This window comes from Strongylocentrotus purpuratus, unplaced genomic scaffold, assembly GCF_000002235.5.
Source record: "Strongylocentrotus purpuratus isolate Spur 01 unplaced genomic scaffold, Spur_5.0 spur5_scaffold_6, whole genome shotgun sequence".
Classification (NCBI taxonomy): domain Eukaryota; kingdom Metazoa; phylum Echinodermata; class Echinoidea; order Camarodonta; family Strongylocentrotidae; genus Strongylocentrotus; species Strongylocentrotus purpuratus.
In genome coordinates, this window is record NW_022145612.1 from 48,792,788 (window position 1) to 48,864,876 (window position 72,089).

Genomic DNA, 72,089 nt, shown 5'->3' on the forward strand with positions numbered 1-72,089 from the left:
GGCATGAAGCTAATAGTACATTTCCGAATGACAATGGGCCTATAAGAATAATGGTTAATCCACCATGTGGACATACCTATCCATCCATATTGCATGCCTAGGTCTTCATCAAAACATATTCTTTATCGAGAGGGCGCTAAACGCTGAACAATTTTACATCATTTTGGGAAGCGAGAGGGATTCGACTTCGGCACGGCTGACTAATAAGGGCCTTTGAATTTATAAAGTAAGATGCTTCTTCATTCGTATATCGTAGTTTGTGCTATCCTTGGGTTAAAGCCCACACTCTCAGACATATCCTGTAAGCAATTTTTGAAAACCGCGAATGAATTTCTCTGTTTGATAAGCGTAATCATGCTATTGTATAAACTCACTCTGTGGTATTAATTCGATTGTACACGTATATGAGTCACATGTAAACAGTCTGCTATTGTCATGACTAATGAAGGTCTTTCGTCTACACTCACATTAGTTAGACTTGAATGAACATCGATATTACACAATTTGATTTAACATCAATACATCATGAGTTCAACACCACTCAAGGGCAAATTCAATACCCTATTGTTTATCCCATAGAAATCATTTTCGAATTATTTAATACGTTTTTGAAATTGTTGCACATTACATAAGGTGACGTAGAAACCTATTGAAATTGTTGCAATGTAATCAAATGCATGCACACGCCTTTGTGAAGCTCCTCTGTATAAATATTTCGTTCACCTGTTACGAATAAATGTATCTCAATAGTCACAATTCAAACTGCATACATTAGTTGTTGCTAGGAGGGACACACATTATGGTTTACCCTTCCTAACAAGTAACAATACGTAATATGCCATTTGCAATGAGACAGCACATTATGTTAGCTGTTCCTTTATGTATATAATATGTAAATAATGTACTCTCCGCGCAAAAGGTCTTGACGAGTTCAATACCCAAACGATTTTGTTACCGTTTTGAAAGTCATACTTTATCATGTATTATTTTTAATAGCAAATTTCTATAATTTCATCTCAAATTAGTAAAAAGGCCTTTTCATACAACTCATGCTCACCCACACATAAATCAAACATTTAATCAACCATGTTCGTTCGTTTTCGACCAAGTTGCCATTGTAAGCGGAGGTACTTCTGAATTTAATTAAACTCTGGATATTTGCCATGTCATTTCCGACAACATCATTATAAGTTTCCAATAACTGGTTCGAAAAATCAAGAGAACATTATGGTGTGAAAAAACAGAGACAAAACTTTGACAAATACTGCTTGTTAACTGAATCGCTACGACGTCCTTTCTATTTCTGACTTGAACTTCTGATTTATTTTCATCAAATTTACCAGAGACAGGAAAGTGTTTGCAGGACAGCTCGGACAAGATGACCCATGAAAGTTGTGAAAAGCGCCTCCTAGCGTCCTTGGCATATAAAACTGATCGATCTTAAATCAGGACAGCTCAATATCAGTCCTTACTTTCGGTGATGTATCTTCATACGATACAAAAAACTACTCCATGATATATACAACGGACACAGTGATATGACTATCAGTGATAAACTGTGTCAAGATATTATTGTATTATCTTTGTAACAAACCGCTCTCGACTATTCTTTTCAAATTGTTTTCAACACCTCAGTCTTCCCTACGAATCTTATTACAGACAAACACTTGGCAATAGAAAAGCGCTAGACTTTAACAAATCTGTGGCGTCTTTTTCCCGCCAACGCAAATTATTGATCGGATGTCGTGTAACCTAAACAGCAAATCGCACCTCGGTTTTGTTCTCTCTCTGGGAATCTATATATACTTCAAGCATGTCAGATGTGGTTATTTCTATAACTGTTTGTGCATGAGGAACACATGTTTAATTCATGCATGGTTTATTTCGAGGGAAAACTAATAACAGAATCCCAACATTTTGGATACCTTAATGATGTGGTACTCTAGTCATGCTAATAATATACAATAACAATCAACGTTGTATGATATTGACATTTAACAAGCATCATAATTTCACAGAAGGACTGTTTCCTGTAATAATAGGTCTCATTCCAAGCTATATTACATTTTCTCTCGAAAGAAACCCTTTGTTTATCATTGACATGAAAAGTGACGGACTCCTAAACATGTGCCGATTGCATTATTTATGTCTTGAGTTTAAAGGTATCGAGGAAAGAAATGCAATACGCTTCACATGATTTAGGTTAATGCACACAAAACCAAATTGGCACATGAACATCTATTAGTGAATATTTAAAGGAGTTGACTTGACCTATTTACGATCTGCCATTCAAATACTTCGAATATAATAGCAATTACACCATTAAAAATATTTATTTTGTATTCCATCCATAATCTTTAATCATACCATGAGACCTTTTCCTAACCTTGAGCAATCAACTGAATAATGTACCGCCCACAAAACACAAAATATATGTTTTGTAGGAAGAGGGCGGAAGGAGATTGGGCCGACAGAAAGTTTACAGTTGATTGGTTTTATGAATATCTATCGCTTATGAGCAAGGTGAAAGTTGTCTGTGTTGAGTTCTTCTGCCGTTTTGAGCATTGCCAAGGTGAACAAATCGAATCAAACATTCACCGATTCTCGTCACCAGACTGTTATGCATCAATATACCTGTACATAGCCTCGTTGATTGATATTGATTACAAGTTGCCCTCTTTGTGATGTCGAGGTCCGGAAATTCATTAGTTCTTATTGAATTATTTGGAATAGGGACAAATAGTATGAACTCAGTTGAACAATTATCAATGTATCCGTGAATACCGGTATTTTGTATGAAATTTATAAACGCAAAATGGAAGTTATATTGAAACATGTATGGATTGATAATGTGAATCACAAGCAAAATGAGGCGCATTCCAGAAATTGAGATATGAATTCATAATTCATTTCTTCTTCCTTTTTTTTTTTTCTTAACACAAAAGCTATGTATGCCTACTTGAAATACATCCAATATATTTTGATATTGAAAAAAAAGTAAGCTTAATCCAATTTTCGCAGGCCTTTAAAAATTAAAAAACTACATATATTAAAAAATAATCCCCAAACAATCCGCATCAATAAAGCATTTTGAATAAAATGCTGAATATGTCTTATGATGTAGAAAAGCAATCCATATATTTCATGAGTTGGGAGATCTTGTCTTGTTTCCTACTTTTTTGTTTTGATGATATTAAAGAGGTTGTAGCGAAATGAAAATCCTAACATTTTTTTTTCTATGGGAGCATGGATGGTTTCGGGAATCTCATCAATAGCCCTCCCTTTGCTCGCAAATAGGTGAAGGATGGGAGAGTGTGGCAGATACTGCTTCCAAAAGGTAATTTGTTTAATGCCGTTTCAGGTTTTTCCGGGATATGTACTAGCTCTTGAATGAGATTTACTGGGTATTTCTTTCGGGAGCGGAGTTCGGAAGACCTCTCCCTTCCATTTAGAAGGTTCTTGACCTCCTTAAGTCCACCCCCACCTACCAGCCTCACTGCCAAGGTCATCGAATGCAGGTGCATCCATGGCAAACAAGGTATCCCCAAAGACAACCACATGCCATTGATTACGATGTATTATGGAGTTAATCAAGCTCAAATGATGCAGAGAAAGCAATTTGAGCATGCATCGCGGCTTTTTGTGGTAGGGCTTGAAGTTGGGGGTAAGGATAAAGAAAATTGTTTGGATATGCCTTCCCCCCCCCCCCCCCCCTCCCCCTCCCCTCCCCCTCCCCCACTCATTAAAAATGATCTGGTAGAGCCCCGAATGCATGTCTTTCCGTATGAATTTTTGAAGGATAATGCTTTTCACAATGGATTTTGAGGATCTCGCAGTAACAGTACATAAACTTTTGAGAATAAAATAACAGAGCTCTGTTTTCATTTCATAAGTAGTCGTCATCAAACTGTCCTGTGAAATTTCATTTTATTTGTTGTGTATATAAACATGAGAATTTATTTTAACGAACATATTCGAAATTTCGTTAAAGGAAACATTATGGAGGGAGAAAATTGAAAAGTATCACCTCTGAAAATAATTGTTAATTATGTTCAAAAACGTATAATTATTTTTATGATATAAGTATAATTCATGAGTTCTTCTTTGTATAATTATGTGTTTTTAATGTAAGTATTATTCAATTAATAAGTGATGGGAAAACAAATGTACTATGAACACGTCTTGAACTTGTCAATGGATTACTCGTACAAAGGAAGAGTAGTTTGAAAGTGATATGAAATTTATACTCAATATGTTGACCAAAGAATGCATGGGGAGCGCCACCTGGCGGACTGTTCTGGCAAGCGACAGATCAATGACCTCTTCCTTGTATGTCTGTTCGTTCGTCTGTCTGGATTTTGCTCTGATACTCTCTAAACCCATGTTCAGCTGCATCTCTCTCTCTCTCTCTCTCTCTCTCTCTCTCACTCTCTATCTATCTCTCTCTCTCTCTCTCTCTCTCTCTCTCGCTGTCTTCTTTCTTATCCCGTTTCTCTTCTATCTCTGTTTCTTCCAACTCATTTCTTTAAACATTACAATCCTCTCCTCACTATTTAGGTTTGGCTGTTTCCGTTTAAATGTAGGTATAGTCAGGGACGTCGATCCCGTGGGGACGGGGGTCACGTCCCCCATCATCTTTTTAAGGAGGTACTGTTCCCCCCCCCCCCCGGAAATTTTGAAAAAAAGCAAAAAAAAAAGTATAGCAAATATTAAAGGGATAGTTGAGTTCTGTTGCAGAGGGCGCTACACAAAATAATTTTGTTGTGAAATAATGAAAAACTGAGTGTCAAATTTGAAAGAACATAATATTTAATTGACAAAATCATATTTGTGTCATCAAAATCGGTTCAGAGACGGGTGAAATATTACGATTTATAATACTTGTGTACCACCACAAATATTAGACATTTTGAAAAATTTGAATTTTTTTTAAAAACCGTTGAAAAAACGAAATAACGCCTTTTACGTCGTATTTCAGCCAATGCCGATGTTGGCTTTTTTGTTGGCATTTTCGTGTTGCTGATATTACGCACAACCAGCTGGCCCATGTATTCTTATTTTTAATTAAATAATTAATTAACGGTCACCTTGTTTTTTGGAGCTGAATTGGTACGATCGTATTGGCTAAATTTCACATATTTTGGGCTCTAATATTACCTTCATAGCAATTTTAGGTTCTAAAAGGGCACTAGAAATGTCACAGATAAGAATAAGAGCAATAACCATGAACTTCGAAGGCATTTGCGGTATGAAAATAGAACTCAACTATCCCTTTAACCCTCGAATAATATCCCAAAATGTACAAGTTAATATTGTAGAAAATCCTGCATTTCGTCCCCCGCCGCCCCTGTGTATTGCTGGTCTGTAAAGTACACGGTCCTATTTATTTTACCGAACACGGATCAATATATACTTGTTCCTTGCATTTGTATTTCTTTCTCCCACTTTCCCTTCACCTCTTTACGTCTGTCATTACCATTCATAGCATGAAACAGATTGTTGCTGGACATTCTTGGTCAATGATGATTTATGTCACATATTTTCTTTTCATCGAATTCTCAGTATGATTGTGGCATGATCAGAAAAATATGACAATGGACCATTATGGAGAAAAAAAACTGACACTCAATAAAACATGTGGACTTTCATAAAGTTTACATTATTTATTCGGTTAAGTACAATTATACGAATTAACAAAATATACAAATTTTCAGATCATTTTTAATATGGCTAAACCATCTCTTTGACTATCTTTCTTCTTTCAGTACTTTTCTATAAAAAAAAGAATTATTTCGCAATGTCGTACAATTTTCTTGAAATATTGATATAACTATTTACATGAACATGTTATACTCTATCTAATCTTGCTCTGATTTGGGAGCATACTTCACGCACATAACTTATCATGCAAGAAATGTTATGTGCATGCGTCCTGCCGAAATTAAAGTGCATAGTTTTATTGGACCAAAATACTAAAGTGTCCATGCTATTCATCATCACGTTGTTATGTCTGGCAGAGCTTTTCACGACTATGATTATAGACAAATAAATGAGAAATTACAGGAACGGAAAATAGCAAGTGACAAAAACGGAGAAAAAGGAGAAAGGATGCATGAAGAGAGAAAGAACGAAAAAATAGGGATTTGACGATAAGGGAAACGAAGAGTAAATGACAGCAAAAGAAATATACTATAGTGAGGGTAGATGAAAAGAATCGGGAAATGAAAGTCACAACTAGATATATTGCGACAATCTACGGACAGCATTTTCAAAAAGGAATTCAGTTAATCAAGGTTAACATTTTTCTTATTTAAATCAAACCATCAATTAAAGAAATTACAGAGAAACCATAATTTAGTATTATTTTGTATATTTCGTCATGTACCTCGAATTCAAACTCCAGAGCGTTGAAAATTGAAAATGTAAAATATTCATACATCATGAAAATCACTTCGGCCAAACTATCAACGGTTTCATACAGCAACTAAGCCGAAATTTTAGCCTAAATGTCAAACTCGTACATGTAACAGCAACACCCTTAGGGTTAAACTCATACATAATGCACCTCTAAGGCGCATATTTGCACCCTCGATGTCCAATATTATCTCTCGTTATTTGGGATTCGTCCTCTCTGAAACTTGAAATTAGTCCTATCATTCGGAAATTCATTTTTCAATGGTCAAAGTTTACAGATCAGTTTGCAAAAAGAAATAATCATAATCATAGACAATAACATTAATGGTAAAATACAGTCATACTCATACGGTTTTACTTGGGTTAAGTTACACGAAATCATTTTTGTTCGATGAGGAAGCCGACAGAGCGAAATACTATAGGAGGACTAAAGGAGATGAGGTTGGTAGAGCAGTAAAGAAATTATCTAAAGAGAGAGTGAGTCCAGAGTTTTACAGGAAGTATAACATTAAGTTTAGCTGCGTTTACTGACATAATGAGGAACATTCAATATTTCGAGTTCAATTAACGACCAAAATAAACATCAGGTTTTTTTTCGACTTTAAGTTGGAATTAACTATGGCAGGCTGTTCATGCCACTGTTTGCTGCCACTGTTTGCTCTCATCATTATGAATTTTAAATAACATTTTGTCCTTCAATAATGAACTATCAAAAAAGCTCAATTCTGTAGATGTGAGACCAATGCCAGTAAATAGTGAGAGGAAGCAGTGGAATGAACAGCCTGTCATAGTTAAGTCCAACTTAAAGTTCGTCTTAGTCTTTGTGAAACACCTCCCAGGTCGTAGATGATAACAAACAGGGGGAGAGTAGTATGTTATGTAGTAAACAATCTGTGCGATAATAATAATAATAATAACACTGTGATTTAGTTTTTGACTTGCTTTAAAGTCGAAATTGACATATTAAGTACCTGTTTAATACTATTATTTGATACTAAATTATGCTTAAAATTGTTTATATTCGAGTTTCGAGCAAAATAATATTAGTTCTCTTGTACAATTGGACTCATTCTTATTTTTCTTCGTGTTTATCGTTAGAAAAAATGTGTCAGTTTTAAGAATGCCATTATGAATTTAGTTTACTGCAATGTTCAGCCTATTGAGTCACCACCTGAAAGTATATTGGAGATATTCATTATCATTCGTCTATTTTGCTCTTTGTGGTCGTTAGACTCAACTGATAGAGCTCTAAAAAGGAGAACACGATGCTCCCACCGCAAGCTTCGTATCCTGAATAGAATATTCCTGTTCAGCAGCATAACTACACATCTACCGTAGATCTATTGATTTCCGCTCACAGGTGGATCGTTACTTTGCGTTTCAAAGGACCACAGCTGCACTGAGAAAGATGCCTTCCGCAAAAGGGATGACATCCAATTGGATACTTGTTTTCCTCTTCCCAAAGACTTGTCACATATCAGATCCATAACATGGTATAAAATAATCACCCTCCAGAAGAAGCAAGTGATACCCTACCAGACTCCCTGCGCTCCCGCACAACCCATCAAAATATGTTTACGCACAAATCCTCACTGCACATTCAATTCAGCTTTCCGTCAGTATCCATGATGCGGTTATTTTTCTGCAGATATCCAAGATTGATTTCCCAATGGGGTAGCAGTTGGTAAAAGAAAAAATTAAATGATTCAACGGCGAGCACATCGCGTCGACGTCACATTTTTGACGCTGCGGGGGTGACAGGCGATCATTGTCGGAAATAAAAACTTGGTCTGTTCCCCAAGATGATTGTCATCAAATCCTCACAATTGCATCAACTAATATAGCTTCAGGCCCATCACATGCACATGCGGTTCGATAGATTTGGATCGAGTTTGCTATTTGCCGCTAATCAAATCCTAACAAATCGCATCCACAATCACATTTTGAAGAGAGATTTGATCATTGTGCTTGGCTGCATTCATCTAGAAGTCCAAAACCTGATGTGCGTTTTGGGAGTTTTCATGTGCAGTCTCTTTCACAAACAAGATTTGATTGAGTACATACTTTATTGTTTTCTCATGTAGCGGCTAGCATCAAAACCTATACAATCTAGCACAAAATGCCATTGGCATGACGACACTTTCCCAAGATGTACAATTCTATCTCCATCTCGTACCTCACCAGTGTTAGATTTTCCACGATGCTTCAGAAGACGACCATACACGATGAGCCTTTGATTTCTGTCACACCTTTGGTGCCGGGTCACCGATGGGTTAGATTGATCATGACATGACGGGCAGAGTGATTGATGGCGTTAAAATGGCGCACTTTTACAGGGTGTTCACGTGGTCTCGGTTCGCGCCCTCTCCTTATCACGTGATTGTCCGTCCATGAACCAGGTGATATTTCGTGGTGACACAGTGGTTTGACCTTTCGTGAGGGTGACGAATGATGGCCATCGATGTCGTTTTCATAGCATCAAGTAAAATAACGGTCCAAAGTAGTTTATGATGATAAACAACCCTCTAGGATAAACTTTTTTCTTCCGTGAAAAGACAACGTACTTCAGTTTATTGACGTTGTTGTAAGTCCATATTCACAGCTCGCGTGGTGCGAGGTTAGAGAGGGGGCATTGTCGTGATACCATCGCGAAACCCTTGAGTGATTGACGAAACCACATGATATGCAATACTCTGTATGAAGGGTGAGATATCACGTGTTGGACAACTGCAGTGGTTATGTTTGATGATCATAAAGATGACACGTTAGCTGTCCTCTGCTCAACCAACCAGCATAAAACCATATTTCACTCGCTCTATTCAACTTAGGTGTTAAGTCCGATACATAGTGTCACCGAATATGCCATTAATGAAGTTAGTCCAATGTTTGCCTGCAATGCAATGTTTACCTTAATCACTTTACATAGCGAAACGATGACACTCCTCGGAATCAACATCAACATTCTAGATGTCATCGTGTAACGATAGAATCAAATTTAGTTTCATCTTGGCGCTGTTATAAAATTTCCTCTTCTTTGGGTATCCGAGTCGATTAAATCTGTCGCTGTAGGACTTCGATTGGACACGTGTTTTATAATATATTGCATTATGGGTAGGTGAAGTCATATTACGTCACAGATAGGCTTGACTGGTTTCTCCATCGGTGTCTTGGCTATCGTAATGTGTTGCGTGAGGTGTTAATTTGATGCCATGCGGTCGAGGTCTTTGGACGGAACCTGGAAATTGGAAAATAAAACTGAAAATTTAATTAGGAGCCAACGGAAGTTCGGTAGTATTGTTGTAACTTTCCCGACGTCCTAAACAAAGTAACATTAACAACCTTAATTATCTCTGAGTTGATCCTGGAAAAAGTCCAAGACTGAATCATTTAACCGCCTCTGAATGGCACCATACAAGTGCTGTAGATCATCATCATCAATACGAAATAAAAATTAACCAATTCTTTCCAAAGTGATTAATATCAATCATTTGCATTTTTGCGTTAGAGTATATCACTGCTATAGATCAAGTGAATGGCCTTTTAGATCACTCTTGATATTCATTCACAAAGGGTACACTCTGGTTGGCTAACACAAGGAAAATTTTGGATGATTGAAACAATGCTACTGTTTAGTGTGCAGTTCTTTGCTACATTCACTTTTCTAGCATATTTGCTTATTTTGTGCACTAGGTTAGAGAAAACTTCGGGTCGAGAGCAGTAAGGTAAAAGGTGTAAACACTATTCCTATTTGATATTGATCAATGAATCTGTGTATCTCCAAACGACTGAAGACGAAACAATGAAATAGTCAAGCGAAACTAGAAAAAAAAAATGGTCTCCTTTTAAAAAGTTAAGTGAATCGATGTAGGAATAAATTGGCCATAAAGCAGTTCGTGCATATATTTTGTACAAATTTCATCTGCATACAATTATTGACATAGACATTTCTTAAAAGAAAAATGCTCACTTGCGTATCGAAGATTGTAAATGCATTTTAAAGGCACACCTAATGGTTTTCAACCTGAAAGCATTGTGCTTCTCGAAAATGCACAAAGTTGTACCTTCTCTAAGTTCTCGCATTTCGTTTCATAAGATTCATTTATGGTTGCCTTTATTCTTTATATGGATAAAGAGGTACTTTCACTTGATTTTACCTTTTTATGAAAATGAATTTGAATGAATAAATGTAGATGCATGGATGAAAAAATGAATGCATGTATCTTTTCATATCCCCGTTTTACCTCATCAGTGTGATTCTCTCCATAACTACAATTTATATATTAGGTAAAATGGACATTCCTCATACAGTGAGGCAAGCAAACATCAGTACGTTTTATGTAATCACAAACACAAGACACGTAACAGCAATACACGAAATGCTGTTCCCACTGGCTATTCTGCTTTTCCCACACCAGCCGTGACAAGGCACATTTACCACACACTACGTGCTGTGTCATATTATGCGTGGTTAAGTGTAAGCATAGCACAGAAGCGATAGATAAATATGGAGTATATGGGAAGAATCAGTGGGAACAGCTGAAAACTCTTAGAAAAAAAGTGACATTTAAGAATGAGATGGATGCTATTATATGAGTTCATGCATGCAAAGCTCGCGAGTGCAAAATATTGAATGAAACATTGTCGGAAAAGTCTGAGCAAAAGAAAATTGGATAAATAGTGGCTTTTTGTGCAGTTTGGCTTAGGAAAAATAGATAAATGAGTAAACAATTACATGATAGGAGCACTCGTTACGATAACACTTTTTTTTAACGTGATAGTGAAATGTATCGGGGTACTGCTATAGCAGAACTAAGGATTTTTTTGCGAAAAACATCCACAAGTTTTTTTTTTTAAAGCCCCAAAGACAATAAGAGGTAATGAATAGCAGGGAATTTTCTGTTGGGGATTAAGAAATGGGTTTATAAAAAGTGGATTTGAAACAATAAGATTTGTCCAATACGGTTTAGGCTGGGTTTGTTCTAAGTCGGTTAAAGCACTTTGTTCGCTTTCAAAAATCAGACAATCCGTGAGGCATGATAGCTCTGCCTCAAGATGAAACTTTGACTATTTTGGGGAACAGAAAAGCATTTAAAAATACCCTCTAAATGCATCCACCTGCAGCTAGGTTTGGGACTAACCGCTGTTGTACAGATTGTGATTGTTCACCTCGTCCCGGAACCGTGTGCCGTCGTATTGCGAGCGTCGAGACGAATGGGAACTGAGTCTACGCACGTTCTTGTGAGGCTGGAAGACGATGATGTAAACTTTGGGCGCGAAGAGACAGGCGAGCGCCACGGATGCACATATGCTCACGGATACACACAGCGTCGTCGTCTGAAGCTATATGTGGTAAGATATCAAGAAGAAAATATAAATGAAGAGATATAAATTAGAAAGAATAAAATCACCTGTCAAACAGATAACGCTGGACATCAAATTCGGGAAAAACTTCGTGTTTATTTTACCAAGTATTTTAAAATTTGTCTTACACAAACAAATATACATTTTACACACTAAATAATAAAAAGATACAAATACTTATCATAAATACGTGGGAAAATGCGATTACTTTGATAATTGACAATAGATACAGATCATTTTACTCTTTTAATAAAGAAATTATCATGTGCTGCGTATGTAGGTTATAATGAAATGATATTGTACTAATATATTGATGATTTAGGCTAAATGGGAGGAAAAATATTCCTTGGAAAAACATTGGAAATTAAAAAAGATAATGTGGAACAAAACTAGAAGTAACACTGACATTTAAGAGAAACACTGCGTCAGGAAGTACTTAAAAATATGTTCTATAGCGGTTTTATGGTAATTTCAGGTTTGTCAGATAAGGGTGAACCGTTTTAAAACATCAAAAGTTTATGATCCTTGGGTATTAAATGCAAAGTATAGCGACTTTGCAACTTTTAATTTTTTTTTAAGAGGGGGATACCACTTGGATCCGCCTGTAATATAGTAAAGACCATGCAGCTCGGGCATCTAGAAATAGATAAGACGCTTTTTCAATTGTTATGATATCTATTTCGGTCATTTTTTCCTTCATTTTGCTGAAAATCAGATTTGTATAATCTTAGACTTTGCATCTTTTCAAACTTAATAAAATGCAGCAGTGTGATTATCTTTCTACATGTGTAAAATGTGTGTTTCTTTTAGGGAAATTGAGAAATATCAAGATAATCAATAAGATGCTAGACCTCTACCGCTTAACCTTCAAGAGAGGTGATTAGACGAGGAGCAAACACTTTATTTCTATCATTATCTTTAAAGTATTGGAATGTTTTCCTTTTAGCAGCTTTAATGGGAGATTTGAAGACGGAAGCTTTTAAGACAAATGAGCATGAAAGCTTTTTCCTAAATTCGTGAAGACTCAATGTGCATATAAAAGTGTTTTTCCAAGTACCAGTCTCTTACATTTATACTCATTACTCTGGTATGTTTGACATTTTCAACGGATGGATATTTATAAGACATTTCCAAGAGTATGAGAGTCTTGAAAGTACACTTTAAACTTCAAATTTAAGACAAATTCAGATATTCCCCATAAATGTGATTTTTTAGAGTGGTATCTCAATACCTAAAAGCATAATAGGTCTTGATATTTCACTTTAATCTTGTTTATACGCATCTTATCATCATCGTCGCAATATATTTCGCCTTTTCCAAAATGTCTTTGCTTTCTTTCATGTCAATATATCTGTCAGATTAAGATGATTTGCTGCATTCCTGTCCTACGTTTTCAAAAATGTCTCCTCGTGGAGTAGAGATGTGTTTTGAAATTGATCATGGAAATGCAAATGGACACCCGTCACGTGGTGTGTTGCAAATCAAGAACCTCTTTCTCAAGTTCGAGGCCAGGCTATATTGTGTAAATCAAATTTACGCTCATTCGATAAGCCTCAAGCAGAGGCATAATTTGCTATGACCTCGTGCTTGATTTCTCTCCTTGGTATAGTCGATCTTGCTGTGTTGGGATTAAACAATCGGCACGGGAATGAAATACCAAGAAAACGGGAGAGGAAATATATACCAACGCTACTGTTACAACTGACGCTGTTGTTGAATTATGATATCGATCAAGTTCAAGTATGCCTATGTCATTTGTGAGGTACTTTCCATGTTATTACTCTGCTGTCTTGATTCATCAGTGAAGGGCATATTCATATCAAATGAAACAACGATGGTGACACGTTTCGCAATAACAATTTGTCCCGAAGCTTAATAACAATACATGCAATCGCAGTCTAATCCTTGTATAATTATAAACAAATATTGACAGGACTATATCCGATAAGTACTTTATAATATCTTGTTATTTAAAATCCGTGCGGTATATTGATTAGTAGATAATGGGTGGTATTCCGGTAGCGCGTACTAAGTTAGCGCGTACTTAGTTCACACTTTTATGGAGTGCCTGTTGCAAACTAATTTACCCTGTACAGATTATTTTAATCCTTCAATGAAAAGTGTCCAAAAAATTAATTTTGCAATGAAATGGGAAGAAAAAGATAATATGAGTATGAATTGAATTTCAACAAAGTCTTTGGTAGATTATCTTTCGTCATGAATATTGAAGGAGGAAGATGAAACCTAGCATTCCATAGAAGTGTGAACTAAAATTCTTGTTTAGTCTGGACTTAGTCCAGGCTTAACTTATGAGAATACCACCCAATAAGACTTTTGACTCTTTCTCTCTATCTAAATGTAAGATATTTTAGATCTCCGTCTCTGTCTCATTATAATGTCTGGTGCTTTTGTATGATGTGTGTATTTCTATCTTCTCTCCCCTAACCGATTTAATCGTAGGCGTATTTATCCGTCTGTTCTCTGATCCCTGGATCAACCAGTCTGTCCTTATTTTTGTATATTGATTTTTCTAAAGCAACTCCTTCGGGTAACAGTATAAATATTGTAGTTTATGAGGCAATTAACACAAAATATAGGCTACAACATGTACAATAATTTTATAATGTATATACCAGCATGACGCTATTAGATAATATACCGGATGGAGCGAATAATTTCTCTACAAGACTTGATCAAAGGATATATATACGGCAACATATGTAATTTCGAGGCTTTTGTTATTGTTAAGCAATCCCTTTGAATTGGATATTGAAACTGCAAACAATGAAAAAGGCAATTTACGCCATACCTTTACTGATTAATTAAAACTGTACTCTCTCTCTCTCTTTCTCCCTCTCTCTTTCTCTCTAGCTCATACAGCTGTAACAAATGGAAAATCGGGTCAATTTATGAACAAGGGGGAACAAGCTTTCCGCTCCACGCTATTTATTTCCTAATACCGGTTTCACTTCAAAGGTATTCGAGTATCATGGGATAACATACTTGTAGCACAACAGCTGCTTATTGATTTCAGGTAACGTGTTTGTCTCGTTGAAAAGAAATTTATCTTTGTAGCATATACATTATAGAATATGTAGTTTTATTAGCACGGATACATCCCATCCTCTCCCGGGTGTGATGTATGCTGTCAAATAACCACGATAGACAAATTCGACGTAGGCGTTCAATAAAAAGGGCTTGCTAGTTAAACCGCAACTAATGTGAGCAGTTTATTAGTTCGATTCGTAATAAGCCATTTCATCTAGCGATCCTAGAATGTTCGAACTTTAATTTGTTGTCTGAGAAGGATTAATCCCGAATTGGGCTTTTCGGAAATTGATAGAATATAACGTCGGCTTTTGGGCCAAAAGGACACTATCACCATGTATTGTCAAATGGCCATAATGTCCATTTAACGTTGAGATGACGATAAAACACTTATTGTATGGCCTATTAAAACCCAAAGCACATCTTTCCTCACCGCATACTCCAAGACTGTTTCAAACGATCACTCTCTTTCTTTTTTCTCTAACTAACTCTCAGCGTCCTTTTTAGTAAGTAGTCTTCCAATTCTTCTTTCTGTAAGACACGCACTCTCTCGCTCTTTCTCTCTTTCTGTAGACACCTCCAAACTATATCCTTGACGTCACATTATTCTCCTCTCCAGTGATTGATGCGGTGGACTTCAACTTTCTGCAGGTGATTTCAGCGGTACATTCTGGGACGTCCCGTCGAACTCCCGTTGGGCTTATACGCACTTGCTTCACAGGACTGGCTTGGAATAAGAGTCAAGATAGACAAAAGGCAAGAGTGGGAGGAGAGGTGATCATCTCTATCTTTCATTCTCTCTTTCTCAAGCGTCTCATTCTTTCTCACTCTCATTTAATCTATCTATCTTTATTTCTTTCTATCTATCTATCTCCATGGACTGTTCGATTCGTAGTCCAGTGCACCTGCGACCGATTAAATTAAGAAAAGTCTCACAGCATCACAGTCATATCGCCTGCTGCACATTGCAGCGACAGCCTAGAGTACTGTTTTAATCATCGCAGCCTCCCCCCATACACACACTAACCGCAATCTCCATATTTGTGTGCGTATGTGTGTGCGTGTGTTTGTGCGTGCGTGTGTGTCGCTCAGTCTCTCTATTTCTTCATTCTTACTTTCTCTCTCCTCTCTCGGTCTCTCTCTATCTATCTATATATCTGTCTATCTAATTTTCCCCATCATTCACCCCCCCCCTCTTTCTCTCTATCTCTCTCTCTATCTCTCTCTCTCTCTCTATCCATCTCCATCTATGCTCTCTATCCATCTCCATCTATGCTCTCCCCACACCTCCTTCTCGAACTGTCCAATATAATGTCTGACATTCCAACCTCCTCAAAGTCGAGTTGACGTGAATACCTTTTGGCTCTTCCTTGCCCTTTATCAAACTTACAGCAAAGAGACATTCTGTCAATTCAATATTGAATATTAACGAATCTCAATTCGTCCTTGAAATGTGACTTTTTCTTACGCCTTGGTGATGAATACAGAATCTGTATCGCTTTCTCGTCAATAATAATCAATGTTATTTGGGTTTAAGACCGTGGACGTGCTCTTACAGGTATATCATATTGTGTTTTATCTTCAATTCATCGCACTTCATATTCTTTGGTTCATTGGGAAAACGTAAAACACAAGGTGTATAACATAACGCGATATACTCAAAATAAATTATTGGGCTCCGTGAATGTGTAAGAAGAGTATAACAAAGTTTTCGTCTTTTAAATTGAAATGAGAATGACAGTGGGTGAACGTCAATCGTACTTTCTAATAGAAGAAGATACCATGGTGCAGACGATTTTAAATCTCCCTTTCAAATGTCTTCACTTTACGATAGTAGACTCCTGAAGTTACCACTTGTCTACTTCCCTTGTGAAGGTACCCATTTACCCACCCTTTGTCACGGAAGGAAGGGCAGATAGCCATGGAGCGTCGCATCCTAGCTAATAGCTAATATCTCTAGGGTGTGAGCGAATAGCATGCGGTGCACCGTGAAATCGGAAAGGTCTTTCTGAAAAACAAAAGGGGTTTATGCCTAGCTTGGATGACCTGTAATACCTCTTAGAAACCTACCCTGCACATTACACCGATCTTACTTCTGGGATTGAAGTATGCTTTTTCTCTTACTCGCTACAAGGTACATTGTTTAAATATGTTTGAAATAAAAGCTAAAGTGAATTCGACCGTTAGGTGTATCCTCTCTAGAGCAAAACCATGGTATACGCAATTTAAGTGGTGGTGGAAAATACAATTGTTCATCCTTAAAGTGATTTCTCCCTAAATTCTATATTCTTAATCTGGCGCCCTATCCATATTCTTCGCTTTTGAGGCACTAAAGGACTTGAGAAACCATGGAAACCTTGCACCTGGAACAACCCCCATTCCCAGCTCCATTTGTTGTAAAATATTCAGAATCTTGTAGCCCTGCAACCAAAAGCACAACCTCCACGAACGAGGTGAAGAGAAAAAAGGCAAGAAGCTAGATCCTAACGTTGACCTGAAGGATTGAAAAAGATCATGTTTTGCCGCCGACTGCAGGCGAATCCTGTTATTTCGTGGTATACACAAGGGTGACGTGGCCAGGAGGGAGAGTTTTGTTACAGTTCCTATAAGAATTGAGAACATTGGACAGAAAAGCAGAGGCATGTATCAGATGACTGAAATCAACAAAAGCTTTCCTGAGCTTTTTATAGTGTTCGGCACTTGGGGGCTGTAGGTGTTTTTATAAAAACTTCTTTCAGAGATTCAATTCTAATAACAGTAGGCCTCACTTTGTGGAGGGAAGGGAATTCGTTGAAATGTAAAAAAAACAATTTTCTACTCCAGCTGATGCCCATAATTTTCTCCTTAGATTTGACTTCTTCCTTAACAAATGAAAAAAGAATCTTAATAACATTCTCGAGACTGATGATACGTCACAAGGAGAGCAAAAAATATAATCTGACAAGAGAAAGAACAATCATCTTTTATGATCTTCAACAATTGTAGAGCAGATAGATTGATGGCTCAAACGTTGCGACTTTGCTCGACCGATATCAGATTTGATTATGTGGAGAGAAACCTCGAGGTGAACTTGAAAAAGAGACTGAAGAGCATTTCAAATTATTTTTGTTTTCATATCCTCACAATCTACATAGAGGAATACAAAAATTAGCAGTTTCGCTGGGACAGATTTTCTTTACGGTACTAAAACGTTGACAGAAACTGGTAAACTGTAAGGAGTCCCTATAATACTGTTCTTATGATGATTAAGCTTAGCCAAACGAGAAAACAGTCTCGTCAAAAGTGTTTCCAAAAACTGAAACTTTACTAGAAGAAAAACACGATAAAGTAATGAAATTGTCTAAAGCTTTAGTATCGCATGGCACATATATGATATTGTTGGATCGATTCTTAATATCTTTGGATTTGATTTCCCTTTCTCTTCACACAATTACATAAGAGTGTGATATAAATCGTGCTGTATTACAACATTTTTGTCTCAGCAAGATTTCGGGTTCTTAATGGGGTTTCAGTTAAAAATAAAACATTTATTACAGTAAGGAAAGAGAAACGTTTATACAGAGATCATGTGACGACTCTCGAACAATTATAAGTCAATGTACACATCTACCATTTTCATTTATTTTCATATCATTATCCATGTTAGGAAAAGGATTGTTGTGCTAAACTCGGTTGTTTGTGTTCATTTTTCTTTAATCAAACTGCGGAAGCACGCGACCATTTTCCGTTCTGAGTTCTCCATCAGCAATCAAGTTAAGATGGTCACATCCCAAATCAGGGCTCGTCTTCAGAGATTGGCTAATCCCTTCTTCATCGTTCTGCTTATTTTGATGTGCTCTACGGCAAATCCAAACAAGCCTATAAGATAAACCAGCTCTTAATGCGCGTGTCTATGGACATGCGCTTAGGTGACGTCACCTCCAAAAGCCTCTGGATGATTGAATTGATCGGTCAGTCATCGTGAGATATAAACAACGGAATTCTTGAGGAAACTCCAGCGGAACTCAGTCACCACAAAAGTTCACCTTCACAGCTCTTCGAAGAATAAAGCGAAACGCAATCCCTGATCACCTGTCAAGTCTTAAAGACTGTATTAAAATGGCGACACCCATTCTTTATCATCGTGGACAAGTGTGGAGATACCGCACATTATGACACGTGCGACTGTTCAGTGTGGACCGTAATCAAAGCCACAAAGATCCATAGATGATTCCTAAGTGCATGATTCGTTTGACATATGAGAGGATGCTTACCTCCATTTTCTAAAACCCAAGCACTTAATGCACTCATTCGTAAACATAATCAGCCTCCCAGATGTAATTGCTGGCTCTGATATCTTAGGTATGTCCCCTCGAGAGGAATAAATGAAATGGAAAGTACACGTGCTCTGACTACCAAAATGATCGCCATATCACAGTTGTCACTTCATTGCAACTATGATATTAAAGTGAAATTTTAAATATTCATATGTGATATCAGAAGACCAAATATTAAATCATGTATGTGATACAAACTTTAAGATATACTGCCTATTTATTTTATCTCCTTAAAAAGAGCGAATATATTATCGTACCATAGTTATATAATGATCTCATAACACGATGACGGATCTTTATATGTAAGATATAAAATGAGACAAAGATATCAGAAAGATACTTTTGTGCGATATCCTTCACAGATAAAGAAGAAAAATCCTCTCACAATTTGTTCTGCTTTGTTACTCCATGTTGGTCAGAAATTAAAACCTGGTAATCGAAATTTGAACTTCTGATTCAGTAATCATCTGCATGAATTTATGCTAAAAATACCGAATCGTGAAATGTAATCCACAAGATGCTGTAAATGCATTAATTTCTACATCTCATTTTTCAATGAAGACATTTTCATTGACATTAAAAACCCGCTTTACTTTTAAGTCACGTGAGACACAGTTGTGCTCCACATACTTATATAGAGCAACCAATTATGTCTTTTTCGACTTCGCCTTTACAAGTACACCAACCTGTCCCCATTTCTCCCCTATCCAACTATTTTATTCAGCGATGTACGAAATATTCCCAAGTCACGTGATCATGTTCTCATTCACAGCCTTATTACGTCGCGGTCACGTAGCAAGACCCCACTCCCAAGAGTTTACCCACGGCTCCTGGTTGTCACAATGTTGACTCGACTTCTCGACAACGGCAGATTTTTATCGAAATCTTCGACCCCAGTCACATTTCACGAGACAACATCAGCAAGCGAGGCAGCGTTTCGGCATGTCAACGAAAAGAGAGAGAAGGGGGAAGATGTACACAGAGAGATATTCATCCTTAGTGGTTCAGCATGGGACTACACACTGAGGGCGCACTATTGTCACTGGTAGCAGAGCCATCTATTTAAAACAAAAATCTATTCATTTGAAACAAAAAAAATCTATACACAGAGTTTGGCCAACCCGGTTCGAGTTGGACACAATAAGGCGACTAGCTTTGTTGGGCAAGCACAAAACAAAAGGATATACGCCATGTTGTGACCCAGTGAAACCAAGTTGGCCAAACTCTGTGTAAAGATGGCTCTGACTGGTGTTAAAATCGATAAATGTGGACATGACTCTAAGAAACTCTTCTCTACGGCCAATCGTCTCTTGAATCGGAAACAGAACTCTCCACTTCCAAGACATTCTGATAGTAAAGAACTGGCTCAAAGATTTATTCAGTTCTTCCGCTCCAAGGTTCAGAAGATCCAAGACAGTCTCACTCCTGACTTAACTCCACCTGATTCTGTCACGTCAGCATCCCTCGAGACGATTCAACCTACCACCTCCGATGAGATACAATTACTGCTTCATAGATTGCCAGCTAAGTCGTGTAAACTAGACCCTGTCTATACTGTTCTCATTAAGGATTGCTCCTCTTCATTTGCATCTGTTATCTCACAGATTGTCAACTTAAGTATTGTTCAGGCATGCGTACCTTCTGTTCTTAAAACGGCACACATTCTTCCTTTACTGAAGAAACCCAATCTTGATTCTGAATTACTAAGTAATTACCGTCCAGTTTCTAATCTCCCGTTTTTATTTAAAATACTTGAGAGGGTGGTGTTCTCTAGATTAAATGATTACTGTCTCGATAATGACCTCCTTGACCCATTTCAATCTGCATACCGTCCCCACCACAGTGTAGAAACTCTCCTTGTTAATGTATCCAACTTTATACTCCAGGAGATGGATGGCGGAAAAGTAACTGCTATGGTACTCCTTGATTTGTCTTCCGCCTTTGACACTGTTAACCACACTGTTCTGGTGAATACCCTCATGTCACTCGGTATTAAAGGTCAAGCCCTGGAATGGTTTAAATCATACCTGTCATGCCATTCTCAAGCTGTCTTGATAAACGGCTACCTTTCAGATTTTGTACCACTTACATGCGGAGTTCCACAAGGCTCTGTGGGCGGGCCCACGCTTTTTTCGTTATATTTAACGGGTTTGAAGAGTATTTTTCATCGCCATTCTCTCTCTTATCATGTTTATGCTGATGATATTCAAATATATACTTCTTTCAAACCCAATCAAAGCAATGCAGCCAGCGCTATTCATAACATTGAGACTTGTGTACAAGATGTTCATAATTGGTTAAACTCACATTCACTGAAATTAAATCTCGCCAAATGCGAATTTATAATGTATGGTTCTGAGACTCAGTTAGAGAAGATTTCTTCCATCACTTCAATTACTCTTGCTGGACATGAAATTACCCTATCTAATGTATGTCGCAACCTTGGTGTGTTTCTCGACTCAAACATGAAAATGTCTACTCAAATTCAATATGTCTCAAAATCAGTACGTTATCAGTTACGCAATTTGGGTTTTATTCGTAAATATCTTAACCGTGGTGCCACTGAGAAAATTACTCATGCTTTGATTTCTTCTCGCTTGGATTTTGGTAATGGCCTTTTGTTTAATTCGCCTCACAACCTACTCGCAAAATTACAAAGATTACAGAATGCTGCTGCTCGTGTCGTGACCCTGTCCAACAAGTACAGTCACATCACACCAGTCCTCAAATCACTCCATTGGTTGCCCGTAGAAAAACGTGTTGTTTTCAAGATTATTTTGCTATTATTTCACTGTATACATGGCTCTGCTCCGCAGTATAACATCGGCTTGATTAAGCATTACTTTCCTTCTAGACAGCTACGTTCTCAAAACTCTGGCTTACTTGTTACTCCTAGGGTTAAAACAAAGTGGGGGGAGCGAACCTTCGCTCATGCTGGGCCTTCGTTATGGAATACTCTCCCTCAATGGGTTAAGAATAGCAGTTCTGCTGAGGTATTAAAAAACAATCTTAAGAAATATCTGTTTAATTTAGCTTATAATTGATTACCATTACCTTTCATGTCTGTACCTTTCCTATCGCACTTTGTATAAATGTATCATGTATGTATTTCATCTTTTGCACAAGCTGCGCCTTGAGCATTTGACTGTCGAGTGGATTTGGCGCCTTATAAATCATATGTATTATTATTATTATTATTAAAAGAAGAGGGCGGGTTTGGAAGAGCGTTGTGGGGTGCGCCTGTAATCCAGCTATCAATGGAAATTACAAACTGATTCAGTCGAGGACGCAGGTTCGGAACTGAGTCACGTCTTCCAGATGGTGACGTTAAAAGGTCGGTCCCCAGACGTAAATAATCATATCTGGGAGGTGTTTCACAAAGAGTCGCACTTAGTAAGTCGCACTTAGCGTAAATCTCACTAAGTGTGACTTACCCTAAGTGTGACTCTTTGTGAAACACCTCACAGATTGATACACGTCTGTAAAAACTCAATACACATCCACAAGGTGTGCGATCGTCTTCTTTTTAAGCCCTACGTTTAGATGCGGACATAACCCCAACCCCATCCCACCCTTATTAGCTACGCCTTTGCTCATCCCTATTCCGAAAGTTCACAATAGTCGACCAGGGGGGTGTTTCACAAAGATCCTAAGTTGAACTTAACTCTAAGTTGGACTTAACAATTATGGAAGGCAATTTGTAGCCTTAAAATAAGATATATTCAAAAACAAACATTCAAGTATTTTAGACTTTTCATAAATTCCACATCAAGAACATGAAATCTCCAATGATAATAGAAAGTATGAATGATTTGAATCAACATTTTATACCTTTAAAATAACTTTTACAAAATATTTTCATTGATGCTAATGGCTTTCCATAATTGTTAAGTCCAACTTAAAGATAAGTTCAACTTAGGATCTTTGTGAAACACCCCCCTGGTTTCGGCGAAAACACAATCCACACTCTTTAGGCATTCTTTGAAGTTTTAAAGACTTTCTTCAAAAAATGGATCCAAAAGAAGAGTTGTAGTATACAGCCAAAACCACTGTGTAATCTATAATGCCTGATATCCTCTATGTCACTTTATTAGAAATAATTATCAAGTGTTAATCAGGAAATGAAGATAGTAATAGTAAGAAATAATATACACATGTACATATAGGTCCACCCTACACCAGTTTGCTAGACACACCCTGTTATAAATCTGCTTTCGAATAACACAGCTTTTCTTCCAAAAGATTCTTTGAACGAGACACTTTTGAAGATACTCATTTTCACCATATAAGATGTAGGGGGTGAAGATGAATATATAGGAGAGAGGAACGAGCGGTTGCAAAGGGTGAATGTCCAACTACATCGTCTCGTTTTAAGGTACTTGATTAAATATTGATAATAATCCAGAGGGTCTACAGCGAAGGGCCTGTGCGCATATTTGATGCCCTATCCGCTCTTAGGGGGATTACGCCCCCTCTTTATCAATTTCTAGACACGCTTTTGTGGATCTGTTTCCTCTTAGGCTATACTTAATCATCATAAGAAAAGCAATATAGGGATTCCTTACAGTTTACAAGTTTACCGCATCTTCTGCCTCATTTGACAGATATGTCCTCTTCAGTGTCCATTGAATCCTAACATTTGTTCAAGACATATTCATGATGTTGGAGAGATACAATACATATCAGACATGAACAAAACAAAATATTATTGTTTAAAAAACTCTTTTTATAAAAATTGAACTCGAGCTTTTTCATTTCCTAGTAATAACTTTTTGCAATTTTTCAGAAGGGTTCTTCATTACTTGTTGATGATCTTAAGGAATCACTTTCATTCCGTTCACAAAGTTCGCGTGTCGTCTCAGACAGTCGGTATCTAACGGATTAATTCAAGTACACACTCTCGAGAGCGGAATCGACTTTTCCTAGTCAAATTGACAAGACTCAACCTTTGTAAATAGTAACATCTCCGCGTGGCGCTGCTTCTCTTTTTTGTTTCTTATCGGAAACATCAATCCGTATTCTTGACGAGCTAGCGTCGGGTTTGCCATATCCAATGATTGTCTCTCAAACAGTGGGGTGCGGAACATGACTCTGAATAACATAGAAGCATCCTTGGAAGAATCAACAGGGAATTTTATTAGCCCATCGCCTGTTTAAAGTTTGTCCAAATGCTTCGCCGATAAAAATGAGAAAAACAAGTAAGGAAAAGTGCGAGCGCGCAAGCACCCAAAGGTTGCGTTTATTGGCCTGCAGATTAGAGGGATTGCAAACTGTGGATCAAAGATCATGAACTCAGTGATAATACATTAATAATTCGGCAGACTGGAAGAAAAGTGTGGAAAACATTTGGCAATCACCAAAGCAACGTCATTAAAAGTGTTAAAATTAATGGGCTTAAATTAGGACAGAGTCGTAAAACATCATATTATGATCGGACCTGCTCCACTTCTATGTGTGTGCCCCCCCCCTTTCTCTCTCTCTCTCTCTCTCTCTCTCTCTCTCTCTCTCTCTCCTATCTCTATTTGTCTTATTCTCTCTTCGGCTCTTCCTCTAGTTTCTCATATGGTAATTCACCATCCATGTCGCATCGTTAAGATATTATTCTGACATACACACTAAAAATAAAAGGTACAATTCTGCTACAATTGCAGCCCCCTCTGCCACATACGCGTGGGTGGATGCACATCTGCACCCTAATTGCACCCTCATTTCTAATAGTGTGTAGGTGTACAAGGGAAATTCCCCCTAGTCTATACCTAGCGAGTAATAACCACAACAGATTGCATGGGTAAAAACAGGCAATCCCAATGGGCATTTACAATAGTCTAAGTCCGCGCCTCAGCCAGTGATTGAGGGTTCGTTTGTTTTGAAGCAATTATTAGGCATCGAAAATAAATAAATTTAAAAGAGGGGGATTTGGGGGTGAAAAGGGAGAATCTACGTGTGCGTGACATTATCATAGATGGTAGGGCGTAACGTGTGTGTGGGCGTGCGCGTGGGTGCGTGCGTGTGTGTATATTAATAAAATATGTGTGCGTGTGTGTGTGTGTTTGTAAATGAGAGAGGCAGAGAGGAAAAGAGAAGGGGAGATGCGAGAGGAATGGATATAGAAAGAGCGAGAGAGAGTGGAATGTCTAGACATCAAATCTTATGAACAGGTAACTCTGCAAGGATAACATGAAATTATTTACAGATAATATCGCTTATGGTTCCTAGAGGCCTACATGTTAATATAATCATAATTGTTGCGCAAATGTATCTGCTTGTTATCATACAAAAAAAAACTTATGGCGCGATTTAAGCCTTATTGTCTTTGCTACAACCACACCGTAAATCTAGCGTTTACATCTGAAATAAAGTATTAAAAGTTCACCATTTGTACAGGTAATGAACGATACTTTCGAGGTTAAAAAAAATATTGTGTATCTAATCGTTTAGTGTTTAATTTCAATACCCACATTTAAAACACCATTTATATTGCTGTTCACGTCGTGTTAGATATTATGCTCTCGACAAGAATGTGTCATTTATTTTTTTAAGACGGGAAATGTGTAAATGGATAGATTTTCCAAAATTCCCGATATACAAACATTCAGCGGCTGTTCGAAACAGCATTTCCCATTTTCCAAACGGTAACATTATATCATGTATTGTTGTCACCGGCGGGGTCTTTCAAAGAAGTGTTCAATGCAAGTTCAAATCCCAGCGAGGGTGCCATGTGCTTCTAAATCAATTTCATAAATACATTCTAACTATTGTAGCATATTGGTTCTTAATTTCCACTGGGGTTTCCTGGCCTTGTTGATTTAGGAGTGATTGCAGACCGCTGGGCATACATCTGAAGGAACACAGGTATTAATGCCTTTTTCATCCCGAAAGCTAGGCAGCTTTCTCGCTAACCACACACATAAATGCGTGGACCGTGATTTGACAACTCAGGCATGGAAAGCTAAAAACGTGTTAACTGGAACGTGAAATTCTGAATTATGTGAAATAGATTGCGTATCGCCATCAAGACGTACGTGGTAGGCAGGCCTACTCCAATCCTTCCCGATATGACCAATGAAATGAGGTTAAGAATTGTCTCCCTTTCCTTCCACATGCCACTAAAAGTTGATAAATATCGTACTCCTATCCGTAGATTCACATTGACATGTTTTATTGCTTTCTTGATTAATGAGATGCTATTTTCTGTACAATTCAAGTTGAACAACACATGACCTTCTCTTTTATTTCGATATAAACATAAAAAAAGGCCGGTAGCTATACTTCTTCCGTAAAAATCTATCGATTTGATTTCATTAAGCGTTATTACGCAGTAGAGGGTAAGATGCAATGTTTTCCATGCTTATGCGTTTACCTAGTATATATCCTCTTTGGCAAATACATTCTACATAAATTATGTTGGCCCGCAGGCTACAAATAAATTGTAATATTGGTTCATGGTATGAATCAGGAAGATTCATATAATTCTGCGCTGAGTGGAAGTAGTTCACAAAATGTGTTTTTATCAAAGTACTTACTAAAATGTCTTTGATATTTATTAGTTATGAAGTGTTACTCATTATAAAATATGATAATGTGATCTATATATTCACATATTTATCTATGTACTTATATAATTTATATATATATATATATATATATATATATATATATATATATATATATATTATCCTTTGAGTAGGGAAATACGCCACTTAGCATTGGATACAGTTCTTTATGTTTCATTGGTCATAACATTAAAGCTTGAATAGTAAAGAATGTCACATTTAGTCACATAGTATGACGTTTAATATTACCTTCAATATTCATATTTCCAAATAAAATGATTTTATCTACATAATTATAAAAACAAGTAAAACATTCGTCTCTTAACGTTTAAATCCATGCTTACTTTAAAAACCTGATTGTAATTATTGACACTGCTCTGCCACTGGTACAATGACATTATCTCTATACACAGGGGATGCATGGCCCTCGGACATAGCCGCATGAAATGATTAATGTGAACTCACATGGCTTGCAGGAATTGCAGTCTCATTTGAATGAGACGTTTGCGTTACCTTCCTAGGGAGTTCTACCTGGAAAAACCAATAAACTTAGGCTTATGAAAGCATTGGTTTAGGTGATTTCATGATCCTAACCTAAAGCGACGATTAACCTTTAACGTGAATGAGGAGGATGGGCAAAGCGATCCACTCGTTAATCTGTCCATTAAGCCCGCCTTCAATATATTGATAGTTTTGTGCAAAATGTGACGACAATTCATCACATGTCCAATAAAGGTTGTATACCCTCCAGCGGCTGTATTTACATACAAAATTAAAAATTAAAGAAAAATCATGAGTTTGCAAAGCAAATAGAGATTTGGTTACAAATTTGCTATGAATGGCACATTATACGTGTATTACGTGATGAAATCCAATTTGTGATTATGACATTGAGTTGCAATACTCGACGCTATTACGTCAGAAGTACCCAGGCCGGTACCATGAGGTCCGGTCCTAAGGGACATATCATCATAATATGATATCCGTGACGATCTGACGAAATGGCTGAGCCTTCAGAGCACACAAAGCAAGCATATATAGTGCCTACTTGATGAAATGAAATTCCCAGTTGTTAATGCTCAACATATTTATCTCTTTCCCCTTAATTTCAGACAAGAATAGTCATAGACAAATAAATCTGGAATATAGAATGGCTATTGAGAAGAGTCCACTTAAGGCAAAAGTGATAAACATACATGCATTGTTCCTCTAATTCCAGGAATGCATCCTTTGGTCACATATTGATCTTACATGGAAAAAGATACTCTAACGATTTGCTTTGAGCCGTGAGCACCCCTTCAGTGGTATACGTCGCCCTAACACAGTGTTATGGCCTCGCGTCACCATGGCATTTCTTGCGAGAGCCGTTACCCAAAACATGTTATTTGATGTCATTGACGTTACCTACGGCAAAGTGTTTGAATATCGATGTTGTTGTTTTTCGTGTTGTTGTTATTTTATTTACGACTCATTCGTTATCCCTGATAACCCGTCAAACTACACGTACTAGTTTTTGAGTTCATGACTTTTAGGTAAAGCAACAACAGTATATCGTGTAAAGTGTGTGCTATATTTTCTACACGGATTTATGAATGCATTTATATTTAGGAACTTATAATCATTCCTCCTCAACCCAACATTCGCAGACTTAAAATGGAAAATGAAAATCTACAAAGTCATGTCCTGGAGTAACCTCAGTCCCTCAAAGAAATAAAAGAGCACGAAGTCTGTAAATGATATTTTGTGTATCATTTGCAATGATCTCACTGACAAATGGCTATGCGTTTATTGGCTTAATTGCACCTTTCGGTTGGAGGCGCACAGGCTATTACAACTATGTTGTAAAAAAGGACATAAATAGATCAGGGAGAGAGACAACACTAAGAAAAGCCAAGGCAGCATCTACATCAGTGACTTACTAATAGCTCGTATGCTAATGATATATATGATCATATCTATAATAGGTTGCTTTGTAATAAAAAATATTAAAAGCAGCTAGTGACAAAGTGTAGTCATGTCGAGGAATAAATATTTTTGCATGCCAATGTACAGACTGGGCTTCATGGGTCACCTTGTTTTCTATAACTCTGTAAAATATGTTTAATACTTTAATACTTATGAGAGAATAAAATAAATAAATCTTGAACAAATCTTGAAATAAAAAAGTATAACCGAATGTGGTGGAATCTTTTATTTTGTGTAGATAGATGAGGTCGTGTCCTATGTGCATTAAACTATCCATTCGACCCTGGGAAATGGTGAATTTCTATACTGTACATGTAGTACCAATGACCGTATGTTACACAAAAAGCACAGTGTGATCGCTCATAACCAATGCATACCAAACATATGAAGTATTTGGGCAGAATTTCTTCAAATGCCAAGAAGAATATGAATATTGCACTCTATACGCGGGATCTTAAATCATATGATAATCTCATTTCATATATCACTAGATCTTTCTTGCGGTACAAACTTGATCTTAGAATTTGATAAAACCATGGTTAAATGAAGATAAAACGAATTGCATTTTCTCGTGAATTAGTGTAATGTGTCTTCACTATGGTTACGAAAAGTAGTAATATAAAGACTCGGTCCTTCTCAGACCAAATGGAATGGACGCTTTGAGAAGGACAGTAGTATTAAAACACTATTCACACCACTTTAAGTTCATATGTAGTTATGCTTGCGATTAATATTCAGTCCTAGGTATTAATATATAATGGTGACAGTGTCGGCTTTTGACAATCGCACAACAGTTAATTTTTTTTTAAAGGTTCAAATTTTCCCTTGCACACGAATTTAAAATTGTAATAATATACAATGTAGTGGCACAAAATGCCTCTCTAGAACCAATGTTTTCATACATTTATTTTACCCAAACCATGGATAAATTAATGAACTTTACATTCTTTTCACAAAATAATGTATAGGCCTAAGAAAGATGCAACATAACTTTTTAGTGAGGAATATTACAATTAACATATCTTAGTGTAAATGGGAGACACAACGTTATGTTACTTACATTTTATCTTTAAATGTTTAATTTACTGAAAAAAATCTGAGTCTGACCCCAATAATGACAATAAATTAATTGGAGATTTGCTAATTTATTCCATGTACCGCGTAAAGTGAACGAGGTTGTTGTATAACTCAAATTATTCCCTCAGAAAAGACTTGAGGGTAAAACGCTGTTAAGAGCATCCTTAACCTTTACTTGTGGGGTTCGTAGGTTGAAAATCAATCTCTCATGGATCCTTGTGGCGCTCTGTGTTTCCACCCTCCCCCATCTCTCTGTCTCCCTCTCTCTCTTTCTCTCTTTCTCTCTCCGTTTCTACTCCTTCATCGCAATGTGAAGTTATTTTGAATATGTGGTGATCCCAGCAGTAGTCATGACAATTAAATGAAGTCCCAAGTGTGACTAGCCTTATCTTAACCATTCAAAAAAATAACATTTATGAATGTTTGAGACCCTTTTCTATCATTTTTTCGAGATCTAAGTTGCACCGATGCAATTATTTTTAAAGAGACCTATACATCATCATTTCAGTGACTAAGATCCTTACATCCACAGTTACCCTCCAACCAATTTTTGCTTATTTCCATACTCTATTCTACGAAAAGACCTCTCATTTCCTGCTTCACCTCTTGAGAGTATGTGGAGCAGCGAAAATGCTTTGATTCGAAAATGAACAACCACTCAATTCCTCGTTTCGAATGGGACGCCGGAGATAAAGTCTAGAACGTGCTGTACGTGAAAGATGCTTTCTACCGTAGATGTAGATTTAGTTCGGTGTTGGGGAAGTGGCGCCGGAGGAGGCGATAGTCACGTTGTTACCACCCACCGACTGCTATGCCTCCAAGATCAGACGAGAAAGATGACACCCTTTCAAAGCGACCCACTGGTAATGGCAGTCTCGTATTACAGTTTCGATATAGTTGTATAATTACGTTTACTCTTCACTTTATCCTACAGTAGGGGTATTGAGAAGCATGTTATCTCTCAATCATCACTAACGCCCCAGTTCCATGTTTATGAAAAAGGAAACAACTTTATTGTGTGCCGCGGGACTCGCCTTTTTCTTTGTTCGGTCCTATCTTTTCAAACAGAACATAACATGGAAAATATGAAAGAAATCAGCTTGCGGTTTGTGGTAATGAGCGTTCGTATTGTCACAAATGTAAGATCATTATACATCAATACATCAACTTCACATGCTCCTTTGTAATTTTTCGAGCCTGTGCAAAATGATAATAATACTCAGGCATTTAATAACAAGTACTCTCAATCACCTAATGCATTTGTCAACTACGCAGATACTGTGAGTAAAACGACTCAATATCATATCCATTAAATGAGTAAAATTGTAATGGAAATGTCTATCTACGGTCTTTCTGCGTTCTCTTGCACTGCTGTTATAATATTTTTATTGGCGTGAAGTAAAATATGTTAAATTTCTTAGGACATGTGATATCTCGGGAATTAGGACTACCAATATATATATATCAGATCATTTGCCTATATCTGAGTTAGAATGTGTATATATATGTATTTCATCAAAGTAATATTTTATCTTCTACATGCATTTACGATATAAAAGTATGAAAATTACATTAGGTTTTTTTTAATAAAAAGATATAAAAAAACAGAAGTAAAGGTATACTCACTCTGAAGTCATCTTTGGTAACGAAGTAAACCGGGACAAAGGCAAACCACACGATGCAGGTCGTGTACATTGTAAAACTAATAAACTTGGCTTCGTTGAAGTTTTCAGGTATCTTCCTTGTCTTGAAAGCATAAACTGTACACATTGCTATTAAAAACATATCGTAGACTAGCGATAAAACTAAGCTGATCTCTGTTATTCCACATTTAAGAATCGCTTCTGATCTATCTTCCGCGAAACGGGTAACCGTTGAGGGCGGGTCAACTGCTAACCAGACTAACTCCCCGAAGATCTGGACACTGATGAGTCCTAAGCATATGACGAGCTGCGAACATGGACTAATGTACTTCGGTCGTTGGGCCGACCTTGAGGCGCTGTCAAAGATCCGTGCGATACGGCTTGTCTTTGTCAGCATGGCCGCGTAGCATATGCTGAAGGACAACCCAAGACCTAGTCGCTGGATAGAGCAGACAATGACCGATGGTTTGGTCACGATGGGAATCGTCATGCTGTAGCACATAAGGATCCCACCAAGGAGAAGGAAGCTCAGCTCGCGGCTGGATGCCTTGACCAGCGGGGTGTCCTGGTACTGAAAGAAAATGATAATGACTCCACACGTGACGATGATTCCCGCCAGTGAAAAGCACATCGGAACGATGGTGTACACGGATACCCAATCCATGTGCTGCTTGGCTAGTTTGTAGCACGTTGTGAGGTCTGGAGTCGGCCAGTAGCCAATATCACAGGGTCGACAGGTATATTCGTTCTGCAGATACTCCCAAGGCTGACACTTGATACACATCCAGCAACATATCTGATCATCCTGGATGAGTTTCACTTGACCAGGACCACATGGCATGCTGCACTGAGAGTATGGTACATTATGGGAATTGTAGTCCCCTAGTTCCGGGTGAAAATGAACCGCTGACAGGTTCATAGATAGAATATTAGCCCATTCACCAACCTTCACATACCGATAATCATCAGTACCTTCGATTGGTCGATAGTTCATGACGTCGTAACGTCCCAGTCCATCTCCCTGCGAATCGAAGCTAACTTCAGTATCTGCGAGATCTGCAACGTAAAAATACATGGAGTCAATGACTTATTTTACTGAACATATTATTTTGTCAACAAGAATACAATAATTGTCCTGTCTAACAAACACCAGTGAGTAGGCATCCCGGTAGAATGAAAGAATTTGAATTAATTTTTGCGAGAAAAAAAAAGTTGTTATATTAATAATTCGCATTCCTGAATCAAGTGAATGACGACATTTATTACTGCATGACAGGACTCACCTACAAATGTTGTGTTAAGAATGTATTCCTTAAAAAGTTTCCTTCCATCTATTGGCAGCATGTTATCACAGAGTTCCTCCGTGTGTGGGCACATGTCAGTTTGCATCGTATGTAGAGCATGTGCCATGGCAAACACTGCATCCACGACAAACTGTGTTTTCTTTTCTTGCGCATGATTTGCTTCATCCAGAACATTTTCAGCACACGGCGTCGATGTATTTACACTATCTCCAGGTTCCAATAGGCACTGGAACTTCTGCTCCCAGAAATCTTTGAACCATGGATTCCGCGTGTTCGTCCTTGGGTTAATACCTCGAAAATATTGATCGAACCCCTTTATCTTTTTAGTTTGGAGCTCGATCGTGATCGCTCCTTCTGCAACAGTCTCTCTCCCGTTAACAGGCGTGTCTTGAACACCCCACCCATCGCTAGCAACCCATATAAACTTCTTCGAAGCATTAACGCGAAGTGCAGCTTCCAGCAAGTCGCGTGCATCCACATCGCGGGTAAATAGAACGACAACCTTGGCTGCCTTTTTCTTGATTAACCGACTAATGATTATGTCATAAGTCATAGCATCGGGTGAGTAGGGGATTTTTTCAGAAGCTGCAATGCAGATGTTCCTATGCAACCGCTCTTTTTCAAACTGATCCATTCCAGATTCGCCGTACTCTCCAGAAGACCATACAGTTGAAACGTAAGTCCAGTTAAAGTGTGATAAGATGTCTGCAATGGCTTTGGCTTGGAGTGTGTCCGGTGGAACTGTCCTCGCGAAAAACTCAAATCGAGACTTGTCTGAAAGACGAGCGCTGGTAGACGCGTAGCTGATTTGAGGAATCTCAAACAATCTCAGTAAATTGGCCACTTGCATAGATACGGTAGAGTAGGATCCACCTATGACACCCGCTACACTGCCAGCAGACGTTGATGCTACAATAGTGCTCTTATTTAGACAATCTGCAGGATTCGACGTTGTCAAAGAAACCCGAACAAATTCAAGAGACTGCTCTAAGGCAAATGTGTCTATTGAACAGGTGTCTCTCAGACTTGCCCCTAATCTGATACCGGGTAGGATCGTAGAATCATTGTTGATCTTGTCTATGGCAAACAGCATAGCTTCGACTCGCTGGATCCCTCTATCCTCGTTGATAAGTCCACACCTCTCGTCATCGAGTGATCCCACGTTTTGTGAACCCTTCTCGTGGATCGGAAACAATCCTCCAATCATAAGGTCTCCAATGACCTTTGCTGTAATACCGGACTTCACGCTTGAACCTAGCTTTGCACACGTAGCGAGACACAGCAGTAAAGTCAAGATTAGGAGCATTGTGTGGGCGCTAGAAATCATTTTAGTGCCGGAAAAGGCTGGTGAACGCTTGAAAGTGATGGGTCCCATAGAGAGCTTGAGCCAAGGTGGTTGAGCTCTTGAAGATTGATGAGGAAATAATATTGAATTCTTCCTATTCGTGGGTTTCCTCGATTCCACTTTAGTGTCACTCGAAGTGATTACTATGGAAGAACAAGAAAAACAAGAAATGGTTTACAATTCTTAGATTTTTTTTTGTAATAAGAAAAACATTAATGCTTTAAAGTACAGTATTGTAAATCAAATAAATCAAGCTGTATTGCCTCTCCAAATTAAAAATTATTGATATTAAATAATAAACAAAATTCATTATCATTATTATTAGCAGTGATGAATTGCACTTCGTAAAATTAGTTGCAATAATGCGAAATTTTGTCTCAGAAGAACCAAATATCAAAAACATTTTCAAAATAGTTTAATATACTGCATTATTTAGGATGAGTTACATGGATATGGACGCATGCAAGGTTCAAAGTCACATTAACAAGTCGTAACTTAGAATAACCAGGGTGGGCGGTCAACACATCCTCTAGGGTTTGCGACATATCTACAATTTTAATGATGCATCTCAACAATTTTTAGGGGCATCAGAGTGTCCTTATTGGTAACATGACGCCAAATATGGCATGTCTATAGATCAAGCTTTGTTCGTTTGTCTTTCCCATTGTTACCCATTATTAACGATAATTAAGACTATTTGAGCACATTTTTCGTAACGACAAAAAACGTGAAAATAGATTAATCATCATGAAAGAAAAACAGCAGAAAGTTGATAAAAAGGAGCAAGTATTTTCCCCCTAGGAGACAACAATGACGGATTTGCTGCCATTGTAGAGGGATTAATACTTACAACTTACATTCATCCCCATCCCAACCCTAATCTGGTGATGCTTCAGCCACATTTCTGTTCATAAAGTAGAAAAAAAAGAAACTTTGTTTTCCTTTTTTCTCTTCTTTCTACACTTGAAAATGTTGAGATGAATCGGGGGAAATGTAGGTTTAAACGCTATTGTTTTGCTCAATGATGTGGCATGGGGCATTTCGAGTAGCATATTCTATATGAACGAAACAGCATGGGGTATTTGAGTACCATATTCATACAGTATCTATGACAATATTGATAAACCTTCTAATCAAGACAATCATAACGCTTCATCACATTCTAATTTAAGAAAGCGACACAAAGAATTAAAGCATACATGCATATCCAAGTATTGGCTGAAATTAATTGCAATGTTATGGACGATGCAAAGTAGATCTATAACGGGTGATTGTAAAGTTCTTTTTATTCGTGTGCCTACTAATCAACTTAAAGCATGCATGAGTGTATTACGGTAGTACAAAGCGACAGAATAACAATATTTTATGCTAAAGTTTCTCTTATTTGTGTCTATCGGATTACGCATTCAAAGTTCGTTGCTATGTAATTATGATTACAGACTCGATCGAATAAGCACAAATGGGAAAGTGATCCCCATTTTTTATAAATGTTGAATCCATATGACCAATAATGACGACAACATGACGACACATGACGACAGATTTTTATGGCATCAGCTCGGATACATGTTCCACAAAACATGTATATTTGGTTCTGACCTCAAACAAATATCACCGATCTTAATAATAGATGGATTCTGCTGATGAGAGAGGGGTACTTTTAAAATCCTTTGATTATGACATATATCGAACGAATCAAAGCACCCAAAGTAGTATTTCTCGAGAAAATGGGATCGAATATCGCTATGGCCCTTCCAGTTATTGCCAGACTGGCCGAAATCCCCCCAATAAAGCTTTTAGAGCACACTTATGTCTATATTTTTTTGAAGCAAAGTCACGACTTTATTCCCATAAGGGAGAAACATTACCTTGTTGGGATGATTTTGTCCGAATTGATAAAAACATGTCAGTTTATTATATCATATTTATTTGGTTTATTGCTTATAGTAAAATATTCTCTTGCTCTCCATTTTTTTATACTTCATTTCGAAAGACTTCATCATTCTATTATCCTCTCCTCAGTCCCTTTCTTCTCACAAACACTATTAAAAGAACATTGTTGCATTGTGAAAAGACATTATTCGATTCATATTAATTGACGGATCAAATATTTTGACAAGGAGTCAAATGTTAAACAAGGCCTTTAATTCAGGTGTGGTCTATATTATTGACATTACGAAGATGCTTTTAGCGTGGAGGTTGGAAAGGTGAAACAAGGAAACGGCAATGAAATGCGACCAGTCGTGGCAAAAGACATCATTTATGAATCAAATCACGTCTGAAGCCTGTCTTATTATATCCGTCATAGAGGCCACTTCTAGCGAGAAAGAGATGAAAGGTTGAGAAGGAGAAGTTTAATGATTTTTGTTTTCGTTTTCATATACATAAGGTTGATTATTGTGGATTACAAATTGTTATCATTGTATTACGTTGATTGTAATCATAATTATGATATCCTGTAACTCAGCCCTAAACTAGTGCACCATATTAGAAATGTAGCAATACGAATGTATATTCACCCTTAAGCATTGATAAATATACATATATACATATATATATATATATATATATATATATATAATACACACATAGTATCAAACCGCTTAGTCAGTATGGACAAACCAAAATAAGAATGGTCAAAGTAGCAAAATAATTTCTACTTATCTTGGTTTTGATGCGACGAAACGTTTAACAAACGACTAAATACTTACTGGATCAGAAATAACTGTATATTAATGATTATTTATTCCCATATATTTTGATGCACTTGCAAGACCAGAGTCGGTAATCAAATTCTCATGGAATCAAGTAAAATACAGTTCACAGGTCTATTTATCTAGTTGCTAAATCATCGAATATTGAAACTTAATACCGCGGAATAAAAATGAAGTAGTGCTTAGGAGTGACGTCGTTTCTCTTCAGAATTATGATACGATCCCTAGACGACTTTCAACGTGGCTCACATACAACGAGGCGAGGCGACTGTCTTCTGAGTGTATGTTATCATTACAAATCTGCGCCACTGAACTGAATTCCTAAGAAAAATGAAAAATCTCTTTATGAACAGCAGTGCCAGCGTCAAAGCTAGCAGAGAAAATGTAAGAATCGAACTGAGATCTAGGTCATTCTAGTGGAATTAATGGAGATTATTGTACTGAAAATTCACTTACTACAATTTTTGCACTACTTTCTAGATTTTTTTAATTGGTTTAACCTCAAGTTTCTTCTATAAGCGCTTAATGCGGCTGCGAAACGGCGCCGAAACGATAAAAGGGAAAATATATTTAGTTCATGTCAACAGTGTTGGTGTATACAAGTATATTTGTGAGGCAGAGTGGGTTTCGTGTTCAGGGGCAAACGGGTGCATAAAAGGAGGAATAAATATAGTAATAGGAATGAGAAGAAGAGAGGGGTAGAGGGAGAGGGCTTAAGAGCTCTCACAATTTTATGAAAACAGTTTGAAAACATTGCATGAATGAAATCGAAATGCAACTTCATCACTAGATCTTTGAGTGCGTGATTGCTGCTAGAGTAAGAGTCACGTTTTCCATCATTTAATCCTAAATGAAAGATTTGTGTCACGAGGCGAATGACCCCCTTTCCCCCAAATATAGGTCTCTGCGTGATAACTAGCGGAGACACGCAACATTTGGAAAGTACATTATGTAACGGTATAAGTCATTCGTAACGTTTCAATTCCCATAATTCAGAGCTCCTCCTAATTGCACCGGGAATGACAGTTTAATTAAAGGCACGATATTTGTTAAGGTGATGTGGGGCTTTAACCTGTCCATCACAGACAACCAACAGACAATCACAATACAAGGAAAGCACATAATTGGAACGATTTACATGTTCTGGTTTTGAAAGTAGTACTCGTCCTTTGCCGAATGTCTGATTTTTTAATTAAACGTTTTTTTTTGGTTAAGCATGTTAAACTGCTATCGAATTATTTTAAAACCTTTGTCTTGTGAATGAGCCATGCAAATATCTATTTAAATGTGTACACAAAATAAATAAAAAACAACGATTCAGTAAATAACCACATTGAAGTTTTCATCTTCTTTTGCATCCAGTTTTTCTTCATCTATTTAGAAAATGGCGCTCAAATATGTTTTCATGGAACTTAATGTTTAATATAACCATATATTGTGTGCGGGTAAGCCTAAATCCAATGACCGGGGTAATAATTATGACTGCAGGGCCCTCAGGGAGAACAGTATGAATACTGATGAGGGTACCCTGGGTAAACAAGACATATTATTATTATTATTATTATTGCAATTTTGCGTCAAGTTTTAAGCTCTGCATAAATATTTTATTCCTGCTAACTTTCTCATTTATCTTTTGGACAATCCTGATTTTGGACTGACATTTGAATGTAGACTAGTGCCTTTAAAATCTTAATTCTAGTTTGATACGTTTCCAGCAACCGTTTTGAGAGTATAGGTGTATACTTATCAATGTAGCATAGATATTAAAGATCTTTTTCTACTTCCCCGACATACGGAAGGACCTTGCTCTTAACAAACGACAGTGATCGATGCACGGAAGGGCAAATTTCAATACACCACCAATTTAATCCATTAGCACCTAATAGCAAGTGATTGGCCTTTGTGTGCCCCATATAAAATGATTGAACGTGTTAAAACACATTATGTAAATAAGCGTATTGAAGCCATAACCGATTACTGGACGAAAACTCTCACAAATTTGGAATTAAGAGGTACAGTTCTGCGTGGACAGATTACAACAATCAATACCTCTCATTACTTTTACCATATTTTTTTAGAAGTAGACTTATACTATGTATCATTGATGTTTCGAAATTTGGTGACTTTCCCCCACAATCCTTTCCAAATGAGAAAGCATTTGAGAATTAATTGATCCGTCTGTCTAATCTAGGATTGTCTGCTTTGGGCGTTGTTTATTAATAATAACAGACAGCTGGAGTGATTGATGAAAAATGCCCCGACGGCAAATTTGGCGCTCTGTGTCTGGTCATACTCTCAGAAGTGTGATGGAAATGTGCCAGTAATGTTAATAAGAATGCAAAACTCTGCCTACATGAAGATATTTTAAAGGACTTCCTCCGTGATAGTGATTTAACAGAGAGGCCAAGCGTTCCGGAGAAACGCCGAGTAGTGGCCGCATTCTGAACGCATCCCCCTCGTTAATATTGTATGGGAATACCTAGATTGTAATGACTTGTAAAGACATGGTGAAAGAGAGATATCTTTTGAACCAATTTGTATGTCCGACCTTTTTACATGTATGTAACGGGATTCCCTCTGTGTCTGTATATCTCTCCCTCCCCTCTCTTTATTTATCTCTCCATGCCCCCCCCCTCCCCCTCCCACTCCCCCTTTCTCTCTCTTTCTCTCTCTCTCTCTCCCTCTCTCTCTCTCTCTCTTTCGGTCGTGTAATCGGGTCTCTCTATGATCCAGGTTACTGTTCACGTTTCTTTCTTGCTTTCTATACGATTCTTTTCTCTTGTCCCCTTCAATGTCCTTGATGAGTTTGATGCTCAGATGGTTTGAAATGAATATCATCATTAACATCACTTTATCGTTTCTCTTCTGCTGTTTCTTGTTCATAAAAGTATTATTAAACTTTGTCGCCTCGACCACTCAGTTGAACTCACTTCGTGCCGATCCCATTACTTTCTTGGTAGTAAATATAACCTGCAGGTAAATCGAACAATGTTGAGTGCTGGTACCTAGCAACATTTAGGCAGACGTTGAAACCAAATCTAGGGCTGTAATCAATTATTCAAAGCGATAGGATCATTAGAAACCAGACCGAAATTCCGGTCGCGATTCATTTACAGGAGAAAACGTATAGTCACTGCAAAGATTCTGAATGGGAGAGATTTTTTTGTTATTTGCTTGCTTGCGGATGAAATCGGATTTAAATCAAATCTGCGCAATCCTCCGAGAGAATAAACTCCTGGAAAGATCCCGAAGGCATGAAAAAGTCATCATCATGCATGGATGATTTTTCTCTCCTCATAACCAATTTGACCCGATGTCAAAATGATCCCAGGTTTAAGGCATTATGCGTATCTCAATCAGAGGATACAACCTTTAGGCTGTTTGCAGGAAACACAATGGCGGATCCAGATTTTTTTTCTCTCCAAGGGGGAAAGTGCCTCCACTATCTCCCGTGACTTTATGACTACCACTGAATGAGCGGTCATGTTCACATAATACTTCTTAGACTCAGTGTGGCGGCTAATCGGTTTTTCCACAAACACTAGATGGGCGCGGTGCTGGATATTTCAGGATACAAACCATCATCTCACCACCCCTACAGGAGCCGCTTGCAATCTCACAAGAACGTAAGGCATTGTTGTTGCTGTTGTTGTAATATTTTAATAATGACGTATGACAACATTAAGCACTTCGCGTCAGTGAATGCAAAAATTCCATTTTACATAAAAACTTTGGTCGCAATATTTCATGTAAAAAAAAGAAATCGTGGATGAAAGCCTTAAAGTCCCCTCTTTAAATGTTCATTTTGTGGGGGCGTAAAAGTGTGCGTGAGCGTGTGTAATTACGAAAGACATTAACTGTCCGTTTTACTCAAGATAACGATGTGAAGATGAGGTTTTATGAGGTGACATGTCCTTTCCGATCTTGTATCAATGAATAATGCACAAGTCTTCATCCCTTTTTCATAAAGCAGTTTTTACACTTAACTGAACGTGACATTAATCTTTTTACGCGCTATCAATACGTCTAATATCCATCTATTTGTTTGTAATTGTATTCTTCCGTCAAGAACAACCATGTTCGTGTGTATGTGCGTGAATTTTTGCGTTTATTTTGACGAAACCGGATATCGTTTCTGGTATTCTGGTTTCGTTTACGTTTACGATGGCTACAGATCACTTTCAGGTTAAAATGTCCTGAGCCATTTCATAGGCTACTTTTGCGCAATCCTGTTTTGTTGTTGTTTTTTTAAGAAAGAGAAAGGGGAACTCGTACATGTTTATCAACGTTTGTCCTCGCGGAGTTTGAAACTCTACAATTTACTGTAACAAGAAATTGTTACGAAAAGAAAGTCGTACGACGACCTCACGACATAACCATCGCAAACGGAAAGGAAATACATCCTTGTTTGGAAATATATGTTCATTATCAGTGCTAATGACGTCCAAATGAAACAAAACTTTATACAACTTGATTCAAGAGTACTTTGGCCTACCACTGTTCTCAAAGAAGATCTTAATAGTCAACTAATCAAATAAATACAAATTGGAGTGACAATATGACTAGAACATTCCTCGTACGGGAATACTTGTAGCGATTGAAATCTGTTTAATGCAGCCAAGAACATGTATTAACTTAAGCCAGTATAGAACTCATTAATATATTCCCTCAGACCATATCAGCTTCAAAATTTAATCCAATAACAGTGTTTTCTTGCGCTTCTGCGAGCAATAAAGTTATTGGAAAAATATAATTTATATTGGGGATAATGTGTAATTGTTGCATTTGAGCTGCTACTTTACTTGCAGGTCCTTATTTTGGCATGCTCCCTCGAGATCTACCGAAGATGTGAAAGTGTCGCAATAACATAGAGTTTCCTACGAGACACAGTTCAAACAACCAAAGGACAACAGAGGGACATACTGACAGGTACAAATCAATAGCAATAACATCAACAGTCCAACGTTACGTCTAGCATGATGTGGGGGAGGGGAAATAAATCCTGGGGCAAAATAAGTCATTGGCGTATCCAGCATTAGATAGAAATCGGGTAGGCCCCTTCCCCCCCCCCCCCCAACCCATACATCCAGTTTAAAAGCCTGTGATAAAACGTGCGATGAATCTAAGGCTGTCTCCGTAGGCCCATGTACATATTTTAATATTCTTCTATGCCATTACCTAGCTTTACTTCGTGAATGACTTGAAACGTATATGTACAGGTGGTTCAAAGAAAATGAAATGATGAAAATTTGAGATATTATGAGAACAACTCTAGAGTGAGGTCAAATTTTGAGGTGATGACCATCCATTCAAAAGCAAATCAAAAGTAAAATAAAGGTCGTTCAATCTAATGCAATGGCAGAAATGGAATCACATCGGGTTTTTTAAGAAACTACTGAAAAGGGTATAAATATGCAAAATATATACTTTTCGCAGCTTTTAGCAGCTTATGCAGAATGCTACTTTGTCAATATTCGTGTTTTGTTTTTCAAGCAGCAAATCTATTTCAAACTGCCTATTATCATAAAAGCACTTTATCTCCATTTATTCTTTACCCGAATTGGTTTATCCATTTATAAAGGTTTTAAAAAATGGTTTCAAAATGACAGTTTTCCTACTGTCTATACATCATAATAAAGTGTGATGAAAAATGACTAATTATAGCTTGTGTTATTTTCCGTTGATGGTTTTATATCTTGAGAGAATAGATTACAACATCGCTTTAGAAAAAGAAAAGCATTCTTTCTTTCGTATAAATGTACAATACTGATAATCCTATACCTCTGACTCCTGACTGTGAAGTTACAAAAGCAAGATTCCCTAATTCATCTACGCAAGAAATACTCGTTTGATATTTATAAACGTGCTCGATAATCGCCTTAAGTTCGCCAAATGTCAGCTCTCACACTCATCCTTCTAATTGTCTACTGTGAGGATGGTTGTTGAGAAGTTGGCTATCAAAGAGATCAAAGTAATTCGGCTTTCGATTAGAATGCCATGTGACAGGAATGTAAAATCAACCTACAGCAGGAGAGAGTATAGGAAACGTGCACCACGCATCGCACGAAAGTGGTATGTATTTCCGGCGAGGAATATGTATCCTTGACGCCAAAATAATAACAGACTCTCTAATCTGCTCTACAAGACTGTGGCGTTTTAAATTGCCCTGCAATCAAATCACGCCAAGGTTTTCTAATCAGCGCTGTAACTGATTGAATGCGATGCTCAAATTGTGTTCTGAAGTAGGGCGGAACAAAACAAAATGAGGTCAGCTCCGGAAAAAAAATCACAGTCGACATCATTATTTTGTAAACACGAGTAGTATGGCGAGAAGAGTCAGCGTAGAGACGCATTTTAACATGTATACACATTGTAATTAAAAGGCCATGCAGTGGGGTACAGGATGTCACGTGGTGTTATCGGGTTCACGATCCAGTTCACTTTTCAAGATTTAGAAAACCAATTAACTATTTTTATCCAGTTTACCATTTGAGAGCAATATTGATTTTTTAATCGCTTCTAGCTCATGTCAAAATGTGTTTTTTGACACTTCAGCAGAGGATGTCGATAGAAAAAAAAGCGATTCCCGACACTGTAACGAACGTGTTATGGCAAATATCAGTTGATATTTTATGAGTTGAGGACTTACTGAAAATTGAATAGATTGTATAAGTGTTCGATTCCTGAGCCACTCATGCGTTCCCATGATGAATAACATCCATGTTATATTTTTGTATCATCAAACAAATTAACAAAGAACATTCACAAAAAACATCGCAAAGACTATTTCAAAATCAACCTAATAGAATTTCAATAGCATGTGCTTCACCTTTAGAAATGTAGGAACATTACGCTGACCTATTACGTAATCTGAACATGATTTCTATAGGCTATACGATTGGAAGTTGAAATTGTCCTGGAGATGACCTTTTGAGAATCATTTTGATCGTGTTAAAGAAAGAACAGTCACATCTATATGACAGAAGTATCGTGTATTATTCTTTCTTTCAATGCCCTCATCGTTTGAAGAAAAAAAACATCGCTAATCTACATCCAGTTAAGATTGGCATAGCTAGATCGTACGATCAAAATGATTACCGCATTAGTTCAAAACACATTCGTTACTTAGAAATCTGCAGAATCCATCTAAATGCACCTGATCGCGATGCAGTCCGGGCGAGAATGATGACTGCAGTGGGCATTGGGAGGGTAGAAATTAGCATTTTATAATACTCTTTCCATGAATATGTGAAATATTAAGATCGACTGATTTATTGATAGAAATGTGTAGGGAGCATCTGCGCTCTCTCGGAATATCGACACTGATATAACCCATTACACTGATATTAGCGTCATCGGTATGGGAACATCTGCGAACATAGTTGACATTTATACCATTCTAGGTCCCAATCTTCGTTTAACTACCATTTAATAGAAGGAGGCCGTCCCTCTCACCCCTAGCAAGGGACAAGATTTCCATTGAGAGACAAGATACTGAGAAGGAGATTTACAAAGAGAGATGAGGGAGAGATAAAGACAGAGGGGTAACAAATGAAACGGGGAAGAAGAAGGTAAGATATAAAAAAAAAAAAATAGTGGAAAGGGAAGAGCAATAGAGAATGAGGAAAGAGAAGTAGGAATAAGAAGGCAGGGAGGAGAAAAGAAGAGACAGAGACAGAAATAGAAGGTAAGTGTGAGGAGAAAGGAGGAAGGAGAGAGAAGGACTTTACTTTGATTTCTTTTAGATGAAGTTCACTTCAAGTTCATATTCATTTGAATGTTATGTGTTCTCGTCAAGATTCATCATATTCTCCTCGGAGATGCTTAACGCATTCGATAGATAACTCGAGTAGAAACAAATCACGTTATGCTATTCCAGGCGAAAATAAGAGTCTCTCCCCAGAGAGGAATAAGAATTGAGGTGAATACATCGGCGGCTCTAGAGAAAATAAACATGGGCATCATCCCCCCCCCCTCCTCCTCCTCCTCCTCCTCCTCCACTTTCCCTCCCCTCTTTCTAGTCCTCTTTGTCTATCTGTCACTCTCTCTCTCTCCTAGCTTTCATCTTTTTCCCTCGAGAGGAATAATTCAGTTAAATTAATTGATTACGTCGGAGAAGGTGAGCATGAACTTCGCATCCCCCTTTCCTACCCTAACCCCTTCCCTGCTTCAACCCTCTCTCTCTCTCTCTCTCTCTCTCTCTCTCTCTCTCTCTCTCTCTCTAACTCTCTCTCCCCCCCCCCTCTCTCTCTCTCTCTCTCTCACTCCCTCCCTTGATAGAAACAAAGATTGAAGTGTACAACGCACTTTTGGTATTCCCAATATCCCACCCCCTTCCCTCCGTCGTGCAAGCCTTTAATTCTAGATCCTCACTTCGTGAAAGATTATAAAATTACTTTATGCAATATCAATCAGACGTCTCCACACAGTCGTAGACATGTTGCACACATCGAACGATTCAGCCATGTTCTTGCGTGCGAGCAAAACACGGCAAGCCATTTTATTTGAGTGGATTATTCTATCGGGATTCATTGAGGCACATGATTCGAGGCTTTCACCAATTCGGGATGAGAGTATAAAGGCAGCTAGTAGCCACTGACGTTTACCACCGCCCATAATGCCTGGCTGATGCATACGGTTAACAAATGAATAATTCATGCCCTTAACAAGTAATGTAATTTGTTTTGTTATGTGAAAATTTGCTTTATCTTGATTTATGGTTTTTGAGAATTTTACATCTAATGGTAATCAACCATGGCCCTAATTCAACGAGTCGCCCGTTTATTCTTGATCAACGAAATACACACAGACAAAAAAAACAAAAAAAAAAAAAAAAAATCGTCAAGTTTAGTTGTTATCTGTGTATTAATAGTAAAAATCACCTTCCTATATAGTCAAAAAGAAAATTCATTAGGAAATATCATAATAGAAGTCATAATATTGCCGAAGAAATATGGTGCTTGCGGTGTTTAGGCTAATAAAGTCATTTATTTGAACCATATTTTTGGCCCATATGAAATATTAATGTAATATTTTCTTTTTACCCCAATGCAAATATGCATTTGTCTTCTTTCTGTGAATTACTTGAATCTGTTCCATGAAGAAAAAGAAAATATTTTATTATTTCTACGGAACTTTATCCATTGACAATGCGAGCAAAACAATACATCAACTTTAACTAGCTATATTTCATCTCAATGACATTTCAATATTCACATTTTAAGCACTTTAGGGGCGACATTATCGAAAACGGTAACTATTCTTAGATTTTGCATTCGCCTACGGAAATTCTTATTTCGATTCGATCACCACCCTTCAGAAATAATGAATTCACAATATACTCTTCTTCCTAGCACTGCAAATATTAGCTAATTAACCTACATAAAATAAATAAATATAATCCCCACCTATCAAAAAAGTCATTTAAATCGAGCCACTTCTCATTACTTTACTGCATCACGATAACCATGACATTAAGATTCATTGCTCTTTAATGAATAAACTTATCGTATGTTCACCGATGTTTTTTCGACCTTTGTCGAACAAACAACATGGCATCTATTAGAGAAGGAAAGTCGGTGGGAATGGTTGGAGGAAATTTAGATAGCGATGGGAGAGAGAGAGAGAGAGTGTGTGTGTGTGTGTGTGTGTGTGTGTGAGTATGAGTGAGAGAGATTGAGAAAGAGTGAACAATTAACGTTGGTTTTCTACGGCACTGATCTACAGTTGTTATTTGTTCTGCTTCCATGCAGATGTATACCTTTCTCAAAATTAAACCTCTAACAGACAGATGACAAAGCTAGATGAAAAGCTAATCTTTCGAAGTCGTCTTCTCCAGGTCCCCTTTCCGTCGTGTTGCGGGTTGAAAGGGATTATTGGCAGTGCGTTCATAATATTTTTTAAATGGAAGAAAAGGTGGAGCCAGAAATTGTTCACATGGGATAATTCCTGATAGTGACGTAACGAGTTGTGTCGTGTCGAACAATTCTATCACATGGGGAGAAAAGTGGCAGAAAAGAGCACTCACAATACACAAGAAATATTCCCCAAACTTTTGTTTATTTCTCAAAGATCCCCCTTCACTGGATCTGCCACGGTATTCCATTGACAACGCATTGTTTCAGTATGATGCTATTTCATGCGTGAATTCTGTACATCAAAGGCACGTCATTGTCTGTGTTTTTTGTTTTCTACCCAATATATCATCTCAAGGACTGGAGTGTTCTTGGACTCTATATCAAAGATGAAGCGCAATGAATATTTATATTTAGGATTTCTCTCCTGATCGATTGGAGATCGAAGAAGCGATAATCGTCGAGCAATGAGGCGAAATCATAAGGATGGAAGATATTGACAATCCTAGCATAAACATCCAGGGACCCAGTGGCGACTGTCAATATAAAAACATACAAAACATATAATTGCCCGCACTAAGAGTTTCTGCAGAAACCACTCTGGCGAAAATTACCGAGGGCGTCGTCCAAAGAACTAATCTCAATGATTACTCGTCCCTACCGGAAAGCAAGAAATGATCGCCCAATCCATAGAACAAATTAATTCTTGATTATTTCCACATCAGAAAGTTGTTTGTCTCCTTTATCAAGCAATCTATCCAAATTACAGGCATAATGAGCACGAACCTGTGCGTGGACCCTAAATATAAACCTTCATCGATAAAGTAATTTATAAGAGTAATTCTTTAGGTAAAAACTGTATTTGTAAGCATTGATGCAACTGTACCATCATATTTTTTGTTATCCAATCTTTCCGCATCATCATATGAATTGATTGTTTGGATAAGCCACCTGAACGGAATGAAAGCAAGTATTTACTTTAGTATATTACAGCTTGCCTATGTAATCAAGGGTTAGGTAACTAAGGATTATAGCGCCTCATCCAAACGCAAATTGTTAGTGATGTAACTGCGTCGGAGTAAAAATGGTAAATATACTATAATAATAATAATAATTATAATGATATTTAATTTGTATATAGCGCTTAATACAAATGTCTCTAAGCGCTTTACAGATATACTATTACCTCGGTCATTGGATTCAGTGCTTGCCCGCACACCATGTGTGCACAATCTCCACTCTCTGGGGAGCATTCCAGCCGGGCGTTACTTGACGCTCACAAGAAGGAAGGCAAAACTGAGACAAAACACTAAGATAATCAGGAAGCATGAGGAAACATAATGTTGTGTAGCTTTCTTAGAGAGATTAAAAGGATCATACATTTTGGTAGGGTCGTGTAAGTAGTAGAATTGTTGATTAATTCCGCTTAAAAGGTAATAAAAACATCCTTGAGGTTTGAGACAGATAATGAACGTTTATTAGACGAAAGATCGACGTTCATATTCAGCAAGTATGTCTTGTATTTGTAGCCAGATGTACATAATTAAAAAGATTTAACACAGAGTTAACATCCTTTTGACACTGAACAAACGGTATGTATAGGCATATAATCATGGTCATATTAATGTTATTCTACCATAAATATGCCGTGCTAGATTATTAAAGCGTCACCTAATGTACGATCTCAGATTCACATAGTGAAAGTGTGAAATATTTGAAAATCTTGATGGTACAATTTGATCCTTTAATATTTCGTAATGGGAGGTTTAAGCCAATAACCCTCTTAACACGAATTTAAGACCTTGCAACCTTTCATAACCATGGACGAGCTTCAATAATTTATCAAAATTACTAACGAGAATATTGACATAGGTTTATGATCACAAACTGAGTGATCATTTATAGAGATGACGTAAAGTGAATACTGAGTCTTCATTTAGCTTTATACCAGAAACTCTCCATTGACTCAGGGGTGGATTGATACGTAAACGAAATTGATCATTACATGAGCTGTTGTCATGGCAAAATCGTAATCATTGTTATCAATGACAAAAGCACGTAGTCGTAACGGTAGAAACCTTGCTTTCCAATGTGAAAGTGAATAAAATACTAAATGAATATATGAAATTTTAGGCGCCACAATAGTTTCATTGTACGGTAGGAGATACGTTGTGAAGCCTAATAGGAAATTGGGTAAATGGCATATAGAACACATTGTGTTGGTCTGAGTGATTGCCATGTTCTACCTGATTTATACAAATTAGTGTTCATAGAAATTGCACAATATGCATCAAGGTCCATGAGTAGGGGAACTAAAGTACTGAAAAAATGTTCGGCATAAAAGAGAATGTACTTATTTGTGTTTTTGTTTCAGGATATTTATATTTTTTATAAATAAAAAACATAAAGTCTGAAATAACATACTACAAACTTACCTAAAGTTTCGTTATTTCCCCCAAATGTCGTTTGTACAAATTGATCGTTTTATCAATCAATTATTCAGTAGTAGTACTAGGAGAATTAGTAGAAGTAGAAGTAGTTGTAGTAGTAGTAGAAGTAGTAGAAGTAGTAGTAGTTGTAGAAGTAGTCGTAGTAGAAGTAGACGTAGTAGTAGAGTAGCCTTTATTGGCTAACTTGTTTAGCACAATGCTAATCTGCCACAATCTAACAATGGACAAAAGAGGGGAATTTTTCTAACATGATGGGGGTTATCATCACAAGGGCCGGTGTATTATGAATGAATTACTCCCATCGGGAAGCTCTACTCAAAGCAAATGTGATAAATACACCGTTGGTCGTGGCTGAATCGTTGAATGAATTTAAAAGTATGACAATGAATAATGAATGGTATTGGAAAGAGGTACTTTGCCAACACGGCAAGCATGGCGTGTGCTATTTGTAGACCCTAAGTTGATGTTGATGGTGGAATCATTGTAGCGAGTGTAGGCAAGCAAGGTGTCGTGAAGGATTCCAGTCGCAATATCAGCGGGCTTCTTTTTTTATGTCTTGCCCGTGTTTAATGAATCGTTAGGAAAGCACGCTCTTCATTCAATTGCTGTCAAACCTAATGATATGCATCCATTATTCACTATGGCCATTGCCTTTAATGTTTCGAAAATATCAAAACCATGGGAACGTCTTTTTAATTACCCCCCCCACCCCTCTGTCTCTTTCTCTCTCTCTCTCTCTCTCTCTCCCTCCCCCCCCTCTCTCTCTCTCTCTCTCTCCCTCTCCCCCCCCTCTCTCTCTCTCCAGCTTGATTTCTTTCACAAGCCTATGCTCTCCTAACAGTATCCATGGTACATGTTGTTGCCATGGTAATCTGTACAGCGATTGAGACGAAGCGGAAGAGTTTTGCGAATGGAAAATACTAACAAAGGAAAGTTACTCATGATAAATAATATCTGTGGTTCATCTATACCCTACTGTTATTTTAGAATAAATTACAATAGATAGGTGCTCCAATGAGTTTATTTGTCAACGATGTAAAGTGGTACTTAGTGGAACTTATCTTAGGAATCAGCAGGCAAGTGGGAATTTTACATTCTTTACTTTGTAACGATGTACACAATTGCAGGTAAAAATAAAACAACGTGGTACACATGTATTTTGAATCGCCGTATCTCTACATTCTTGCTAATTTCAGATCTGATGTTTTGCTCCCTAAAAAGACGAAAATGCCAGAGGATAATCAACTTGCTCGATAATGAATTTTTTTGGATCAACATGATGATAAATTATTTCGAGTCAAACAAATTGTCTCGAACATCTCGTCAATAGTAACTCTGACAAGTGAATCTGACATCCCATCATATACTTTATGGCAGAACATAGGCGGTAGATGATCACCGGCGGCACTGTGAAGATTATAGATAATCCTAACTGAGTCCCATCTTCGATTTCAATAAAAACAAATGTCATCTTTCATTAAGACCAGGAACAGGGAAAGTCATGTTCTGATCGAACTTTCATTGGAGAATGAAAGTGCAGAAGACACACGATACTATTCTGTATGACGATTATCATCCCAATCTCTGTATCAAATAAAACGCTTTCAATATTTTCTAATTGGTTCACAACATAATAAATGAAAATGAGCCATGGACATCTACAGACAGTTTTTAAAAGACTGTTTTTGTTACTATTACGAAACAATATATGATCGTACTTGATCAGCTGATTTACAATTCGAAGATGTTATGTGAGATACAACAATGTGGGTTATACCTCTAAGAATGATGCACAGCAATGTTAAAGATAACCTTCCCATTAAAGATGAATTTGTGGCGTCTTCCGTGAGATTTAAGAAGGAATAAACTTAATGTATTGTGGATGTTCTCTCTATAGTTACTGTATTTTATCACATGTATCTAGTCGTTTTACCTGAAACAATACTTGACAAATGAACATTCCAAAAAATGATAAGATCATAAGTATACAGTTTGGAGCTAAAATAATTATTCATACCCTTACCAATTTTTTTGTAATTATTTTAAAATGTGAAAATTGATATATCCCGATTTATGTTTCTTGAGAATGTGACAGAATAAAGCTTAAATCTAAAAGTATTCCACAAAGGCCAAATTCAACCGTCCACCTTTGATTCCTGAGTAACCAAAAATACGATAAACAACATCGCATTTACAAAGAGTATGAATAATTCAGTTGTTATCTGTATATCATTCCTGTGAATAATACAACTTCAGCGCGAAAACATGAAGTTTTCCACACCAGGGGCCAGTTTTATCTTCGTTTTGATAAAAAAAACGCCTCAGTTTTATGGTAAAAAATCCCAGTGTTTTAGGTTCACGCTGTTGGAGGGGTTATACATTTTTGTTCATTATACTTTCTATTGTCGAGTATTTGAATAAAATAATAAATGTATATTATTATCATAACGGGTGACCGACTGCACGCATTTTTGTTCACAATCTTAATTTTTTCCAGTACATTTGATTTTGATTTTGATTACCCAGTACCACATATTGTGATGTAACCTCTACTGAACATTCATTTAAGCACCTATCTTCATGTTTTACTTTGTAAGATTACTACAATTTCAATAAATTCTATTTCAATTTATTTATGTTTTCAAGAAAACATTACAAATCAATTATGAACATTTACACCAATTTAAGAATACATATTGGAAACAGAAAGGTCCACTAAAAAGCAATGCTTGATAGGGTGGACACCTCAAATGATACTTAGGAATAATGAGTAATACAAATTACTTCAGTTGATGATGAGCTTGTGGGCTAAACAGATTGTACAACTAACTACATGGAGGAATAAACAACACCAGTCTACAAATATATACACAAATTTGATAATTCATCCTTCACTTACCGAACTATTACTCGATTCCTCTGTTGACATAGTAAATGGTCCTTCCAAGTAATCAGAGTTATGGCTTTACAATCGTCTCGATGTATTATACTCCCAAATCGCGTATGAAATTATCAATAGGACGCCGAAAGCAGGATCAATAGCCACTCTATTCCTTATCTTCCGAAAAACACAAATTGCCACGTACAACATCCAAGGTCGATGCTTTGATGAAGAGGTAGATTGAAGTTAAAAAAAGGTTGAAAATGTGTAATTGAGAAAAGTAGAGAAAATGATCTCATGTAGCTTGGTAAGAATCAAAGATAGGGGAGAGATAGAACTGCACCACTTAAGGTAAAGACTTGGTAAACATGCATACCAAACTGTCAAGAGTCATGATAATGAAAAGATCGCTGGAGAGAGATTGAATGACGGGTGGGGAGAGAGAGCGTGTGTGGAAGTAGCTCGTCGAATCACCTTCTTCATACAGTGGGCACCTCGCGTGTATCTGGAGGTAATCACGGGAAGATGGAAGCGAGTAGCAAGACAGCGTTTGCTCGAGTACCGCCCAACCGGCGTGCACCTCGGAGCGCCTGGTTTTAATGCGCTATTTTCTTCTCTTTCCATCTTTTCTCGGCGAGCTTACATGCACACACGGCTCGGCGTCACTCCAAAAAAAAAATGCGCATGCTCGCAGTTTACACTGAAAAATTGTTTCGACCACTGTGGCCTTTTTTCTCTCTTTCTCTCTCCATACTCTTTCCCCAATCGCGATGATTCTCTTTATAATTTATCTCTCTCTCTCTCACTCACTATCTCTATATCTGTCTTTCTCTTCATTTTCTCTATTTCCTTTTATTCTCTTTCTCTACCTCTCCCTTCTCTATATTGCTCTTTTCTTCCTATCTTTCACTCTCTCCTTTACCCCCATTCTCCCTCTCTCTTTATCGTTATCCTTTCTTAAAACATAATAAACATAGGGACCTGGTAAGGTAGGCTGTCCTGGATAACTTCACTTGTTTAAGTAGATGCACTTGAATTTATCTGCGTTTCGTTTATATATTCATAAGGGAAATGAATGGATAAAAATGGCATCTTTATTGATTTTGCCCCGAGTCAATTTTTCTCATTTTTCATGACTCTGCCAATTTGACTCTTGAATTGTGCTTCTTATTGTTTATGATAATTGATCATTGGTAACTTGATTGCTATTTTCGGTCTTTTCCTTTCGTAGCGTTTCGGTCTCGTCCGTCATTTAGCTTATTAAAAAGTCATCGTTAGCGTGAGCAATTGGGTATTGCTAAATCTATTACGGATGTCAAAATATTCGACTTTGTGTAGAGAACCTTGATTAAGTCAATAACTCGAATCGAATTCGTCCTAATCCTCGCTTCGTAGTTTTCCTAGCTGCGATCCTATAAAGCAATATGGAATGTCTATTTAACCTTTAGCTATAATAGGACTAGGGATTTTCAGTGACGACGCCTAAAATCGATTTTTGAACGGAAGTGACTTGTACGGTTAGATGGTCCTTGAATAAAAACATTTTAATGTGTTTGATGGTAGAAAATCATAAAGCATTTAGTTGGGGGTTGTCTAAAGGAGATCGTACGTTGTGTATGTGAAACGTAGCCCTAAGTATGAGTCTTCCTAATATTTAAAATTGTTAAGTCAGTGCCCTTCTGTTCATAGAGAATGCCTCCTTAGCTAATGATGTGCGGGCTTTGATCTATCTGGTGTTGTATCGACCAGTAGAGAAAATAATTCCAAGGTTCGTAAAGTGTTCAACCCGTTTAGCTTTTTGTCCACCGATTATGATTTTCATGTCTGGCCCCTCTGATATTGCTACTTTCGTTACTTTAGTTGTATTAGTATTGATCTTCATTCCAAAATCTTAACTTGCTGTCATATTATGCATAGGAGTCCGTCTTCACTTTCAATAACAATGGCTTTGTCATCTGCAAAACGAACATAGTTCTGCCACCGACTCTGATGCCTTCTTCCGTACTCACGAATGCTTCTTTAAGCAAAGCCTTAGCATAAATATTGAACAAGATGGGTGAAAGTGAACAGCCTTGTGGAACTCCTCTCCCAATGTTGCCAAGTACAGAGTCGCCTTCTGTTCTTCTTATGCTCACTGTCTGTCTGACAGTGATATACATACACACATTCATTCGGACATAATTACATGAATGAATATTGATATTTACGCCCATGACTTCTAAAGAGTCAGAGATTACTTGAATTTATTAATCGTATTAATTCTAATGATATTGGCAAAAATACATTAACAATTACTCAGTCTTGGACTTATTTTACATAATGTTTATATTCGTAATAATGAAAATGAAATAAAAAATAAGAAATAAAAATTCACACAAATCAGAATACTGTATTGTACACAGCTCATATTCGAAATGAAATATGATGGATATGTTCATGTATGAATACTGGACTCACGGGGAGAGAATGGAACATCAAAGACTATGGAACCAACTATACAACCAACTATTCGGTTACAAGTCGTTTTTTTCCGAAGGTTTGTTATTCCGAAGGTCTATTATTCCGAAAATGACAGAGGGATCTTAATTCCGAAGGTTAATAACAAAGAGAACTCTACAGGTTTTTTGTTTCACTTTCATAATTATGAACCTTCGGATGAACGAACCTGAGGGATAAGGCAACAATATGTTCGGAATTATAAGCCCATTTCATTTTCAGAATTATGAATATCCCGCTATAGGAAATTTGTGTTTAAAATTACGATCCGTTTGGAATTATGTTGAGTACCTTTTGACTAGCGGCAGGGAATGATTAATTTCTTGAGGCGAGAATATGTAATGTTATGGCGTATCCATAATGAGATCAACAGTTGTTCATATTCCTGTCTCCTCAAGATTCAGTCCCAAAAGATCCTTGCATACCATATGTCTTTCTCCTCCGGGCCCTGTCCTGTATACATGATATGCATAACTAATATAAAAAGAAAGAACATTCGATATATGATTGGAGTGTACGAAATCTAGGTCTTCGGTATGTGATCTCGAGTTTTAAATTGAATTCGGTTTAATATTTTTGCCACAAATAAATTAGATTTAGCTATCCATGGATGGATTGCCATATCAATATACCGTGATTCTTAAGGTCAGAGTGGATTTGATGAGTATCCCAAGAGGGTCTTAAACATTTCTCAAATGCTGACAATCCAATACGTGGCGAGGGGAAAAAAGTAATCCGCAAACCGAAACGATTAAGGGTGTGCAAGGTCAACGATCTGCAAGCGTCAAAGAATGATCTCAGCATTCCAAACCAAAATAAGAATATTCCTATTTATTTTGTGCCATTATTAGAAAAAAGAAAAAGATAGTAAGCTATATATAAACATGCAAATCATAAATAGAGAGAAATAAGGTGTTATTTGTATTTCGATGGCAGACGTAGTCAATCCTTACTCAGCTTTGGTCTCTGTATATATGAATTGTTTGGAGCCCCAAATAATGACTTTTTTATTCAGTATAACTAAATAAAACTCACTCGCTCAAAAACAGTGTCACTATGATTGATTATAACGTAGTAACAGTGACAGGTAGATTGATTTCATGGAAGGGTTACAAAATATGATATTTTGATTGTATATCAATCGTTGCAACAATGTGTGGGTGCCTCTTTTGCCGAAAAGTGGCATTTTGTTCGATACGCCTATCGCGGCTCACGTGTGTACCGGTGGATGTCAAAGATTGTTTGTAGTTCAAATATGTATTTTGAGTCCTATACGTACCACAATGTTTTATTAGGGTCTCAAGTAACTTCATAATATCTTGATATTTTCTTTCTTTAATAGTACAGCTTGAGAAAGTGTCCCTTGATGAAAATATACCATTGCAAATCGATAATGTTATTCAGCTTTTTGTTTTAACTTGACCGCGTTTGAAAAGGTGTTTTTCTATTCTGAGCTTACGAGTTAGTCGACATTCCAGGCAACATAACAGAAGAAATCCTGCTCGCAAGTTGGATAATTGTTGCAACAGGAGGAAAAATTGATCGCTTTTCTTGTCACGAAAGCACAGTGGAATCCAAAAATCAATATTCGCCAAGGTTTCCCTGCGATTCAGTGTTCTCAAGATTTGCACATTAGACAGCTCTGGCATCCCCTGTGAATCTTGCGCTAATATTGACGGTGTAACAACATCCTATCAACTCCGTCACACTTCCACCAACTCGCTCTGCGATATAATCATATATATACATACAAGAATCCTGCAAAACATGTCGATGACAATTGCAGAGGACAAAACATGAACAGATATGTAGTTTGAGAAAAAACAGCTCATATGCACCGACACGTCTTATTGTGTATTATATACATTTATCAGCAATAAAATCTGATAAAATCAGTACAATGTCAGATTGTAATTGATATTTCAATTACATAGCATATATCTTTACTTTTCGTTTCCAGCTAGTCGAAGGAGTTTTCTTTTTCTTTCTTTCTTCTTTTTCCTATGTTGCATTTTACTTTATTTTGAGGAATCGCAAATGATACTATCAATTAGTGTGCATTGGAGATATAAATACTTCAAACTAGGTTTGCTTTGTTCTGTTTTGTTTAAAAAAAAGAATAAAACAATGCTGACATGGTGATAGAACAATATACAATGTGCACACACGACTGCAGCAGTGCCCTTCGCACAAAAACACACACACACGCACGCACACACACACACACACACGATAGTTATTGCGATGATGATATTTTGTTGTTTTAAACATGAGGGTGGTGTTTTTTACATTTTCTAAATATCCTTTACACCCCAGCACCAGCTATATCAACTATAAGATGTGGTTTATGAAACTCATTGGAGAGTAAAGTGCTCATACCGTCTGTTAATAATCTATATACTTTCTAAAATCATGTTGGAGGTGTTGTTTTTCTTATAACTTGCTTTCCCTTTTGACTAGTAGATAAACCAAACTCCAGTTTTTTTCCATTCCATACTGAAGATGACATAGATGAGTCAAATGAGAACCCTCTTCCGCCACCTCGTCATCCCGTATTAATTCGGCATTCTTGCCAACTGTTTTGACAGTGACGTCACAACATTCTAGGAATATTGTGAAGTGTAGAAAGACGTTATTATAAAACAAGAAGAAGGCGCCCACTTTCATTACGCTTCCAAAAAGCAAGGTGTGACCCCCTTATACTCCCAAAGCGAACAACTACACCAATACTACAAGAGCAAGATATCATTAAAAGAATTTCAGGTTCTGTTTATCAAACGATTAGTACAAAAACAACTGGTGCGAGGAATATTATTTTTTATCTTTCCCTCTTGGCCACTTTGGAGAAGCCACTCCACTCTCTCGCTCTTGAAGAGGTTTTTAAAGACGGAGAAATTCCCACTATCTCTTGCTTTTTTTCTTATTTTTTTCTTCTTCATTTTTCAGATGTAGGTTCAAAGTTATGAATTAAGTTATTGAAAAGAGGTTCATCTTTCATCCGGACTAATATCTGAAGCGACAAGGGAATGTATGTTTACGTTTTTTTTATATATGATACTCGGCAAACAAACGTTTCGAATTCAAATTTTACTCACCATTATGAGTTAATGTTAATTTTAAAAAAAAATTGTTTATTATGAGAGCAGTGTATAAATGTAATGTGTGGGAAATTACAAATATTACAATTAACAGTATGCTACAAAGAAGTTGCTTTACACCATCTTTTATATATTTTTTTAAAATAAGGCTTACTCGATGTTTAAGTACGCTTCGAGACTTTGCTCAGAAAAATGACCATACATTATACATTAATGGATATTTGTCTGTTCTCTAACACATACAATTAATTGGCATTTGCTTACATAACATAATTATTTACAAGTTAGAACTGGGTTACTGTTAACTGTAAGGATAAACGATGAGATAATATAAAATACAAAATATGTATTCAATAGACCTATCCCAAGAGGATTTGAAGATTTTGGGTCTTCCTCCGAATTGTATTCTTCACACTCTGTCGGTCCGCTATTTCCATTTCTTGCTCTCTTTAATTCTCTTGACCTTGTTGATAAAACGGTCTTAAACCTACTTAAGATTATTGTAAAGAAACCAAAAGCAAGTATATATCTTTTATGGACATCAATGTCCGATTTCCATTAATACATCTCGTCCAATCCTTTCGTCAGTATTCGACGCTATAAGTTTTCTAGTTCTAAAAAAGGGATGAAAAACTGCGTATCTCCTGTTATCAGTGTCAAAGCGATCGATTTGAATATTCCGCCTGTTGGAGGCAAGTTGTGAATCTGGATATCTTATCAATGCACCCTTTCCGTCTGTGTTGACGTGTGAAGTACAACTTCTTCCGTTGCTTTAGAACAGTCGGGAATAATTTGCTTTGTTTTTCATCAAAGCGTACCTTTAATCATATATGATTCGGAAGAAAACTATTATGGATCCACCTTCTATCAATTTGCCCGTTTTGCTTCAATCACTGTCAAAACGACGGTTTTTCTTTGAAGTGTCAACAACAGTTTGTTTTACTAGTTATTAAAAACAAAGAGAATTTAAATGCTATCAACTTAAAAAATACGTTTATCTGTTGATCGTCATTTTGCCACCCACTCTGTGCGTGTGCGTGTGTTTGTCTGATATAAATGTATACATATATGACGGAATAATGGTCCATGGCTTTTTACCCTTTCCTTTGCAGCTCAAGTACATTTACGTAAAAGAAATATCATTTCCAATCTCTTTTCAAATCGCAGCTGAGTTTAACAGGGTTTCCCATTTCTACCTGTGCTTTAACAAATATCGATCCATAAATATTAATCGAAAGAATAGATGCCGTTACAGAGTTCCAGTAGCCACCTCGCGTTGACACCACAAATCAACCCAATACCAAATTTTGACACAGAATGAACACAATGATTGTCAAAACAGTCAATAACGTTTTGCTTGTTCCCATTGTCTGGAATTGTGAACTAGCGATAAAGTTATCAAAATGGATCGATGAAAGTAATAAATGTAACTCATGGCAACGTCACCGCACGATTTGGAACGTTATAAATAGGAAATGGTTGGCTGCAATCCTGATGCGAGAGATGATAGAATCAAAGCTGGTAACAAATCGGCAGATGTCATGAAACAAATCGAGTGAAAAGTACATCGGGTGAAAAATTCTGGATAACAAGTCTATAATAAATATGAATCACAGCTTTCAATCGTTATTTTCACTACACTGTGCTATTTTGAAGTATATCATCGTTACATGGTTTAAAGCCCCTGCATTATGCACGAACTCACACTGAATTCAAACTAAAGGTGGAAGAGCGTAGTACATGTGACTCTGCCGGTTGTTGCTGCAGCATGCCAATCATGGTTCAACCCGCTTAAATTTAGCCTTTTGCATAAGAATTATTACTCTTTCATGCTTATTTCGACCTGGTTTATTAGTCTACATTGTCTGGTCTGAAATTATTTCACATTTAATTAAATTTCTGACAATCATTGTTCATAAGACAAAATTAATATCAATCAATCAATCATTACATTTCAAGTAAAGTTTGTGAATATCGTGTAGAACAATGGCGATACTTTAGAGTCCTAGAAAACTATCACGTAGTACAAAAAGCTTCCCAACACTGAAAGCTGTTAAAACGTGGCTTTTTTTTCTTCTTTTGGCGGTGGTTTATCTGGACCATTGAGAAAATTAAGGAATAAACATCATTAATTTAAGTATGAACTCGATAAAGTTATATCGCATAAAGACATATCGCATAAAGGTCTCAACATGGATAATTATTTTCGTAATGAATACTCATTTTCTCTAGTTTTGTTATTCACAACCACAAGTGCTATAGGTTAATTTTGAATTAGTATAATTGCTTTTTTGTTGTTGATAATCACAATTCTTTATTTATATCATTTTTTATTAAATTGCCATAACCCTTTCGTTTGTATCTTTATTGTTACGGTATTTACCTGATATTAAATAATTTATCTATACCTTTTGTTTTCTTGTCTCTACCAGGTAAAATACGCAGTTGATTTTTTTTTAATGTATATGTGCTTACAAGCAATAGATGAACAAAAGCGCACTGTCTTAAATTGGAATGGCAATTCAGTAATGCGGCATAATGGAAAATTTACATATTTCCCGAAAGAAATGACGTGTGGTAATTATGGCCCGCAATCAATGTCAATTACCCTGAAAAAGACCGCCCCTTCATCGCAAATTGACCGACCCCTCCGTCATCTAGGTCACCACTGTGCCCCTCTTTTATCGTGATTGTTCTGTGATTTTAGACAGACGTGATGTTTAAGAACTAAAGAAGACAACAACGTTTCGTTCAGAGTGCAAACTGCTTAGGGCCTCAGAAAAACCAATTATCCGGAAAGAGATAAGGAGAAAACACTGAGATTTGCATTTGACTTGAAAGGGCGGGAAGAGTATTTCAAAGCATAATCCCGCAGACGATATAAAACATCCCGTGTTAAGTGCGCTTCAACTGATAGTAGATGAAGGCGTTTTCAGCTCTTAGCATTATGTTGGTCATTTACCTCGTCAACCTCAGTTATCATGATTCTATCACTAATATTGTTATTACGTGATGATAATAAATTTGTTTTCTATTAATGTACATGTATATTGGTCTGTTTTGAATCATTTGTCATTTTTTCTAGTGTATTCTAATTCTTAAGATTAATTGAATGAAATACAATGTCGCAGAGAAGATAATGATTTTAAAAAGATTACCATGTATACAACGATTATACAGCTTGATATAATCAAACAAAAATCGGCGATTAAAAATGTGTCCACGCCGGTAAGTACATTTCTGATAAACGTTATTCTGAAGATTAAAATAAAATCACAATATTCAGTATATGTTTATCACAACCGGTGCCTCATCAAATTGCAAGAATATCTTATTCCTGACCCATATTATTTTTTATTATATTTATGTAACCTAACCCATATTCTTGCTTACAAGCTGATATCCGTGTATTGGTCATATCAAAATGAACAATAAGAATGATGGTTTTTGCGTACTGGCCACAGTGTAAGTCTGTGCTTCCTGTGATGGGCATACCAATATTGGCCAAGATTTCAATAAATCATATCACAAAGCATCACAAACTAACTTCCAAATCTTGTGCTATGCATTGTAATTCATTTCGAGGCTCTTTAATAGGAAATACAGATTTACCTTAAATAAGTGGGGTTCTTTTTGACTGCATGGTTTAAATTTGTCAATAGATAATGGATTCTTTTCATAAGTGAAGAGAGCGCTGTCAACAAGGCTTGATATACTATATTAAAATCGAAACTGGTTAGTACACAGATAGTCGATTAATAATGAAGAAAGAGGAGAGGATATGACATGAACAGTGGTTGATTAGAGACAGGCAGTAGGAGCGTGCATGGCCCGTAGCACCTTACGAAGCCAAGTGCCAGAAAAGATGGAGAGGTTGTAGCATTGAAAAGAAAATTATGAAGGGAGAAGGGGGTGCTGAGGATGTCTTGAATAATACATTTCACATCAATACTGTGTAGGACGTCTTGTCGTGTAGTTAACACGATGTCACTATACTACTTATAATATATAACAAATGATTAATATATTTTCTGCCTACTCATTTCTTGATTGTAATACAGCGGCATCAAATGCAATAACAGTGATATCAGTTTACAAGCAATTGTAGTAATAGTAATATAAGCTGTAGTAGTAGATGTAGTAGTAGTAGTATTATTATTAGTAGTAGATGTAGTAGATGTAGTAGTAGTAGTAGTATAGTAGTAGTAGTACATGTAGTAGTAGTAGTAGTAGAAGTAGTAGTAGAAGTAGTAGTAGTAGTAGTAGTAGTAGAAGTAGTATTAGTAGTAGCAGAAGTAGTAGTAATAGTAGTAGTAGTAGTAGTAGTAGTAGAAGTAGTATTAGTAGTAGCAGGAGTAGTAGTAGTAGTAGTAGTAGTAGTATTAGTAGTAGTAGTAGTAGTACTAGTATTAGTGTTAGATGTAGGTGTAATATTTACAACGAAAACTGAATTTTTGTTAATGTTGTAATAGCAGGTAAACCATTATTAAATGGTATATATTTATTTGGCAATTTAAAGCAGATATTTTGAAGTAAGTTTGCGATATTCACTGAATTTCATGCACTTCCGATTACAGAAGATTACGCTTCTTTGGGAATCAGCCATACTACCTTTGCTTCTTATCTATTTTTACTTTAAGTTTAGTGCTAATGGTTTTAAATCAATGAAGTGTAATGAACAAGTGTTTACAAACCGGTAATGCGAATAACTCCATTTCACAAGTGATTACTTTACAGTAGAATGTTCAAAAGGCGTCGATAAGGATTCCATATTTGTGGTCGTCAAATATGTCAGGACATGAACAATTTAATCTTATTCTTTGAATATCCTTATTGCTCTTACAATTGTTTGTGTCGCGTTGCCGTCTCGAGCCCAAAGAGGGCGGTTTCAATTTCGGAGTGCACACTGTGTATGATTTACTCTTTTTCAAACTTCAATTCTTGCCGCTGCTCACCATCAATTCCTTTCTCATCAAATTAATATGGGCTCACACAGATCGTCTCCTGTCAACATAAGCCCAGGTCTTTACCGTTTTATTGTTTACTTGCTGGATCTAGGTCGGCCTAAAAGCTCGATACAAAATTCATTAAAAACAATTAGTAAGAATGTAAAATAAAAGGCGACCGTTTCTTTAAAAAGCATTTATCATGCTTGAATCTAATTGAATGTAAATTATGCCCTAGGATATACATGATGAAACGGTACGAAAATAGATGGTGAGAATTAATTTCCTACGGGACTCGCTCGATTGCTCCTAACCGTGATGCATATCACCGACCTCTATTAAACCGTTCCCCTATCCATCGTGTTCTTATAAACCTTGATACGTAATGTTTCTAATGGACTCTCTGCAACCTAAGATAATTGCTTTAATTTATTACATTTGGTAGTGGGTCATTAAGAGGTAATGGAATGTTTACAAACCGCCTGGATACCAAATGGTTTCACCCATACAACAGCAGTCATAACAATGTTTCAATACTTTATAGAATGAAACAGGATATTATTTCATATAGGCATATGATAAAGTACGTTAAATTAAACAGTACTAATAGTTTATGATGATTATAATGCTGAATTCCAGAAGATGAATCACTGCAATCGTTTAATCATTTAATGTAAATCAACTTTAATAACGTTGAAGCAAAAATATCACTCTGCATCATAATCGTTCCATAAATATAATCGCAAATCATTGAGGATCACAATGGACTTCTAAAACCATTGCTACATGTTTATATACATGTTTGTTTGTTCGTTGGTTTTATTTATTCGCCATGTAAAATAATTGTTTACAGATGATAAAATTCAGTGGGTTACATCGAGATAAATACATAGTAAGAACAGTGCATAAACAAAAAATGTTTGAAGCGCAACGTCCCTAAGATAACATAGCTGGTAATTAATAGGTTTAGATAGAACAGGGCTTAAAATAAGACATTGTGTCTTATTTTGTTCGGGATCATCCACATGTGTAGGTGTGCATGATCTCCCAACATCCAAAGATGATTAACATCTGTATTGACTTATTCCGAAGCTTTCAACACAAGAATATGATCTTTGTCTTTTATAACATAATGAAAGCTTCTCTTCACTGAAATTAATTTCCCCTACCATATACTTTGTTTTATGGAATGGTAATAATTTAATTAATAGACAGAAATATTTCCCACATCGGCTATACCAAAGCTATTAAACAAAATTGCAATCATATCCCTTTTATTTTTATTTTTCACTAGGAAGGCACACATTATTGCAATCATTTTTGGAATATTTCACCTGAGAATATATACCATTTAATATTCATGGCCCGCGATGTAACTTTCGATTTGCGCAACATTTCATTCCTCTTGCCGAAAGATGTACGATTCTAACCTTACAAAAGAGACCCCTGCGGACCTTACATTAGATGAATTATTCAATATTGAAGGAATGTACCCACGGGATAGAATGCATCTACATAATATCCCCACATCAATGAGAAATCACCCGTCTCATCTGAATACAAGGTGAAAGCAGAAAGCACTTAGATCATATTTCTTTATATTACGAATGTCAACCCTTTAAACATAGGCGTGAAGTACCACCGATGTTTGCTTTTTTTAAAAGTTAATCTTGGTATAATTGAGTCTGAAATAAGTATTCAATAAACATCGAGAGTTTTGACATGTCAACCCTATTTTTATTTCTAGAACTGTTTTGTAATCGGAAACATTTTTATTGCGGCGCTACAGTTGTCGAGAATTGTATTACATTCAAAACATCATTTACAACGTACGAAAACAGGTCATCGAACTGATATCGTTCAAACAAAATACACTATAGCTGACATGGGGAAACGGTATTAATATGACCAAATGTTTCATCAGAATTCGATAAGATACGGTATGTGATTATCTTTGCTGTGGAATTGCTAGAGTTGTGACGGCTTCGGCTTACAACATCCACAAAGGATGCGACGGGTAACCTAACACATGATGTGATATTCGAGAAATGTCAGTTAAAAAGGGCCGCGCCTCCAGCCAGAAAACGAGAGTCCCCGGCACAGGTATGTTTCCAGCTACAATATCTGGGTGGAAAAGGCAACAATGGAGACAAGAATCATGGGAGGATGTCACGAACATACAGATGAGAAATGAACTCTTCCAAGGGGGTCCCATCTTTCTGGAAATGTCACTTTTTATCGTGTGATCTACGAGCCCTGTCAACAAGAATAAGATAAATGAAACAATCATAATACCTAAAGGAATGTGAGCCAAACTATCCAGGAACTCTTCAGGCCATGGCCTTGACTGACAATGGTACAGTTCCAAGGTTTTGATTTTTATCACGGGCTTCAGGGTGCGACCTTCGAGCATAGGATTCGGTTACTTTGCCCTTAAACCGTAAAGGTAGTGTAGGTAATGTTCCGTTTCAGTTTTCACTGAGATTGACGTGGCGATAAAAAGCGAATGTTTGGTATAATGTTTTTGTTATTTTGTGAAATAAGTTGAAAGAAATCTCGTTTTTTTTTATCGATATTTTCTTTCACCGTGAGGAGTCGGTGTCTAGATTTTTCAACACTTTTTTTCATTCTTGGACCGCAACTGTTCTTTGATTTCCTTATTTTCACATTAAACAATTCTATGTACCTCACCCCTCTCTCTCTTTCTTTTCCTCTATTTTTCTCTCACTTTCTTTCTTTCCGTTTCATTCATATCTCTCTTCATCGTTCTCTAAACCCCTCACACTCTATTATTATTTCAATCACAACCTCTCTTTTTCATGTTCTCGGTTATATCACCGTGATGATCAGAACATTTTGGTTTTGTGGCTGAATTGATTTTCCGTTCGTTGTCTGATACCAGGCTTGTATAATACCCCCCATGCGGTGTCTTGTCATTTGGAAATCCCAATACAAGCTCAACCTCAACACTATCTCCTTTCCCTTTCTACCTCAAAAACATCTTTATTCCTTTATAACACTCTATCGGATTTGTACTTTAGCTTGCCCTTTTATACCTGTAAATGCCTAGTTTGGGGTTTTCAATCGTATTTTCCTCACTTCTTTTTTCTCATGAATTTTCATTCATTTAGTTTTCTCTTTCCTCTGACTGGTAACCTATATTTCTCTTGCTCTTTCAAGATTCCACACTCACCCTCTTGTTGTTGTGTTTGCAGTTGCAATGTAAGGTTACAATTTCATGTTCGCGAGAATGTCAACGTTGTGACTGAATTGATCAAAGAGCTTCAAGACAGCAGTAATGGACATTTCTCCATGTCTTACGTCAGTATTTCAAATTTAGTTTGTTCATTAAGAATAGTACCTCAACTTTTACCTTTTGTAGGTCACTTTTTATTTTAAAAACATTGAGAAAAATGGAAGAAATTTCTATTTCGTTGGGATTACAGCTTCGAATATTCAAACATGTAAAACCGGGTCGCAAGACAGTCGTTCAGTGTCCGGTGGTCTTTACGGAAGTGTTAATTATGAAATTCTAAAGATGAAAAATTCGCAAAAACATAATATATACGGTTATTTAAAAGTCCATGTGTGATGCCGGAACTTTACCGCTTGAAACCTAATCGCTGGACGGCTTAGCCCCTGGGCAGAGACAGCCTGACGCCCATGCATATAGAAGTGTGTGTGAACACGAGTTTTGTTTCTACTTTTGGTTCAATCTTGTATTTGATGTTCAGTCCGCCTCAAGCAAACTCACACAAACTTGAAACCGCGGAGAAAGCTCTCAATGATAGCATCACAATTAATACTTTTAGCGTAGTCATGATACAATCTACAGAATCCCTTTTTATTGTCTTCACTTTTATTCTTTTTCTGATTAACATCAACTTATCATGTATTCAATTACAAAAAACAAAACAGAGTAGAAGATTATACAGAAAAAAATATGAATCAATACTTGCCATTATAAATTTGAAAAGAAAGTAAACTGACTATCACTGTTTTCAAAGAAGTTAACGGAGCGAAACTGAAAAAAACCCTGTAGTGCTGATTTAGGTTACATTCAGTTATAGGTTAACGGTTTATAGGAATGCCAAGTCATTCATACCTAACCTGAAGCACCAATAATGATCATATGAATAATCATACAATTCTATAAACCCAGAGTTATATTAAACACTTGGATCAATTCTTTATTTTTATTTCAATTCTTTTTTCTTCAATTGTCTTACTCTCTTTTCTCTCTCTCTCTCTCTCTCTCTCTCTCTCTCTCTCTCTTCTCTCCTTCTTTCTCTCTTATCCATCTATGAAATGTAATTTATTTGGAATAGGTAACAAATTCTTTTTCTTTCAACAAGTGATCTTGATGAAATCCATCACATGGTCCTGTTTTTGACGTTAACAGTAAACATAACGTCAGAATCACAAAAATACCTCTATCATATCTCTTCCAAAAGACATTAGATTCCTTTGAATTTGTGTGACGGACTACACTCAAATCAAGCGTTTATTGACGTCATTTCTTTAAGCCTTCTTTGTACTTTTGTTTCTAAGAATATAACGAGATGTTTATGAAAAAAAAATTAAAGCTTATTTTAGTGATCGTTCTTCTTCAAATACAATAACACATCAAACTAAAAGGGTAAAATCCCCTAATTATTTTCTGATATATTTTAATGATTTAAAATAATTTGTAAAACCTAATAATATCTTATATGTGTTCTACTCAGTTCAAAGCCCTAATGCAATTATGCTGGTAGTAAGTACATGTAGTTACGGCTCTCTAGTATATATCAGATGTATAAAATCCCTGTGAGAGCGCAAAGCAATTCTTGTTTGTACAACTGCTTCTCCTCATAATCTCTTCCCTATTTCTCTCTTTACATCTTCCTCATATCTCTCTTGATCGGTGTCGACTGACCAAAGAGCGGACCTCGTAGAGTCTACCGGGATCGAGGTGAAATAGCCTGTAAAATTAGAAAATCGTATGAAACAATAAAGGCTCTGGGAGCCCACACGCAACGGCCTTTAATAATACTTCCGTCGAGTTGTGACACCGTGAAATTGTTCCTTGAGCTCAGTTAGCACCGGCCAAATATAGATTTTTTTTTTGGAGAGGGTATGTATCATGCTCTTTCTCGTCTACAATCGTTTCACAGATCGTTTCACAGTATCGAGTAATACCTTCGCGTGTTCAGTTTATCGCGCGGCACATTCGAAACAGAGATGATTATTACGAATATTGCATCGTGTTTTATTTTTATTGCATCTTTCATTCAGTAAATGCAATTCATAGAAGAATCTTTAGCGGTGACCAAAAAATAAATCAAATTAATTTGTAGTTGGTCAATTAGGTTTCTGTTTTTCAGTTGGATATTATTGTCCATTATTTCAGATCAATGGATAATACAACTTTTTTCTAATCGTCAATAAAACAATGCGGCCTAAAGGAGTTTTAAATGTAAATAGTAAGCATCTGTATTTAGTAGACATAGATGTTGTGTCTGTAATTGTAATACATCTATTAAATTTGTATGCAGTAGATATAGATGTATTCTTCGTGTCTGTAGTATATGTATAGATGTAGTCTACGTGTCTTTAGAAGATATAGATGTAGTCTACGTGTCTGCAGTAGCTTTATAGATGTAGTCTACGTGCATGTCGTAGATATAGATGTAGTCTACGTGTCTGTAGTAGATATAGATGTAGTCTACGTGTCTGTAGTAGATATAGATGTATTCTACGTTTCTGTATTAGATGTGGATGTATTCTACGTGTCTGTAGTTGATATAGATGTAGTCTACGAGTCTGTAGTAGATATAGATGTAGTCTACGTGTCTGTAGTAGATACAGATGTAGTCTACGTGTCTGTAGTAGATATGGATGTATTCTACGGGTCTGTAGTATATATAGATGTATTCTACGTGTCTGTAGTAGATGTAGATGTAGTCTACGTATCAGTATAGTAGATATATATATGTAGTCTACGTATATGTAGTAGATGTAGATGTAGTCTACGTGTCTGTAGTAGATATAGATGTAGTTTACGTGTCTGTAGTAGATATATATGTAGTCTACGTATCTGTAGTAGATATAGATGAAGTCTATACATGTCTTCAGAATATGTATTCTATCACATGAGGATGTATTTTACGCGTATATAGTAAATATAGGTTCATTCTACTTGCCACAATATAAATGGACAATGTCCATGTATCTTCAATATGCATATGCATTTTGTATTTGTGCAATAACAGGTAGCTAACAAACACAATCCAGTTCAATATCCTTCTGTTAGCTTCAAGTAAAATTTCACTTTAATCAAGATCAGATCTTACCGAGTAGCCCAGAATTAAATTGGCTATTGTATTATGATCTTTATGAAGTTTTATCTTTCCAAAAATTGTTTTTGCATCAATTAGGAAAATTGACGCGGAGAGAATGTATGCAGCTTTCAAGTCTTTGTTAAGGAATCCCCCACCCCTTTCCCTTCGCTTTTCATCTCTCTCCGACCCAAGTGTCGTTTTACTCCATGGCAATACCAGTTTCCCCGAATACCCTAAAGGGGAAGCACTTACTTATATAGGTAATACAATATCACGGGAAACTGTACAGGTACACATGAGACAATTTGTAGCTTGTGTACCCGGTCAAACTGCTGGTTATTAGTCCAATCACTTCATCTTGTTTACGCTGAATATTACGCGTTTTTAATCAAGTTTGAAAAAAAAATCCACCTCAAGTTTTTGTTAAATTTGACTTTGTCACTCTATCTGTTTTTAGAGTACAGTAGATGTTGTAGGTAGGGTACACAGTCCTGATTATTGATCCTAACTAAGATTTTTTTTTAATTATTACTGATGCATGTTGTCATCTAAGCGCTTTTCGTTTCGATTTCTAATCGTTTCTATTATTGACCATATTTCTGTCATACATTGATTGATATATCTGAATGATAATTGATATGCATGAACTTGACGTCATGGTTAAACTTTGAATTGGAGATGCGATTTCAAACATTACGTTTGCTGTTAGAATAATTTGACGTCAATATAGTGCCACTTAAGGAAAACAATTGACTTTGATTAGATTAGGTAATATTTGCCCTTGTTCTTTTGGAATATATCTCATTGATCCATATTCTGATGTCTCCCATATTTTATTATAATGTAGTTGAGACTTTACTCTACATATGTACTAGATTCAAATTTTGATCAGAAGATGGGATCGTGGTCAAAATTTCGATTTAAGGTGAAGACTAACAATATTTGTACGTGTAATTGGTGGGTGGGATTTGTACTCAGTGAGGTAAGGTACACATCGGCCGCGTAGTATAGAAAATCTCCCATTGAGTTTCTACATGTGTTAGGCTTATATCTATTTTCTTAATTGTTTTTTTTTAACTGTCTGATGATTTCCCATTTTTCCTTAGAGATAAACATTCAAAGCGTCAGACTGCCTAAAAATCAAACGTACCATGGTAAAACATTGTCTGAAAACGAATACATGTAAATTGATATAACGCTGTCAGATCTTGTATGAACACGTTACGCAACTGATTATGACAGCCTGTGAATTTCTTGGAACCTCTCATATCCGTTTCTCATGGCAGCAAAGACGAGGCATGCATCAGAGAAGCGCTCAATTTGAAGGGAAGATAGGGAAACTAGAATTCTAAACAATGCTTTATTTTAAGAAATAAAGATGCACGAATGGTCGCCTCAGGGCAAACGATTCAAGACGAAAAAAAACCTGTCACACTTTTACTGAACTTGCAGCCTGATTGGAATTTGTATTGCGTTTTATCACAATTTTCCAATGTTACAGTTGATTTAATTGAACTCACGTATCTGTATACACTTTATTTGTTTTGATGTAAACATTTATTCATTTTCGTTAGCAATATTTCATATCTTGTATTTTTTTTTGTAATCCTTTTCGTTTGTTACTACTTTAATGTTTTGATTTAAACATTTATTCATTTTATATATTTGTTCTCATTTGCTATGTTATCTTCATATGTATATGTACACATGTTTTTGAATGCTTTTTATATTGATGTAAACTTGCATTTTTAGTCCTTGGACTTTGTGACAAGTCATGAATAAAACCTTATTTGAATTTTGAATCTTGAATCTTGAATATAATAGACGTTCCAAGCTCTGAAATTACTTTACTCCAAATTTTAATGGAGGACTTTAGTTTCATCCTACCAAAATATTTATTCATACACATACACGATGTATGATTAATGATATCTGTCTACAAGTCTCAGATTTTCCAAAGACCATGATTTTGTAATAGGAACACCGGGAAGGGTAATGTGAATTTATTTCGTAATCATTTTTTTATTTCTATTATGTGTCACAAAAGAAAATTTGCAATGGCATATCAATAAAACTAAGATGGTTAAATCAGATGGATAGCCCTAATTAAGAAGACCACCGCGTGTTTTGTTTTTCTTTTTTGGGAGGGGCCTTAAAATGGGGGAAACGCCGAATGGATACGCCACAAATTGATATCGTATGGAAACAGGTATAAGTTCTGGAAGTCAACACGATTGGTAATATGGTACATCACTATCCATTCAGTTAGACCTAAAGCAAAACAAATATCGTGTCTAAAAATAGGAAATCGGAAGGGCACATACCCGAACCCCAAATTGCGCCAAATCCTTATCGATCGGATTTCAAGCTAGTCGTAAGCACCGGTTATCCAAGCATAAACATCTTGGTCATTCTGTGATTTGGAAGGTACGTTAATAAACGACTTACCTTTTTGTCCTGTAGTCTGCACACGTTGACAAATACAACGGAACGTTGTCGGTTACGACATAGGCTATGATACTGCTTCCCAAAGAGTCAGTTAGCTTGTATCTTTATGGCAACCACCGGTCTTGTGTTGGTCTAAAAACGGAGAAATGATATGAAACAAATTCTTTAAAACTTTCCCTATAATTGATATGTCGTATAACAAGAAATATATATTTCCTGCAATTCATCCCTAGAGGAAGACACATTTTACACCTCTTTACTAACTTTCCATGGAAAGACCTTCAATTATAAAAAGCACGTACACTGTATGTACTTGGGATTAACCATTCAGACGAGCATGTGGAGTGGAGCCTCATGTTGCGGTTTGAACATCTACAAAACTTTCGGACAATATTCGGCTGGAACTGAACCACGTGCTTGCTATATTTTAGAATAAACTCAGTCAATAGCATTGATCATCTCTGGTGCAATAGGCCATTTTCGTAATGTAACCAAATTTATTGCTAAGTCTCAGTGAATGCCTCAATACAAATTATTTAATTCACCTGATAAGAATAATAGTATTTCAATAGACAGAATTCGAACTGCATACATTAGTTGTTGCCAGGTAGGGCAAACGTTGTGGCTTGACCTACCTAGCAACACTTAATATACGCAGTTTGCATTCTGACTATTGAAATGCTATTATTCTTATCAGGTGAATGAAATAATTTTCATTGAGACACTTCACAAAGACTTATGCATTAAATTTGGTTACATTACGAAAATGGCCTATTTAGTCAAATGTTTTTATGGGTGAAAGATGAAAACATGAAATCAACACCGGACATTTTCCTTGATTACATCTGCCTTT

At 36.7% G+C, this 72,089-nt stretch overlaps 1 protein-coding gene across 2 annotated transcripts; it reads right to left on the reverse strand.

The window, feature by feature from the left end:
- Nucleotides 1-7,121: 7,121 nt before the first annotated feature.
- On the reverse strand, nt 7,122-34,159 carry LOC579746 (metabotropic glutamate receptor 3). 2 transcript variants are annotated; one of them, XM_030972878.1, is made up of 4 exons: nt 32,661-34,159; nt 31,361-32,433; nt 11,581-11,754; nt 7,122-9,649 (listed from the first exon to the last, which is right to left on the reverse strand). In XM_030972878.1, exons 1-4 carry the CDS (start codon nt 34,054-34,056, stop codon nt 9,611-9,613), a joined length of 2,682 nt encoding a protein of 893 aa, XP_030828738.1. In that variant the 5' UTR covers nt 34,057-34,159; the 3' UTR covers nt 7,122-9,610. The 2 variants fall into 2 exon arrangements, with proteins under 2 accessions (XP_030828738.1, XP_030828737.1); XM_030972877.1 differs by having other exon boundaries at nt 11,553-11,754.
- Nucleotides 34,160-72,089: the final 37,930 nt, after the last annotated feature.

Excerpts from the sequence above, each read along its gene's own strand:
- LOC579746 (XM_030972877.1), bottom strand. The coding sequence starts at position 34,056 with ATGGGACCCATCACTTTCAAGCGTTCACCAGCCTTTTCCGGCACTAAA. Across the intron at positions 11,755-31,360 it reads TTACCAAAGATGACTTCAGA|CTTCAGACGACGACGCTGTG; the intron begins GTGAGTATACCT and ends TACCACATATAG. Across the intron at positions 9,650-11,552 it reads TCACAATCTGTACAACAGCG|GTTCCGTCCAAAGACCTCGA; the intron begins GTTAGTCCCAAA and ends TCCAATTTCCAG.